Below are 72,089 nucleotides of genomic sequence, written 5' to 3'. Positions count from 1 at the left end.
GACTAGATTGTGTCCATGAAGGTTAACAATGAACTAATCTCATTTGGTCCCCATCTCCTAAAACAGAGGTAGTGTCCAATTCTGCCAAGATCTAGCAAACAGATTAAAGAAATACGCCTCACCAAAAGTTGGCTTTAAATCCAATGCAGACTGCACACAATCATTAAGACTATTTGTTCAGAAAAGTAAAGAGGACTTTAAAAAAAAAACAAAAACAGACTCTGACTAATGTCACCCTCTTGAATTCTTCTGCCTGTTACAAGGAATCAATGCATAAATTAAGGGAAGGCAGTCTCCTCTAATTTTCAGTTTAGAATTCCCTAACACACACACAAGAAATAGAAAAGGTGAACTCCTTTAATATATAAAGCACTAGGGGTGCTTGGGTGGCTCAGTTGGTTGAGCTTCTGGCTTTGGCTCAGGTCATGATCTCACAGTTCGGTTCATAGGTTCAAGCTCGTCATCGGGCTCGCTGCTGTCAGAGACAAGCCTGTTTCGGATCCTCTGTCCCCCGCTCCCTCTGCCCCTCCCCTGCATTGGTCTCTCTTTCTCTCTCTCCCTCTCTCTCTCTCTCTCTCCCTCCCTCTCTCACCCAAAAGTAAACATTAAAAACATTTAATATATAAAGAACTCTTAAAAACCAATAAGATAAGTATTTTTAAGAATAGAAACATAAGGAAAAGTCACAATCATGAAATTCACAAAATAAGAAATATAAGTGCAAACAGACAAATGGAAACAAGTTTAATCTTACTACTAATCAATGAAAAGCAAATCGCAGCAACCAGAGAAAGTCATTTTTTATCTATTAAAAAGGCATACACTCTTTAAAGGATGGTAATATGCAACAATAGACATTTCTTATATACTACTTATATATGAGCTATGGACAGAAATTTGGAGAAAGTGATTTGGAAAAATATCTTTTGCCAAAGTCTTAAATGTATGTATATATTTGTATGTATGTGAAATAATAGGCGATTAATGAAATAAATTACGGCACATTCTTAAGATACAGTCAATAAAAAGTTTAATTAAAATATTTACAATTTAAAAAAAAAATGTATATGTACCGATATATATGTACATATGATTATATGAACATATAATATGTAGGCAAAGAAAAAAATTCAAAGTATTCACACCAAACCTGAAGTGTTTATCCTTCTCTAGTGGAACTCTGAGAGTTCTGAGTGTGTATTCATTTTCCATGAACATGAATAACTTCTGTAATTAAAAGTTTATTATTTTTTTTAATGTTTATTTATTTTTGAGAGAGAGACAGATTGTGAGTGGGGAGGGGCAGAGAGAGGGTGACACAGAATCCAAAGCAAGATCCAGGCTCTGAGCTGTCAGCACAGAGCCCAACTCGGGGCTCGAACTGGTGAACCGGAAGATTATGACCTGAGCCAAAGTCAGACGCTTAACTGACTGAGCCACCCAGGCTCCCCAAAAGTGTGTTATTTCAAAAAGAAAAAAACAAATTGTGTGAAAACATTGATTCACAGAGGTTTCCTAACTTAACAAAAATCAAATTGTAAGCGAACTGTGAGTTTGCGCCTTAGTGAGTCACAGATTGAAACCACACAAGATGGAGTTGTCACACACAGTAAAAATAAAATACAAGTAAAAGTAAATAAAAGTAAAAATAAAGTGAACTTTATTTGCAGTAAATAAGGAGATCATGGGGAATAACTTCCAAAGCTGTGACTCCCTGAGCAGAGGTGGCTGGGTTCCTCTTATTTAGGGTTAGGATGGATATTTAGAGGGGAGCCTTGTCATCGTAAGTAGAGGCTGGCATAAGGTCCCACATGTGCCTTAAGGAAACGTGCCTACACATACACTGTATATTATGTAAATGAGGCCTGTGCTCTTCCTTGGGCAGGAATTTAGTATTACAATGAGGTAACTGTTGGTCACTCTGTGGGTCATCTGTACAGGTGAGAGTCAGGAGTTAAGGTCAAGCTGGTCTGGGTGGTCTGGGCTCCCAGAGCTCTTCATCCAGGCTACTGTTACTGCTTGAGGAGTACTTTCAGTTCCCACCATGGATGCTACACCCCTCATATCTTTTGCCTGAGTTAAGAGAGAAACTGGAAAGGAGTTTAAGCAAAAATGCTGGACCAAGGCTGTTGGGTACAAGCAGGTGAGCAGTAAAGTCTGGAGTCCAGCTGGGGACAAAAGTGGTGGTAAATGATAAAACCAAAATTCAAACATGCATGTTTTTCCTTCTAAACTCCGTGTGTGTGTGTGTGTGTGTGTGTGTGTGTTTTAAGTTTGCTTGTCTGTTTGTTTGTTTGTTTATTTATTTATTTATTTATTTATTCATTTATTTATTCATAAAGTTTATGTATTTATACAGTTTTTTAAGTTTATTTCTTTATTTTTATTTATTTTGAGAGAGATGGAGACAGTACTGGGGCGGGGGGGGGGTGGGGGGGTGGGGTGGGGGAGGAGGGCAGGGAGAAAGAGAGAGAATCCCAAGCAGGCTCCATGCTGCCAGGGCAGAGCCTGATGCAGGGTTTGAACTCACAAAACCAGGAGATCATGACCTGAGGTGAAACCAAGAAGTTGTATGCTTAACCAACTGAGACACCCAGGCCCCCCTAAACTCCATGTTTTTATTATCATGTCATATAAGTTACTGGTTGGAAAAAAAAAACCCTAACTTAAAACAGTGAAGCCAGATTATGCCACTCTTAAAAGCACACAGGGTGGCCTTTCTGGGTTGATGGATTAGAAAAGTGTCCCCTACTTCCTGGCTGATAATGGCTTGGTGCCAAGGCCCCAAGGCACTGTCTGCTGAGCTCCAATCAGTGGGCACCTCAAACGGGCTGTTTCTGTGGTCTGCACAAGCTGTAACACCATCAGTGGGATCAGGGACTACGAAAGACCTTCAAGGTCATTCAAAGGGCACTGGATATAAGATTTACAGTCTTCAAATTACCCATTCCTTCAGAAAACAGTAGCAAAAAATAAGTCAGAATTTCACTGGCACCAAGTGAAACTCCCCTGAATTCTAGAAAGGAAAGTCATTATATAAAATACTAATTATGTACTGCCAGCCTCACTGAGAGAGAGAAGTAAATCACATGAACAGGCAGGAGAACAGATATTTATCAACCAAGGCAAAGATGATGGAGCATTACCTAATAAACAATAATAGACAGTTAATAAGACCCCAAAATCAATATTTTTCCACAACAATGCCAGAGCAATTCAGTTAAGATGAAAAAAATATATAAATATGAGCTATTTTGTCTAAAGACGTACAGCTGCATTCAAAGTGAGAAAAATTTATAAGAGAGATTCTGTGAAATAACCATAAATATAGTTTTAATAACACAATGTGATCAATACAAAATATAATTAATCTAAGGTACTATGACTTACATAAGGGATACACTTGATATTTATTCTAGAAAATTTTCCCAATCTTAAATTGGTTTTGCAGTGTCTGTGCCCCAAATCATGACCCAATCATTTCATTTGTATGCTTCCAGGCTACTGTTTTAATAATATGGCCAGAATTATACTATGTGGTTTCATCCTCTAACCAAATACAGATATTCTAATACATTTAAGAAGCTTGGGTCGTATCAGGAAAAGGTATATCTTCTTACAGCTCCCTGGCCAGATTTCCAGGGATTTCCAGATTTTCCAACTCTCTCAGTGACTTGCCTCCATTAATTCCTTGACAGTGTTGTTTGTGGTCTGATGTTTGGGTGTGCATGTCCCACACTCAACCTACTCTGCTCTGGGCTACAGAGTATCCAGATATTTGGTTAAACTTATTTCCGATTGTGCCTGTGAGTTACTGGATGAGATTAACATTTGAATTGACAGACTTAAGTAAAGCCAGATGTGCCCTCCCAGCCTCCTACCCTAGCTGGGCCTCATCCAATCCACTGAATAGAAAACTGAATAGAAAGGCCTGAATAGAAAACTGAGGAAGAATAAATTCTCTTTCTACCTACCTGTCTTTGAGCTCAGACATCTGTCCTTTTCTCCCTTTTCTCCCTGAGACTCATACTCAGATTGAAATTTATACCATAGTCTCTCCTGGCTCTCAGACCTTTGGACTAGGACTGGTACTATACCATCAGCTCTCCAGGGCTCAGCTTGGGATTCTCAGCCTCCATAATCATCAGGTAAGCCAATTATTTATAGTAAATCTCTCTTTCTCCTTCTCTGGATGGATGGATGGATGGATAGATGGATACACACATACATACATACATACATACATACATACATACATACATACATACATAAGTGGAGGTGAAAGTGGAGATACACATATTACAATACATATCTATTATTGCTTCTGTTTCTCTGGAGAACCCAGATTAACACAGATGATTACAAAGAAAATACACAGATACACACATACACACAGTGCAGATCATATGAGAAATTGTGCAACACCAAAAAGCAGGCATGATCTATATACTCAGCATGTAAAGGAAAAGCTGTTTCTGAAAAAAGGAGGTGCTATGCAGGAAAAGTTCTACATGTTGATCTAGGTGGTGTTTACATGGATGAATGCGTTTGTACAAATTCACCAAACTGTACTCTTAAGGTGCAGGCACTTTACTGTATTATACTTTTGTGTAACAAGCAAAAGTACACTAGAGGAAAACATTCAGTAACAGGATGGGAAACCGTAACCAACAAAGTCTCTACATGTCAAAACTGAATTTAATGAAGAAAGACTGCCCCAACAACCACCATTATCACTAATTAAGAAGATGGAAGAAAGATAAGCAATTTGAGGGCCTATCATCTAGACCCAAACTGAAAATGCTAGGTGAGAATCAGAAGCAACTACCAAAGGAAAAAAGAACCTACTTATCGATGTGTTCATATTCTTTGCGAAGAAGACTGATCCTTTGCTTGTCATGTGCACCACAACTCTGTTGTGTCAGTTATCTGTAAGTAAATCACCCCCAACATTTAGGGACTGAAGCAACATTATTTATTTCCTCCCAGCCCTATAGATTAGTAATTTGGGCATGGGTGTACCCAGGTAGGGCTGGGCTTACTCGTCCTTTGTAGTCAGTTGAGGGTCAGCTGGGAGCTGACTGGTCCCAGAAAACCTCACTCACAAAAGGGCCTCAGCAAAAATGGCAGAATGTCTGAGACAGTTGGACTTCTCTTTCTATGAAGTCTCTCAAGTTGCTGGACGGGGCTTGTGTATAAGGGAGAATGTTCCAGGTATTCCACTGCTGGAGTGGAAGTCGCACAGCCACTTGAGGGCCTGGTTCAAAAGTGACAAAACGTAGTTCGCCACATTTCCTTGTTCAGATAGTCATAGAGCTGCCCAGATTCAAGGGGAGGAGAAATAGATTCCCCCTTTTGATGGGAGGTACAGCAAAGTCATGGAGGCATGAGTATAGCATGAGAGAAATTACTGTAACCATCTTTGCAAACATGTTTCTCAGTTTTTCCTTTGACTGAGACCATTGTTTATTTGTCGGATAAATTAATATTTCCAATATACACCACACTGCATTTTGTGGTGTCTTACTTAGCTGTTACACTAAGAAACTCCTATTCCAAATCAAATAAACGTTCCCCTACATTTTCTTTCAATTATTTTCATTGTTTCAGTTCAGGATTCAGCAAACCATTTTCCATAAGGAACTAGATAGTAACTATTTTAGTCTTTGCAAGCCACAGGGTGTCTGTGACAATTCTGACTGGAAAAGCAGCCATTGGCATTATATAAACAAATGGGCATGACCATGAACCAACAAAAGCTTACTTACAAAATCAGGAGATGGGCTAGATCTGGACTTTGGGTTTTCAGTTGTTTACATCTGCTTTAAGATACCTGGTTTTGTGTTTATGTATGTGGTCAGAAAAAAACATACTTTTTCAAACAATTATCATAAAATAATTACTCAATAAATAGTCCTTTTCTTAATATTTGTTATGCTATATTTGTCATCTAGTATTAGGATCAGTTTCCATGTCATACATATAGTTCTACTAATCCTATTCATGCATTGTAAGTGTCTAGGAAAACACATCATGTTTAATTATGTTTACCCTTTATGTTTTTTGCCCCAAAGGTGAAATATGCTCTTATTCTTTCTTTTTAAAAATATCTCTGCTTATCTTTTTTTATAAGTGAACTTTATTTTTATACTTTATATTTTATATTTTTTATTATTTATATTGTTTTTATACTTTATATTTATTTTTATATTTTATTTTTATAAGTGAACTTTAGGATAATTTATTTTTTTAATTTTCAGACAATTTTTCATTGATATTTTCAATGAAATTGAAAGTTTTATTAAAACTTTGTGTTAGTAAGGAAATGCAAAGTCTTTACAATATTAGGTCTTCTCCTTCAAAATAATGGCACTTCCCATTATTTAACCCTTCTTTAGTCTACGTATGTTCAGATTCTTAGTTTTCTTCTGAACTGGCCCACACATTTCTTAGATTCTTATTAGATATTTGTGGCAAAGAATACTGGTGCTCACTAATATCTATATTTTTCTTCTTCTTCCTGGTTACAGAGGAAGACTACATTTCCCAGCTTCCCTTGATGTAAGGTGGGATGATGAGACTGGATTCTGATCAGCAGAATATGGATGAAAGTAATCTATAATCTTCCATTCTCTTTCTGTTGTCTCCTAGATGGATACTGAAGATCCTACAAAAAGCTCTAAGGCTCTAGAAGATGTCAAAACTATTAAAGGAAGGAATTTAGACCAATTTAAAGCTATTGAGGAAAACTGTCAGAATTCATTTGCATTATAATTGTGAGAGGTAAACTTTCAGTGGTCCAGCCAGAGGTACCATTTTTGTATAAGTTATTGTTCTCTGACTTATATAGTATTCTATGTTTTTATTCCCATTGTAAATGAGTTCTTGCTTTCTTTGGTATTTTCTAATTGATTATCTCCTACATAGGAAAACTATTGATGTTGCTAATTTTTAGATAGTTTACCCTTGTAAATTTACTAATTTCCCTGATTTGTATTGTTTTTCACTTGATTCTCAAAATTTTGATTGCCAACTGGGTATGAACCAAATAATATTATTTATCTCTTCTTTTTTTGGAATAATTGTAACTCATATTTCTATTTTTTAATTTATTTAATTCTAGAAATTCTGCAATAATTATAAAAGAATTAGGGAAATGAAGACTATTTTGACTTGACCTTGTTGAAAATGTCATAACGTTTTCCAGTATTAAAAAAATTCTTGGTGCACCTGGGTGGCTCTGTCAGGTAAGCGTCTGACTCTTGATCTCAGCTCAGGTCATGATCTCATGGGTTTGTGAGACTAAGCCCTGTGCTGACAGCATGGAGGCTGCTTGGGATTCTCTGTCTCCCTCTCTCTGCTTCTCCCCCACCCATGCTCTCTCTCTCTCTCTCAAAACAAATAAACTTTTAAAAAATATATTATTTCATGAGATATATAGTCTTTACTGTGATAATTTTGTACTTATTTTTTTTAAGAATGAGTACTGAATATGAAAAATTTATATACATTGTTCTCTTTTGACCTATTTAACAAACTATATTCATTGATTTTCTAACATTAAAACATTCTCCTATTCCCTAGTTGGTCATAGAAATTCAACTTTTGGAAAGCAATGTTGTCTTCAGTTTTACTGGTAAAGGAATTTATGTATCCACATTTAAGGAATTTAAGCATCTATATTTCAGTTAAAAGTTGTAGCTTCAGTTTTGGGTTGCGTATATTAAGTTTTACTGTTAATATTATTTTGGATTTCATTTAATTCTGGAGTTTTTAATCAATAATCTAGTTTTGAGTCAACCTTACTCCCTTCTTGTAGCGCAGGGATAGTGAATAGTTGAGTATTATGAGGTAACATAAAGTTTAATACGTACTTCCCCTTTCTGCATAAAAATTTGACCTTCAGTAAAATTTCTAGATCTGATTTCCTGGAGACATGATAAAAGTAGAATATCAACTCATTCCTAGGCAACACTGTTTATGGTAAAACTTAGTTGTAAAAATGCATCTGAACTAGGAGAATTATAAATACCTATGAAGCCATATATTTGGGCTTCCCTGAGTGTAATGACTCTTATAATTGGGTATCTCTCTCGCAGGCACCATACAAGCATATCTTTGCAAACATTATGAGAGATTTTGATTCCTGTGCATCATGATGCTTTCAAGCTAGGGACTCACCCATCTCAACCATGAGTGTCTCATCCCTTTGCACCTGAAAACAAATCTATATTTGCCAGGTGATTTTTGGACTACTGCAAGGAATACCACAGAAGAAATATACCTGTTCCCACATTGCTGGCATGCTGTGTTTCTTGCTCTATATCTTCCCATGTGATTATCTTGCCAAGACTGGCCTATGGTATTCTTGTGAGTCTTGATGTTTAATTCCGTTTCAGAAGAAGACTCTTTGGTGGGTGTTGAAATGCCATCATGAGCGCTCTTCTTCACCACGATCTTCATGTAGCTCATTATTGGAATCATTATAGGCCATGTTGATGATTCCAGTTTGGTAAGTACAACACTTACGTGACTTAGTGCACACCACTTCACGTTGCCTCCTTCCACACTGTTGGTATGCAGTGGAGGCTGATCTTGGTGTTGGCTGATGGTCATTCCAACTCACATTTCTGCTTCTTGTACACGGGGTTTTCACTAACTCCTGTCTGGAGTACTTTTAGCTGTCCTGAAAAATGCCCATCACGCCACACTGACAGGAAGTTAACCATAGTTATTACAAAGTCTTTATTTGATAAGGTCAATGTCTGAATCACGTGTGGTTTTATTTTTACTGTCTCTCACTACTCTTGGTCATTGGTCATTTGATCCTGTTTGTAGACATGCCTGGTGATTTTGTTTGAATCTGAGTTTTCAATTTAAATAACTATATTTTTGCATTTTTAGAAATTCTATTTACCATTTTTCAAAATTTTTTGGTCTTTTTATTGATTATAATGTCTATTGCTTCTTTTGCATGTATGATTATTTAAAAATAATTTGTATTTATAATAAAATAATATCACAGTTAGTTGACTCAGTCAGATTCTTTTATTTGACCTTAAGTAACGTGTTTTGGATTGCTTATTAACACTCCTATACAATGGATAATTTTCTGTGTGGTTTATTATGATGTGCTAAGTTATGTCATGGAAACTAATAACTTCCAAATTTAAGTGTTTTAAAAACTCATATCTATTGTGCTGTTGGTTCAAATTACCCTCTAAAGCAGTGTCCCCTTTATGAGGGCTCATAATTGTATCTTCATTATCATGATATGCTACCACAATTAATCATCATGGCAGAAAAAGAAAATTATAAAGAATAGCACTCAAACACTTAAATGCTTCCAGTAAGAAATGACCATGTAATTTACACTCATATTCCATTGGCCAAAGCATGCCACATGACATTCTAAGGGAAAGGAAATGCATTAATACTGAATATCTAAATGTGGAAAACCCAGAAATGTTGGTGAGTAGCCTTAGGAACTACCATCTATGGCATCTAATTTTTTTTATTGTGATTTCAATTTGTTTGGAAACTGTTTCTTCTATAAGCACTCTTTGCCCTATATATTTAAGACGTTCTTACAGAGAAGATTTTGTATTAATTTCTGCCTGGTGCTCCAAGGATTTTACATATACAATCAGTTTTGTGTTAATCTTCCAGCTTTGGTTTTCTCTACTCAATAAATTATTGGCTCCATGCTCACAGGATGCTCAGGTTCAGTTTCCATATTTCACTGGACTGTTCACCTAGAAATTTTGGACCTGTTACATGAAAGACCCATTTCTGGACCCATTACACAGTAATAAGGGTTCCCATTTTCTACATTTTCTATGTCTGTACATATCCAAACCCCAGTTGCTAGCATTTAAAATGCATATCCTCTCTTGATGTCTTCATAAACACTGTACCATCATGTTTTACACTTAACATGCTTTAAATGAATGTCCTCTGTATGTCACTCGATATTTCCTAGTAATGCATTAAAAGTTATTAAAATTTATTCTGCATTTATATTTTGTCTGTGTTATTCAATCTGTCAAACTGCCAGAAACACAAGTGCTGTCCTGCGTGTTTGTTTAATTGCCAATCTTCTCTACGATACTGTAATTATCTCAAAGATAGGAATCATGTCAACTTATGGAATGTATCTCCATCTTGTTTCCCAGGACGCAATAAATGTTGGACAACTGAGAGATAATTAACTATTACTGCTAGAAGGTAAAGGATAGTGTTAATGAAAGCAGCCATCCATTCTTTCTGTTCCTGTACATGTATGCCTCTTATCCTATCAACGGATGGAAACTATTTTCCTTCCCTTGAATTTGGGCTGGTCCTTTGACTTGCCTTGTCCAATAGAAATCATTGGAAATGATGCTCCAGGACTTCCAATCCTATGCCTTCAAAGGATCACAACTTCTATTCTCTTATCTTGGAGCTCAGTCCTCTGGATGCTAGGAAGTCCGGACTAAAGTACTGAATGAGAATACATGAAGAGAAGCCCTGTAGAATGAGCTGTCACCTCAGATATTCCACCCCCGACCAAGCTTTCAGCTGAATAAATATGCATAAGAGACCTTAAATAATTCCATAGGAGAACTGTCCAAGTGAGCCCCAGCCACCCCATGAAACTGTGAAAAATAAGTTGCTGCTGTTTAGGCCACCAAATTTTGGAATGCTTTATCATATAACTGTCAAGGGCACTTATTGGGATGAGCGCTGGGTGTTGTATGTAAGTGATGAATCATGGGAATCTATTCCCCAAGCCAAGAGCACATCGTATACTCTGTATGTTATAGCTAACTTGACAATAAATTATATATATTAAAAAAAAAGTCAATAATTGAGATAGTTTGCTAATAACCAGTAATTAAACATTCTATTGAGATAATGAAAGAGAATTTGACACTTATTTTTAAATTACAGTTTTTAAGGGAAAGATTCTAGAAAGTAATACACTGTCTTTAAGGTGACATGACTAAGACAAACCAATTTTAATTTAATTAAGCAATTTTGAAAATTTAAAAAACTGCTTCTAAAACTAAAAACATTGATATTTGGAGACAGGTCTTTTCTTGGGTTAAAAGGTAAGCAGTTAGCTATTTTGATTTTGCCAACTGGTTTCTGAAAGATTTGCAGAATTGGAGGTTAGCTTTACTATTTGTGTACCACCTCTGTTTTATACAGTGGAATTTTTAAGAAATAGAAAAATTATACTTATAGATTTCTGGCCCAGGAAACTACCCAGAGTTTTTCTCACATTCAAATGATTTCAGTTCTTCAGTGAAATCTAGCATTTAAAAATAAAACAAATGATTCCACTCCAGAACTGATGCCAAACAAAGGCTTCAGCAATAATCACCATGAAGCCTGTAACTTTCATGCTTTTGACAATCCATAAATTCTGACTGTAAGTTTTAGAGAAATGAATTCTAAATTGTTAACCCATTTTATTACAAATGTGAAATAACACATTTAATATTATAGCATAATAATTTTGATATTATGGATGTCCATATCAGGGCAATAAAGTCATTCCCATGCATTTCAGCAGAACTGTCCAAAAGATGTCAGGATTTTGGACGAGAACAACTTGGCAGAGGCTCATGCCCAATATAAAGCGTGTCTCAGCTTTATTCTTGGTGACTGATGTATTTTTGCAAAGTTTCTGAAAGAAAGAAAGAAAGAAAGAAAGAAAGAAAGAAAGAAAGAAAGAAAGAAAGAAAGAAAGCAAGCTTTCTCTAACCTGAACATTTTTTATTTGATCTTGCAGAAATAAAGTATATTTATCATCCATATCATTTATATTGATGATTGCTTAAGCATGAAATAAAAGAAAGGAGAAAATAGGGTAGCTACTCATTGTTAAGCACATTAATGACATCCCTACCTTCTGTATGAACTCTGAGTAAAACTTTTAGTCTTAATATAGCTCTTCAAACACAGTTCTTCTGACATTATTTTTACTAAATCATCACCTAGGATACAATAGGATAATTGTATCCTATTGGTGAAAGAAAACTATTGACACTCGATTTCCTTTTTATCTAGGAAAAGCCACATTAAGTGAACCTGGTTGTTAAGTAAATAGCAAATAAATTGAATGCTGCAATAAATGTCTGCATCTGCAGAGTACCTTGATGGCTCAGTCAGTTAAGCTGCCAACTCTTGATTTCAGCTCGGGCCATGATCTCACCATCACTTGTGAGATCGGGTCCCATGTTGGGCTCCAGGCTGGGTGTGGAGCCTGCTTAAGATTCTGTCTCCCCCTCTCTCTCTGCCTCTGCCCCTCTCCACGCTCTCTCTCTCTTTCAGAAATAAAAAAAAAAAAAAAAATGTCCTCATCTACAAACATTATGGAGAGGAAGAAACGAAACTGCAAATACAGATTTAAAATGAATTTAAGATAAATATAAAAATATTGTATTGTGAGACATTAGATAGGTGAAATTCAGACGGCTCTTAAGTGATGGGTTTCAAAGGATATACAATTTTCATTACTACAGAAAAATTTAACCATTAGTCCAATAGAACATCGACATTCTGCTGGTTTGAATAGTAGCTATATGAGCTATATCCATATTATACTAAATAACTAGAAAAAAATGAAATATTACCTAAATTTTCTTGCCTTTATCTATGTATTGTAATAGCACTGACGGATTTGACTTCGTAACACTGCAGCTCCCCAGGGCTCCATCATTGGACTTCTTTCTTCTCTGGCTACACACAACAAACTCCTTATCTTAATTATTAATCAAGAGTCTGGCAGCTATACAATGTGCTTGCACGCGCACACACACACACACACACGAATTCTTGAAGCTCAAACTCAATTAAATAAAATAATTCCACCTTCAACTAAATCATGAAAAGATGAAATATATTTCCTTTAATAGAAAACTATATTTACTAAATGAAAGCATACAACCCACAGGAGGAGGCAAAGAGCTATGTAGCTTTTCTTCTAGAACAGTTTGTGCTGTTCCCTCCAAAGGCAATGATCTGCGGATATTGGCTAAGCTCTCCCTAGGTGGTCCCCGGATGTGAGCCAAGAAGTGGTGGCCTGTCTGATAGGGAGTCTTAGAATAAGACTTCCTCCTACCAGGTCCGATCTCCTCCTTCTCTGCTTCCAACACAACTCCTTGAGGACTCATCTCTTGCTTTTCAAACTCAAGCCCAGGTGCAGATGTATAGTAATTTCCTTCTTCCTCCACATTCTTACATTCTTTCTGGTTCTGTTTTTATGTCACAATTCTGTGCCTGCCTTTCCTCAAGATTTACCTTTGATTTTCAAAAAACCTATTCTTTGTTTATACGTATGTATATGTGTGTGTGTGTATATATATATATATATATATATATATATATATATATATATACATATATATATATGTATTTAAAATACGTATGTATCTCAAAAAGCCTGTTTTTAAAAATATAGAATATATATTATATATACTTTTTTTTTAAATTTTTAAATCTTGAACTTTGAGCTTGTATATCTCTGTGTATTCCCTTCCTGCTAATTGCTTCTAAGAGCAACGTATGGCCTCTGACTGACTAGGGGAAAAGTAACTGAAGTGACTAGATATAAAAAACATAGTAGTGAATGTTTCTATATATTATCCTGTTATAATACTTCCTTGAAGCAATGTGTTAAATCCAGGAAACTTGGAGGATCAAGACATTTGTAAATCCTTTAAGAAGACACCTAGCATACCTGTAGTCTCAGCATTCCAAAATCCAATGCATCTTAAAAGGTTCACCTTCACACAACTTCAGTGAAATATTTCTCATCCCCCCCAAGATATACACAAATAACCATACATGTTTTATTATAAATACTCTGATGAATGCCTCCACTGCAGGAGTCAATGGGCTCCTGATAAGTCTTCTTCTTCTCCATCCTCTACCCTTGTTCCTCAAAGTAGCACCAGTGTCTGTGAAGGAACCTCTGAGAAATGCAAAACCCCAGTCCTCATCCCTCATTTCCTGAATCAGAATCTGCATTTTAGCAAGATCCTCAGGTGGTTCATTACCACACTGAAGTTTGAGCAAATCTCTGCTCAGGCACCACTAGAAATGTAGGAAGAGGGTCTCCGAATTCCTCCCCCTTCCTATCTCCCGACTCTAGAATTGCTTTGCTGTCGCTCTAAGAAATAAGGGCAAACAATCACTCTTCCCTTTATCCTTAGTTACTTCAGGGTAACTCCCCAATCATTCCTTGAAAACTGCTGCCTAATTCCTGTAAGGTTCTGGATTTCCCTTTTTCTGATCCCATCCATCACTCAACCCTTCCTTAACTCTGAAATTCTTCCATTCTGCCATCTGGAATGCATGGCTAGTTACCAGTCAATTCCCAGTGATTTCCTGTATTAGAATCTTTCTTTTACTCCTTACGCTGTTCCAGAACTGCTTAGCCTGTAGCTCTGTCAAGGAGAATCTTTCCTTTCCCAGTCCCACTCCTAACACCAAGACTGGAGATGGGAGAGGTATCCTCCTTGCTCCTCAGTGCAGCTTTGAGATCGATCTGTCATCTTCTCTAAACTCCACTCTCCAGCTTTCAACCTCACAGCATCAATCAGTACCACCCACTGTCCTTCTTAACAGTGTCATCTACAAACTCTTGAGTCAGTCCTCCCTCCCACCCCATTCTGGGAAGACTCTCATTCCTAGCTTGCTGTCACCCTCTCCATCCCTACTTCTGTTATAATTCTTGGTGATCTTAAAATCCACAAAGGTAATCTTCTCAATACTTTTACTTTCCAGTTTCTTGACGTCTTTACCTCCAAGGATCTGGATTTTCATTCTATCATAGTTGCTGATGATTCCCATGGTCCTTCCAAGTGTTATAAGTAGTCATTACCAGCAACTACAACTTCTCCGTCATTTGAATCTTAGAACTGTCCTTCAACCACAAAGTCCTGTCTTTCTAGCTCACTCCCTGTAGTACCTTCAGCCCATTGGAACACACAAGCCATTATCACTCACGCAGCTCGTCTTCTAATTCTTACCCAGTTTAAATACCATGACACATCATTATATCACTCTCTGACATGTACCCTCAACCCACTTAACTATTTTTTTCCTTCATTTCTTCACTCGGAAAAATTTCTGTTCTATACCCATATACTTTTTCCTTTTATTAGTAAGAACAAGCCATTCCCACTGCTGGGGGAGTAGATCTGTCTCCTCTCACTCCTGCATTATAAATTTTTCCTTTCTCCCCTGGGCCATTCCTATCTCTATAAAAATACATTACTATTTCTCTCATCTTAAAAAGAAACCGTCTTTTGACCCCACCACCCCTTTCAACTAGCACCCTTTACAGAAACCTCAGAAGAGTTGTCTGTAGTTCTTTGCTCATATCCCTAGCCCCTCATAGTCTTTGGAACCCACTCTACTCGGACCTTTGCCCCAACATTCTACTACTCTCATCAAGGTCACAAATACTTTTTACGTTGCTCAGTAGTCTCTCTCTAGGTAAGCTCTCTCTATCAGTACAAATACTCTCTACATTAACTCTCAATCTTCAGCTTACATAAACTCTCAGCAGCATCTGACTCAGTGAGTCACTTACTCCTGGAAGCATTTCCTTACATAGCTTCCACAACACCACAATCCCCAGGTTTCTTCCTATCTCACTGGCTTCTCTTTTTCTGTCTTCTTAACATTGCACTTCCCAGGACTTCTATCACTGGATTTATTTTCTTTTCTTGCTACGCACACCCCTTAGATAGTCTAATCTCACCTCAAGGCTTAAAACATATCTCTACCCTGATGCTTCCCAAGTTTATATATCTAGCCTGAGCATCTCCTGAAAACACCAGCTTGCCTTCTCAACATCTCCATTTGACTATTTAATAGGTTGCTCAAATTAACATGCCCCAAATCAAATTCCTGATTATCTAAAAATCCACTCCTATCCAAATCACCCCCATTTTATTAATTGCAACCTTATCAGGACTGTATTTGTCTGTGATTCTTCAGTTTGTAAGTAATTGTTCACAAGGGAGAAACATTTTTATGTGTATTCGCTCATCAGGTTTTTGGGGATTGAAATATAAAGTAAAATAGATTTCTTTTTTAAGTTAACAGGGCATGACTTTCACTTGGAATTAATTCCTGATACATAGAGGAAAGGTTTTGGGTAGATATTGCATTGGGGATTGCCATAAAAAAGGAGCTGGGTTTCAAAGATTTTTATTGACATCCACTGCCCTGTGCATGGTTGCCTGGGCCGAGCATTTCATTGTCAGCATGATGACCAGAGCTATAATTGCAGGAGACATATTTATATTTAGGTGTGGCTGCCCATGTTACTGAATAGTTACATGAGAGTCATACCTACCGAATCACACATTTCATCCACTCCAGAGGTCATGATACAACAATCTGGTGATCTCCAGGTGGGAGCTCAGGCCTTCAGCTAGAAAGATGAGCTGTGTAGACTGAGCAGTGCTTCTCAATCTTTACCAAACTTAATACCATTTATGAGCATTGTTAAAAAGTGTAGAATCCCAGGCACACCATCTATAGATTCTGATTTGGTAGGTAAAGTGGAGCCCCAGGACCCACATGGTTTACAAATACCTGGATGAGTCTTAGGTTCTACCAAGTTTGGAAAGCAATGGTATTTTTTTAATTTTTTTGTTTTAATCTTTTATTTTTCTGAGGGGGGCGGGGGAGGAACAGAGAGAGAGGGAGACACAGAATCAGAAGCAGGCTCCAGGCTCCAAACTGTCAGCACAGAGCCCAACGCGGGGCTCAAACTCATGGACTGCAAGATCATGACCTGAGCTGAGGCCGGACGCCTGACTGAGCCACCCAGGTGCCCCATGGAAAGCATAAGTATTTAAAGATGAGCCTGGGTAATCCTGTAAGAACCCAGCAGTATTAATAACAACAATAAACAAACACAAAAGGTACAAATGTTAAATGAATTGTTGAAGTACACGTTTTCCACCCCCCATCCAAAAGTTCACTTTATGACACTTTGCTTTTATGAAAGATGTACTTTAGTACTTTTTTTCACTAAAAAAAGAAAAAAAAAGAAAAAGAAATCTGAATAGGATTTTAACTTTTATGAAATGATCACTGCTATTTTGCTTTACTCTATTTCAACTTATGGAAGTAGACTATGCGTAAGAATCCAGGTAGTGGGGGAAACCTGTCCTCAGAGATGTTACTGTTACGAATGTCTTCACCCAAAGATACCATAAAATAAATGAAAATCCCCGCCACAGACAGAAGATATGCATGACAGAGCACCGGCGAACGCAGAGCAGGAAGTCTCCTACCAGCACTGATGGGAGTAGGAGCGCGGACCATCACTCCACAGGTATTTGTGGAGCACGGACAGTACTTTTTACTCTAAGTATTCAACCAAAAGGAATGCTTGCACAAATACACCAGAAGACACGCATAAGCATGTTCTTAGCAGTGTGATTCATCACAGAAAAGAAAAACAAATGAGAAAACTAGAAACACTTCAAATGTCCGTCAACAGTAAAATGAGTACATACATTGTGGAATAATTTTACAATGGAATGGCACACACCAGTGAGAATAAACGGACTCTGGCTATTAGAGCTTTGTATCAATATGCATGAATCTCAAAAACAGCATTCTGAGTGAAGAAGACAAGTCATAGAAGAATAAAGGCAGTATGGTTCCATTAATATGAAGCTCCCACACTGTCAAACTGAAAATATATTGTTTATGTGCTCATACCTATAGTATACAACCCAAAATATGAGAGAAAATTCAGGATAGTTCTCTCTTCTATGTGGAAGAAAAAGACAGAAATACAATTGTGGAGGGCACAGGACACTTCTGGTTCAATTTAATTTTTTCAATTGGGTAGTGAATACACAAGTATTTGTTTTATTATTCTTTTATACTGTCTGTAAAAACTTTTACACTGACTGTTTAGTCACATGGTGTATAATATTTGAATATAAAACTAACATCAATTTAAAATAGAATGGCTATTTATTGAACACTTTCTTCCAAACATGTAAAGTAGACTCAAAATAATAAACAATATTTATAACAACCTCATATGGCATTTCTTCCTTATTTTACGGATAAGGAAACAACCACAAATTTGCCTGAGTCCCTACGGTTACTAAAAACCAGAGCCTGGATTTGAACCAGTCTAACTCTGAAGTCTTCTGCTTTCCTACATCTCATATTAATAATGTTAGTTACTGGGGCACCTGGGCGGCTCAGTTAAGCATCCAACTCTTGATTTTGGCTCAGGTCATGATCTCATGGTTCATTGGGCTCTGTGCTTACAGCATGGAGCCTGCTTGGGATTCTCTCTCTTCTTCTCTCTCAGTCCCTCCCCCACTCATGCCCTCACTCTCTCAAAGTAAATAAACTTTAAAAAGAAAAAGAAAAGTAAAGGTTAGTCACTATTGTGCCTGGAACTCTTCCAAGCACTTTACATGCAATATTCACAACTTTAGAGATGAGGGAATTGAGGCATGGTGAGAGGATTGATTTATCCAAAATAACACAACTGGTAAGTGGTGAGGCTGCCTCCCCTGTGCCCTACTGCCTGCCAATGCTAACCTCCTCAGCCCCTCCGTAATCCACTTCCTAGTCCTCTCCTTTCCTTCCACTAGTGTTCTTATTTCAGGATAATCTCATCACTTTTTAGAACACTAGACTGCAAACTCTTTTCCTTGCTTTCAGTTTTTCTCACGATTATTACTGCAATCAATACATCCTCTGGAGTGCTCTTACTATGGTCTTCCTAAAATCAAATTTGAACTAGTCCCAGCACCAGGTGCACTGACCTCATATGGATATTTCGTACTATAAATACAAAGAAATACTGAATAATATATAAGAAAACCAAATTTAATAAGCACACAAAATGAAGAATGGTGTTGGGAATTAAGAGTCTTCATCCCCTTTCTCACTATACGTAGAGAACATGGCAGACAAGCGTTTATTTCCCAGACAAAAGAACAATAAAATAATGTTACTCCAAATATTAATTAGCCCCAGAAAAACGTTTCCCACCTTGGTGCATAGACGTCCCCAACCATAATAGTCAGCTACTTGCAAATCACTCTAAAGTAAATTTTGTTAGTTTACAAGCCCCAAAGATATGTGAGTAAGGGTCTAGTCAAGAAAAGAGAATATACTCCATGCAGCACAGAGAAAAAATTTAATATTGGGAGCTAGATTCACAGTCATTAAAAAAGTTAAAAAGCAAAGGTGGTGGTGGGAAAACCCCCAAATTAGCAAAATCATGAAACCATGACCATCCTTAGATCCAGAGGAATGATGGGAAAAGGTGGTGTTCCCTGAAGCTTGGTACCAAGCCCTTGGCATGAGAAGAGTTCAGGAGCCTAAAACAGAAGAGATATGCAACCACCAGAGGAAGTGTTACCCAGAAATTAGAGAAAAGGAGAAATATCTGGGTTCTTCCTCCTCTAGCCAGTGCCTCCCCAGAGCTGAAGCCAGTTTCTAAGAGTTTGGAAATCTAGTTTGAAGGGGTCAGCCACTAGAACAGAGAGGGGGAAAGATAAGGAATGAACCTAAGAGTAAACAGGTAACTGATTAGTCCATAGGACTTTCAATCCTATTTTTGTGCCTCATTCTTAACTATGAACAAAAAAATTATCCAGAAGGAAAGATAATGTAAGAATGGGAAAAAAAAATGTTTTAAGCATGAGAGACAAAAAAGCCATTATCTTCTCAAAGAGATTTGAGATGTTACTGCATTCATGAATCAATAATATGAAACTATTAAAAAATCCAAACCAAAACAGAGCTCATAGAAATTAAAAATCATTGTTAAAATAAAAAATTAAAGTTGGAAGATGAAACTCTCCCAGAAAATAGAACCCCAAGGTAAGAAATTGAAAAATACGTGGAGAATTGAGAAAGTACATTAGAGTAACTAGAGTTCTAGAAAAAGAAAGGAGAGAAAGGAAATAGAGGAAAGAATATTTGTAAAGATAATTTTCTAGAACTGAAGAATATAAGCCTCCAGATTTAAAAAGCCCAGTAAATGCTCAGCACAAGAAATAAATCACATCTAGGCAATTCTTCATGAAGTTTATCAAGGTAAAGAAAAGACCCTAAAAGCTTTAATAATAATAATAGTCATAGTAATTATAACAAAAGTCATTAACAAAGAATGAGAATCACACTGGAAATATATTTATCAGCAGCACTATGTTATCAAAGGCAATTAATTATAAAGATCTTCAAAGTTCTGAGGAAAAATGTTTAAGCTGTTTAGAACCAAGTTTTTCATATGCAATAAAACTATCAATGAAGTGTGAGATTAGACAAAAGATATCTGGATCTCGTACACATTTTACTTAGGAAGTTATTGATGATAAATTACAGCAAAACAAAAGAACAAATCAAGAAAGTGAAAGATTTAGAATCTGGGAAACATTATGCCAGGATGTTGCTGTGTACCAGGTCAAGAAAATAATTCCTCTGGACAGGAGAGGACAGAGGGCTCTAGAGGGAGGTGAAAGGCATGAGGAAAAGAGAAAATTCCATACGTTTGATACTCCTTGAGACACAGGGATTAAGGCAGGCAATGTTAAGGAAACTAGAAATAAAAACATAAACACACAAAATACATAAAGCTGATCGAAAAAGAAACGTAACCATAATACGTTACTTGGCTGGGAAGTTAGCAATATTTATTTTGTCATAACAATGTAAACATCATTTATTAATTTTTTAACTTTTAAAGTTTATTTATTGGGGGGGTGGGGAGTGATAGCAGGGGAGGGGCAGGGAGAGAGGGAGAGAGAGAGAATCCCAAGCTGGCTCCACGTTGTCAGCACAGAGCCCGACATGGGGCTCAAACTCATGAATGCTTAACTGAAGGCACCACCCAGGTGCCTGTATTAATTTTTTAACTTTTAGAACCGACCTATTTGCCAAGCAAACAATGACAAGAGTAAAGGGTATCACGTCTGAAAACGTACAAACTCAAATGGCAAGAGCCAAGAGGTGATGGAAAGAAGCAGCCAAATAAAGAGAAAAAACAAGCCCACAAATAACCTCATTGTCAAGGTAGGGAGTTAAAAAGAGACTGCCCACAGTTGTCAGAACAAGATATAGAGGTGGAAATATACTATTTAAAGACACAAAGGTAGTCAGGGCAATTAAAGATAGTAGTTTATACTCGGAAGATGGAGAAGAGAAAGCAGCAGGCATGTAATAAGCTAACACATCATCTGTCCTAACAGAAAATCAACAGTATATCTAAGTAGGTGAAGCTGGAAAGAATTCGTATGATTTTGAGATTAAGGTAATTCCCAGAAGAAACAGCTAAAATAAAAGTTAGGCTTCTAGACAGTGGGACTGGCAAGTCAAAGGGTTGAAGCCAAAGGCTGATGTTTTTACAAGCCTCTGTACCATTTGACTAAAAACCTTGCTCCCTATTAGTTTGATAAAATGTATGTGTGTGAGAGGTGCAAAGGTTTATAGCCACAGAATATAGCCGGTATGAGTTTTAGACCACAAGGCTGGGATAAGAGAAATTCACATTTTCTTCTTTGACTAATAAAAATTCAACTGTTCCAGGGTGCCTGGGTGGTTCAGTCGGTTAAGTGTCTGACTCTTGATTTCGGCTCAGATCATGATCTCATGGTTCATGGGACTGAGCCCCAAGCTGGGCTCCATGCTGACAGCATGGAGCCTGCTTGGGATTCTCTCTCTCTCTCTCCCTCTCTGTCCCTCCCCAACTCATGCAGACATGCTCGTGCCCATGCTCTCACTCAAAATAAACCTTAAAAAATAAAAAGTTAAACTGTTCCAAAGCCCCGTCCTGTAAGTTGTCAGAAATTTAACCTCAGCTGTTTTCAAAGATTCCCCCACCAGGCCCTGGGTCATGCAAAGGCCCTGAGGGTGTACACAGTCTTGAACATTCAAAGAACCTCAGGTCTCCAGTCCATGCTAGTTGTCAATGATGTGTTCTTTAACCCCTCAGCCCTCTAGAGACAGGAAGCAGTAACCCTCTGTCCCCTCTACCTCATAAGTACAAGTCTTTTTTAAAAAAATAAACAATTAATAGAAAATAAAAAATGCACAGGGTGAGTAAGGCTAAGTATTGTTAACTGAAACTTTTGTTTTACGCATACTGTACATGGACTCCAGTGTATTTTTTTTAACCCTAAACATTACCTCTGACTGACATTTTTTCTAAATCTCTTCGCTATAGAACATTCAGATATTCAGTCTAGTTTGCAAGTATAGTTTTACAACTGCTGACTCTCACAATGGCTTAGTCTATGTCAGGTCATGTCAACATTAAGACCCATAATGCTGGCAGACAGCATTTAGAATGGGTAGCAGAGCTTCATAGTCTTAACAGCCCTATTTGTGCAGCAACTAATTTGGACAATCCAGGTCAGGTAAAGGAAACAACTGAATAGAACGCTAAAAAAGAAATACTTAGCAAGTGATGAGTTTTTGGTATTAATTACTTTTGTCTTTAATATAATTTTAAAAGGACAAGTCTGACAGAAATGAATGATACACCAGTGGAAAACTGAATCAGTGGATGCATAGTGATAATAGATTGGTAAGTTAAATAAGTGAAAACTTACATATGTACACATATACGTAGAGAAAGAAAGCCTACAGTAGAATTCTGAAAGCTGATCACAAATATGATGAGAGAACTGGAGGGTCCTCATTTGTAAAAGGAGGATACATTTGAGAATCCTGCATGCTTCTTCAAATTCTAACATTGTTTTCCCAAGTTTAGGTGCTCAGGTTTGCCTCCAAACACTCTTATATTAAACACATTATTACATTACTACTGAACAATAATATAGTAGGCAAAGACTAATGTGTAATAAATACTAGGAAGAGTCAACATATATTTCTCTAAATATACAGTTTATAAATACACTTGTACATATACACACACACTCACATACTACACATTCATATACATACTCTTGAGTCTCCCCCACTTTTTTTTTTCATTAAGGTCCCTGTGGTATAAAAAAAAAAAAAAAAAAAAAAAAAAAAAATGTATGTTTAGTCTTTGTCCCTGGTTCCTGGCACAAAGCTCCTAACACTCTTGGAATTTCCTGTGATAGGGGTGTCGTTCTTATTCATAAGGAGGCTCTTTTGATCACACTTGAGTTTATGCGAATGCGGTGACTCTTGGCAAGCCCCCAGGTGGCTTCAAGATGGAGGCTGGTGACTAAAACCCAAGCAGAATTAGAGGGTTACTCTGGGACAGAAGAGAGGCTGGAAATTGAATCCAATCGCCACAGCTAATGATTTAATCAACAATACCTACATAATGAAGTCTCAGTAAAAGTCCCTGCATGATGGGGTTCAGGGAGCATTCCTGTGGGTGACCACATCAATGTGTTAGAAGAGTGGCACACCCAGAGAGGACACGGAGGGTCTGCATCCGCCTCCCCACTCACACCTTGCCTTATACATCCCTTCCATACGGCTGTTTCTGCATTATATCTTTCATAATAAAGATGTTGGTAAACCACTCTCCAGAGTTGTGAGTCATTCTGGTGAATTATCACATCTGAGGGGGGCAGATCATGAGAACCCCCACATTTGTAGTCAGCTGGGCAGTAGTGTGGGTTTTCTGGGGACCTCACTCGCAACTTGCATCTGAAGTGAGGGCAGTCTTGTGGGACTGAGTCCTTTACTTGTGGGATCTGAGCCTAACCCCAGGTAGACAGTGTCAGAATTGAAATGCATAGTTGGGACACTCAGTGTCATAGAATTGGAGAATTGGTGTCGAAAAATGACACGTACTTGGTGATCAGAAAAAAAACCCTGCAAGACCCAATGAGTGCCCTTGAACTGAAGGCCAGCTTTGGTGGGGTATGGACATTTTTAGATACCTCAGAGTCCTCTCTGAGGAAACCAGATCACAGAAAAGCACTTTAGAAATTATCTTCCCCAGTTTCTTCAGAGACTAAACAGGTAAAGTGCACAATTTTTATTTTATTATTATTTTTAAGTAATGTCTACACCCAACAGGGAGCTCTAACTCACGACCCTGAGATCAAGGGTCTCATGCTCTGCTGAATGAGCCAGCCAGGCGCCCCAAAGTGCACCATTTTTAAATGTCTGGAGATAGCTCCTTCACAACTGACTACAGTGGCTGACCACGCCATTGTCTACTATCAGCGCTGCTTGTACTTTTTCTACTCTAGGGTGCCTAGAGAAGGGGTCAGAACAAATCATTACCAATAGGACTTTCTGCACCCTATTTTTTTCTGCACACTTTCTCACCAGTACCCAGCCAAGTTCTTAGCATATAGTAGGGAATCAGTTCACTGAATTCAACTAAAGTTCCCACCAAGCGTTTGTACTTTGGGTGAGGGAACAGAGGATGTGAGACATTCTTTTAACATGACTCTGAGCAAGCTGTTGGGACAAGAGACATGGCCATATGAAGAGGATCAGAACTCCAGCCTGTACCAACTGGAGGAAGGCCAGCTAAGTACAGCCCAGGGAACCCTGCCTCTGGGGAGATGGAAGGATCAGAGAAAAAACAAGATTTAACGTTAAAATACCTATGTTCTGGGCACCGTTCCCACTTCACTCACATGTAGTACTTTCTTACTTAAAGTAACTCAACACTGAAAGCTGGGCATTAGCATCCCCATTTTTAAGATCAGGAGACTACAGTTCAAAAGGGTTAAGGAAACTTTACCTAAGGTGACATGTTACATACAACTCTCCCTACATACTGCTGGTACAATGAACTACTCTTCTTCCCTGAGGGGACAATGATCTTGCTTTGTTACTGGTTCAGTTTATTGTGACAAGTGTCTTGGTTCTACCCTCCTGACCTTCCCCAAACACACAGAAATGACACAATCTCTTTCACATCTATACAGTTTAACTTTCAAAGCCCTTTCACATCTATAAGGGGTAACAGTCTTCTTACTATGGGGAGGGGCAGGGCCTTTTCTGGCCATTACACTTAGAATACCAGAAGAGCTGAAAGAACTGGCTGGTTTTTCTGGTCCTCCCATCTAGATTTTTGTTTGGTTTGGTTCACAAGGCCTCGAAAATATTCTAGAAAAGAGAGTGCTACCCTGGTCAGTTTTACACCCATTTGCTTTCTTTCAAGGCTGGCTAGTCCTCTGTCAAGACTGCAGGTGGCCTCCAGTGTGTTATTGTGGCCTTTAAAGCAGCAGAAAGTACCTTATAAATTGTACTGATGCTGACAAAATGTAATCACATCTGAAAAAAACCTAAATTGCATTGCCATATGGAGATACAAGAGAGATTCCTAAATCATTGATGGAGAAGGAAATGATTTTTTGTATAGGCCATTGGCAGAGAGGGGAAAGAAGGCATGACAGGTTAAAAGCCCAGAATGACTACTCTTCCAAGTTGAAAAGCTAAGAAGTACACAGATCAAGACCACGATGCAGGCATATAAAGAACACTAATGTGTGTGTGTATTCCAAAATCAAAAACCAATACACGCACATCCACATATGTGTATTAATTTTGATACTGGGTTACTCTGACCAGAGAAGTTGAGGATTTGCTTTGTGTCCCCTACTAGGCCAGTGATGGAAATGATCCTGTTCTATGTTGCCCTTACAAACAAGAAATTATTAAACCGGCAATGTATACAACTTCCGTTTCCTTCATGTAACGAGGAGAGTGGCTACTGTAGGCAGGTACTTGGGATTTGGTAATAAACTAGTCAGACAAAATGTCTCCTTCCTGGAACTTCTATTTTAGTGGGGCAGACAGTAAAGAAAAATAGCCAGGTGTGATGGTGTGGTGGCAGTGGAAGGGTGAGGAGTAAGCTGTGGATATGTTTTTGGAGAATACAATATCTACGTTACTTGCCACAGGGCTATTATGAAGATCAACTAAGAAGGAGTAGTTTGAAAACTGTAAAGCCTTATATAAGTATCATCAATCCTACAAAGCTATGTTCCAACCTCCACTAGTGAGTCAACATTTGTAATACTATTCCTTTAGAAATTCAACAAGGGTTTGGTAGGAGGAGAATGCAAATACATTTTTATTAATTTGTAATTAGCGAAGCGACCAATGTCCTGTTGCGATGAACTTTACTAAGTCACGGTATCAAGACATTCTCAGAACCTTCTCAAAAGCCCACAAACAATGCTATAATCAATGTTGACTGAGACAAACAAAAACAGCAAGGTCGATTAGGGGCTAGAAGATCATGTGGAAGACAAGCGAACACATGACTGTAAGCATGGCTATGGAATGCGAAAGGGTTGAGGTAGAATGAGCCTCAGAAAATGGGACAACTGCATCGGAAGCATCAGGAAATCTACCTAGAAGAGACTGTCTCTAGCACACAAAATTATGACCAGAGTGTACCATCAGAGGTAGAATTCAGCTCTAATGCTTTCTGGCATAAGGCGCTCCTTCAAACACAAAGTACAGTGATGCCTCCAGCACTCGGGCTAATTCAAATACCACTCTTTCCAAGTAGAACCTTCCTAACAAAATGAGACAAATGGCCCAAGAAGGACAGATTCTGGAGTAAAACACTCCTTTCCAGCAGTAACAAAGCAACTGGAAAAGGAACCATGCTTTATTTGCTACCCTTCCATCAAGGCTCTGCCATGCTGTCTGGACTATTTATTTCTGTCTCCTCCTTGATGTTTATTTTTCTGTTGACTTTTTGTGGTTAGTCTAGTGGACCAGGTGGCTGAGCACTTGCTTTAAGGCATAGGGGTTCATGAGAATTGCAGAACAACTACAAAAGGGACATTCTTATATTTTGCTGTAAGTATTTAAACAACACAAAACCATTAAAAATTTTGGGGGATGGCTGGCTGGCTGGCTGGCTGAGCCAGTAGAGCATGTGACTCGATCTCAGAGTCGTAAGCTCAAGCCCCACGTTGGTGTAAAGATTACTTAAAAATAAAATCTCTAGGGGCACCTGGGTGGCTCAGTCAGTTGAGCGCCCGACCTCGGCTCAGGTCATGATCTCATGGTTCGTGAGGCTGAGCCCTGCATCGGGCTGTGTGCTGACAGCTCAGAGCCTGTAACCTTCTTTGGATTCTGTGTCTCCCTCTCTCTCTGCCCCTCCCTCACACTTGCACTTGATCTCTATCTCTCTTAAAAATAAATAAATAAAAATAAAATCTTTAAAAAAAAGAAAAAATATATTAAGAATCTTATTTTTTTAAATGTTTATTTTTGAGAGAGAGAGTGCAAGTGAGGGAGGTGCAAAGGGGGGTAGACAGAGGATCTGAAGGGGGGCTTTGCACTGACAGCAGACAGCCCAATGAGGGGCTCAAACTCACAAACCATGAGATAACGACCTGAGCCAAAGTTGAATCCTCAAGTGACTGAGCCACCCAGGTGCCCCAAAACCACTAAGAACTGTAGAAAACTTGACACTCAAAGTGTGGTCCATGTACCAGCAGCCATCAGCAGGGAGACAGAAATGCAAATTCTCAGGCTGAGCCACACGTACTGAATCAATCTCTAAGGGGAGGCCCCAAGGGAACATAATTTTTGTATTTTTTTTTTTAAATGTTTATTTAGTTTTGAAAGAGAGACAGAGTGTGAGCAGGGGAGGGGCAGAAAGAGAGGGAGCCACAGAACCCGATACAGGCTCCAGGCTCTGAGCTGTCAGCACAGAGCCAAATGCAGGGCTAGAACTCATGAACCATGAGATCATGACCTGAGCAGAAGTTGGATGCTTAACCAACTGAGCCACCCTTCAAAACACAAATGCACCAGCTCTTAGATATACTTACATGGTGAATAAGAAAAATCTATTTATTTTTCCTATATAAGATTCATTGTTGAGTGTGGTTATTCTGTTCTTTCACATTATTGGTCAGCTTTCACTTTACATGTATAAACATATGTATGTAGTACATTACCTATCCATGTGTCAAGAACCAGCAAGTCAGCAAAAGAAAAAATGAACAGCCAAAATACACACTATAAATAGGGATTCATAATTATATCAAGAATGAAAATACTAAGGTCCAGAATTATCTTATCCTAGAAGAAAATATACACATTCGCCAGAAGCAAAGAAAGTCTACATTTTAGAATTTGTCCATACTTTATATGTATTATGTGCACATGTACATGTATGTGTACAAATATATGCAGGTTTATGTATACATGTATACACACATGCATGTGCACATATACATGTACACATGTGCATGTACACACACACACAGACTTTTGGTCTTTAAGGAGTGAAGTATCTATAAAATGTGGCTATATGGACTCCCTAAGATTATAGATGGCCAAGGCTGTATTTTTATTTCCTTGAGGACAATTCATTCAAAACTGAAATACTTATTGGCATTTCAAATACAGGCAGAAAATATGTTACCGTCACTATGAAAAACCTTACTCTCTGCACCATGGACTCCAAAAATGAGGAATATTGCCCAACCTTACCAGTTAGACCCCTGCCTACCTTATTCAAGAAGAATCAGAGGACATGGGATGCTTGGGCGGCTCAGTCGGTTAGGCGCCTGACTCTTGGTTTGGGCTCGGGTCATGATCTCATGGTTTCATGAGTTCAAGCCTTGCTTCAGGCTCTGTGCTGACAGCACTGAGCCTGCTTGGGATTCTCTCTCTCTCTCTCTCTCTCTCTCTCTCTCTGTCCTTCCCCCATTCGTGCTATCTCTTGAAATAAACAAACTTAAAAAAAAAGAAACAAAAGAAGAATCAGAGGACATTTATCAAATATGTGCTGCTAATCAATTAAAAATTTTTAGTTCAAGTATAATTAACACAGTTATGTTCCAGATATACGATATAATGATTCAACAATTCTATACATTTCTCAGTGCTACTAACCAATTTATTAAGAAAATATAGAACTTGGGAAATAAAAATTCAGTAACTAAACACTGAATGAACAGATTAATAAAACTGTTTTTAAAGCGGGCCCCACTTCAGGCTCCATGCTGACAGCACCGAACCAACTTGGAATTCTTCTCTCCTCTCTCTCTCAAAATAATCTTAAAAAGCAAATAAACATACAAACAAACCTTTTTGAAAAGGGCAATAAACTATCTCACTAGCTTATTACTATTGTGTTTTAAAGGGGAAAGAAAATAGGGCCACTTTTTATCTTACATTCAATTATCAGTGAATTCTTCACAAAACTCAGAACTCCAATGATTATGACAGTGTGACCAGTTTGTCTGAAGAGGGCCTCTCACACTGAAGTTTCCACCATTATTTTCAGGAAAACATTCCAAGTAGCACCTACACTTCTATTGCTCTACCTGCTTATATTCTGAGTGCTTAAGGACAAAACTCCTACCCTATCCTCGAATTTTCACTACCTTTACCATCCTTTATTTTGTTTCTTCTTCCATGGTAGGAAAATGTTTATCTGAGAGAGGTGCACTCAGAAATTATGGTACATCACTTTAATTTCTCCTATAAGTCAAAACATGAAGGATGGAAGGAAGGAAAGTAAGAAGGGAGGGAGGGAAAAGAATCCATTATTTCCGGGGCGCCTGGGTGGCTCAGTCGGTTGAGCGTCCGGCTCTTGATATCAGCTCAGGTCATGATCCCAGAGTTGTGGGATCAACCCCCGCCTCAGGCTCTGGGAGGACAATATGGAGCCTGACTGGGATTCTTTCTCTCCCTACCTCTCTGCCCCTCCACTGTTTGTGCTTTCTCCTAAAAATAAATAAACTTTAGGGAAAAAAAAAAAAAAGAACCCATTATCTCCTATCAAATTTGATAAATATCTATGATGGAAAAAAGATAAGCCTGTTTTTATTTTGAAATTATTTTAATTTACAAATACAAAACATCTTGGAAGGCAAAAAAGGAAAGAAAAACACAAAACATATAGACAGATTTTTACTCCATGAGCTTCTCAAATCCTCACTTATTCACCAATCCCCAAGATGAAAAACTCTTCTAAAAAGGTATTCAGCCACCACTGTAAAAGAAAGAAAAATGGTCCATTTAAGTGTATAGAACATTTTAATAACAATAATTATTTGAAATGCAATGTGCTACAATTTTATGGAACTAAAACCAGTTATCTGAGAACCCAAAGATAGCACAAAGGAGAAGAAACTGTACTTTAAAATCTTGTAACTAAAAAAGGTCCTTAGAGATGATGTGGCGTTTGAACAGGTTTGTATTAAAAACTCAGAATCCTCTTTTGGGGACACGTGTTTAACAGTCTGGCATAAAGTCTTGCTGAACAAGATGAAAAATACGAATTACATAACAGGATGGTTAGCTGGTAAGTTTTTCAAGTTGATACACAATCAGTGGAAAATAAAGAATGCGAACTAGTTCAACAGTTTCCAACTACTGTATCTTCACACAATCACTAAAAAACAGGGGTTTAATCATAATGAAAACAAAAATCACCTTTTCTACAGAACTTCTAAGTTTCAAAAGCATAAACATTAAAACCGCATGCTAAGATGCACACTTTAGTATTGTTTACTAACTTTTTTTTTGTTTTTTTAAGTAGGCTCCACACTCTATGTGGGGCATGAACTCATGACCCTGAGATCATGAGTGGCATGCTCTACTGATAAGCCAGTCAGGCGTCCCTAGTATTGTTCAGTAATGTTAAAAAAGGAAAAATAATTGCACTACTCGATGAAAGTAATATGCCTGAAAGAAATACTCTTCAATATTACTTTAATGCCAAGTATTTTTAGTGTTTGTTATTAAACTGTATTGCTGTAACTAAACTATCCATGACTACATAACTCCTTTAAATTATAATACTATGGCTATTACTTGTGACTGCTATAATTTTATAGAAGAGGACATACATTTATCATAAGGGAAAACAAGTGATAATTTAGCCTAATGAAAGAGGAGCTTGTGGTTGTATTTCACTTGCCATCACCCCAAAATAATTAAAACAGTGACTTATGTTCTTTTCAAGCAGGAAAAAAAGATCTTTGGGTTTTACAGATGTCGAAGAATGTCATGAGAAGAATAAGTTTTGATAGCATTTCTCACAGAATGCTTTATTTGGCCTTCATTTTAATGTAAAAACTCTCTAAAGGTAGATTTCTAACTCCTTTAACTTTGAAACAATTTTGTCACCAGATGACAAGTTTTCTAAGTAACCAGCTGCTGAACCATCTCTGATTGGTAAGATTGATAAAAGATACTGTGTGTTTGCCACGGAAAGAATTAAGTGAAAGCAAATTTTTAATACTTGTTTCAAAACCCTGTTAGAACAACCCGACTAAACTCAATCCAAAAAGGGTGCACTAAGGCTGCCCTGTCCTAAACAGAGTGCCCTGTCCTTAGGCTACAACTTAGACAAGGAAATAAAAGCTGTCGTAATACAAAACTAGGATAAATAAGGGCGCCTGGGTGGCTCAGTCGGTTGAGCGCCGACTTGGGCTCAGGTCACGGTCTCGCGGTCCGTGAGTTCGAGCCCCGCATCGGGCCCCTGTGCTGACAGCTCAGAGCCCGGAGCCTGTTTCAGATTCTGTGTCTCCCTCTCTCTGACCCTCCCCCCGTTCATGCTCTGTCTCTCTCTGTCTCAAAAATAAATAAACGTTAAAAAAAATTAAAAAAAAAACAAAAAACTAGGATAAATAACAATGTTGGACAGATTAAAGATTCAAAAGTCTTCCCTAAGGGCATCCAGGAAAAAGGAATTTAACAAGGAAAATGTTCCATTTTTAGGCTAAAAATAAACCACCCCAACTGTTTAAACCCAGGATAAAGGAAATTTATTGTAGCAGTTAATTGTGAGAAGCCTGTCTGAGGATTTTAGCCATCAGCAAGAAGACATATGTAGAGGCATTTGATTCTAAACGCTGGATTTTAAGAGAATGGATGAAATGCAAACTGGAGCATAAAGTGAGGAACAGGACTCAAAATAGGGAACATTCAACAGAGCCAGCATGAGAGAGGGCTCTCAACAATTAGAAATAGAGGCTCCTGAGCCAGTCGGCCTGCGTATGGTACACTGCTCTACCGGTTACCGGCCAAGCAGCCTGAGGAAGTACCTACTCTCCGTGCCACAGTCTCTTCATCCATAAAACGAAAATAACAGTACTAACCTCACAGAAGTGTCATGAGGATTAAAGGAGGTAACTAAAGCAGGAAGAGTCCCTGGCACACAGGAAGTGCCCAGTAAGTGTTAGAGATTGTTCATACCATCATGACCCTTAGAAAAAGATAAACCTTAAGTTGTTGACTTAATTCAACAGACACTTATTCAGTGCTTTTCATGGCAACAAGAGTACAGTGAACTAGGTTCTGCAGTGCGCGCGCACACCCCATAATATACGTATACGTACTTACATAGATTAACATTACGTGTGTGCATAGATAGATGTAAGTATCTATACCAGGAATGCCTCAGAACTCATAATTGAATGTGAAAGGCCCTATCAATCACTTAAGGCAGACAGTAATGCCTGGCAAGAGAGTTAAAAATATATTAAGTGAAGACTGGAGAAAAAATGTGAGAGGCACTCATATAACAATATACTGAAAGAGAGAAAGTTATATGTTGTCCCAAAGGGTAAAACTAAGAACAATGAGGGGTGTTTACAGGAAACAAATTCCCTATCAACTGAAAAAATTAACTGTATCAATTAAACCTATCTGGAATGGGAAGCAAGAGGCCCTGAGCTGTATGTATGGAAATGAAGTGACTTCCCAGAAACTCCATCCTACCCCTTCTGTTTACTGATGAGCTCAAGTGCAGCCCAGAGACACAGAGTCTCAGGTTTCCTAATTCTACTTGACCATTCTCTCCAGGATTCCACAATTCCAGAGCTGGTATTGCTTACTAGTAGTAGAATAGAGATTTCTCAAGTGATGGAGGAGATTCGAGAGACTTGATCCTTTTCAGGCCTAACTTTCTCTGATCTCACGGTATCTCTTCGTGGCACTTCTGCTTAATAACTATAATAACCTACTTAAGAACTCCATCTCACAATATATTCAGTCACTTATCATTTAGAAGACAACTTCCACCAGCATCTACATCAACAGTATCTAGTACTTAAAAGATGTATAGTTTACAAAACATGTCTAAATAATTGCTTCAAACCTCCCCATCCCATAAAATAAGCCCAATAGGTATTACTACTTCTAAATGGCGCTGAAGTTCAGACATTAAATAAATACAAAAGCATCAAAGAGCAAATGAGTACTGCAACTCATACTAAGTCTTTACACCAAACTAAAACGCCTAAAACTGACTACTCTCATTGCTCACTGCCATTAGGTTTCTCCACAACTTATAATCAATCTGAAAAGAAAAGCATTTAGGAAAGAATAAAGTAATCCCAGTTTGTCAGTGCTTTCTTCTCCTCTCTAAGACACTAAAGGGTTAAGAAACCCTCCATTAGTACCAGTGGCTCATGGCAGTCACAACTTCCATTTCATTGTCTTACCCCAACTGTTTTTTAGGGTTTTACATGACTTAAGCCATTAATCTTTACCATAACCCAAATAAAAGTTATTAGCCTTATGGAATAAAATGGGCACAGAGAAGCTGAGTAAACTGCCCAAGGTCATGACAGCTATTAAGTAACAAAAGAGAGGACTTGAACCTAAGAGATCGAGTCTAGAGTCTGAATTCTATCACTGTAGTGACTTGCACAGGGGGAGCATTTCCTCTGCACTTTAAAAACCAACAACTTAATATACAGCATAAAGAAGACTTAAATTTGAATACTGGTTCTGTCACTTGCTTGGTCACAAACTGTTTTTAACTCACTTTCGTGACCCTTTAAAATTGTATTTATAAAAGAAAATTGTACCTATCTCAGAGTTGCTAATAAAGACTGTATAACATATAAAATCACTCTGAATTATCAGGTACTCAATAAATAGCAGCAGACTCTAGCAGCATTAAAAAGTCAAAGCACATATCTGTGTATTAATAACATCGCAGGCTGTCAACTCAAATGATTTCAGTTTTTATTCTATACTAGATACTGTCTATTTCAAAAAGTTTACTTACACAATGATGTTATTAATAGGGATATGGATCAATTTCACAAAAAAGCCAATGAATCCCATTATAGCAAATCCTATTGCTGTTGCCATGGCAATCTTCTGGAATTCTGGATTTAAAAACACAAAATTTAGATAATTTTTTACATTGACATTGCAAATATAGGAGAAAAAAATTAGCAGCAATATAAATAAACTTACTGGTGTACATTTCTCCTGAGAGTGAACATATCATTTTAAGTTAAACAAAACATGACATTATTAATAAATATTTGCTTGACAAATTTTTTTAATTTTCTTCTTTGATATTTAAGGACACATAGAAATAAAGTGTATGCCCATGCTAGTGATTCCATCAACAAGCAGCAAAATAGTCTAACTTCTTATCAAATGACCAGAATATCAAAAAAAAAAAAAAGAAAAGAAAGAAAGAAAGAAAAAGAAAAAAGAAACACGGATAACAGAAATATACAGCATCCATCTCAAAATTTGTTACACTGTTAAAAGGATTAATTATAGGGGTGCCTGGGTGGCTCGGTCGATTAAGCCTCCAACTTCAGCTCAGGTCACGATCTCACAGTTCATGGTTTCGAGCCCTGCATCAGGCTCTGTGCTTGACAGCTCAGAGCCTGGAGTCTGCTTCAGATGCTGTGTCTCCCCCTCTCTCTCTGCCCCTCCCCTGCGCACGCGCTCTCTCTCTAATTTAAAAAAAGTATTAATTATAAAAACATAAAACATGATTTTTAATGAACAATAGAGCTGTTGTTTTTGATTCCATAATGAAGCCAGGAATAAGGCTTGAGAAATCAAGCTGGGCTGGGCACAACCTGAAAACAGGTTTTCAGACCATGGTAATGTTCCGTTTAATGTTATTTCCTCAGGGAAGCCCCCGTGCCCTCCTGACTTGGTTAGTCCTACTATTATGTGCTGTCCATACTTCTATTTGTCTTTCACGGTAATTACCGCAGAAGTAATTAGAGTTATAATTGCCATTACTGGTTCATGACTATATTCCCTGAAAGATTCTACACTACACAAAAACATGGACAGGTCTCTATTACATATGTGTATATATTTACTACACTACATATATATTATATTCTGTTATATTCCCAGGTGCTAACTCGGGAAACACTCAAATGAATAAAGGTACACCATTTCTGGTGCACCTTTTTACAGATGAATCATGAAAAACGAAGTTTAGCTTAGTAGATCAATAACAACTATACTGTTGATTTCATGTTAAGGTTTTGTTTTGGGGGGAGGAAATGGGGGCAGCAACAGAGAAGGGAGGACTCCAAAAGATCTTTCGGAGTGGAAATGTGGAAGACACTGACACCTAAAACTCTAAAGTCATTGAATACCACTAAGGCAAACCTAACATGAAACTCAAGGCTGTGATAAATTATCTTTCACCATTTGAAAATACATAAAACGGAAAAATCTGTAAAGTGTAAAAAAGTGTACAAAATTTAGAAAATGGCAGTATTAAAATACAATAAAGCAAAATGAATCCCTAAAAATGTTGACAAAATAATGCAATAGCTATTAAGCAGAAAGATACCAATCAAAGAAAAGATTTAGCAAATGTAAAGATTTAATCTTTTCTCCCATTTTAAAGCTATTACCTTTTCTATCAGGTTTAGTGCACCTTTTGACCAGCCGAATTGAGTCCTTCACAAACTGCCGACTCGGCTCAACGAACTGCATTACCTGATCCATGATGCCTATTTAAAAAAAACAAAAAAGTAAGAAGATGCTCACTGGTATTGGTTATCATCAAATCAGCACTTCATCAGTTATATCAAAATATAAAGGAAACTAGTCATGAATTCATGTCTGATACGAGTCAATTCTATCTCATAAAACAAAACAATACAGACTCCAAGACAAAACGGACATTATATTTTCGTCAACTCCGGCATCAGATCAAAGGCTATATAAAACAAGCACAGGCCTCACCTCCAGGATTATCACTGACACAGGACACATGCTCCTAACATGACAAGTTAAGCACTTAACACATCCATTCCTTTCCCACTCTGCAGTCTTCTCATTGCTCCTGCTACGGAACCAACAATTTGGGGATCCAACAAGTATTTTCCATATTTTATTTTAAACTCTCAGAAACCAGTGTCAAGTGTAGTGAAGGCCAACTGTGAGGCTGCAAGAATCTAGCCTAGGGGCAACGTGGACTTCAATCTGATTGTTCTAAACCACAGCCACATAACACTTTCAGAAAAGAGTATTTTTGTGTGGAACAGATCTATCAAATCTTCAAAACCACAAAGATTGACTAAACCAAGATCCAGACTCTCAGAAGCTATTACCTGAACTCCAGACCTTTAGGTAGGACACACCTTTTAAGAAAACAGCGCTATATACTTCATCAGCTAGATTCTTCTGAGGAATCTACTGCCCAATAGAAATGTCACCCAATCTTAGCTTTGAGAGCTTTGAGAGCTTACTACTTGCATTTTACCCTACCTCCAGCCCTTTGAACAGTGGTCAGGCACATGATACTCAGTAAATTTTTGTTACATCAAGGAATGAGTACCATTGGAAGAGCAAGTGGTGGTTCAAAGCCCTGTCTAGGAAATATAACCTTCCTAAGCTCCAATTTCCTCACCCGGCGCGGGCAGCTGGAATAAAATTCTATAAACATTCTAGGCCAAGTACATTGGGTCCCTCCAAAAACACAGCAATGCCTGTGTCCTTAGTACTTCACTTAACTTTGTTCTTCAAATCCAGCGGGCTTAAACTTTATAGATGTCGTGATGAAAGCTAAAAACTTTTCTCCATGAAAAAAAAAAAAAAGGCACAATGCGTAAAACACTGCGTTCACTTTCAGGGGAAGGGATCCAGCAACTTGGTATGATCTCTCGATCTAGAATCTAGACCAACCCTCTCACTTTACCCTATAGACGTGGTGGCAGGGCCAGGGCTAAATAGAACTCTTCCAAGGCAGGACACTACACACAAACTCCCAAAGCCTAAGGGAACTCCAGCGGCAGGCCATCATCTCTGACCAGAGCACAGAAGACACCGGCAGCCCCCTAACAGAGTAAAACCTGCACACCGAGGTGGCCCAGGACGAGCAGCCAGAAAGCCGAAGCCTGGGCCAGGACTTTAGGCGCTGAAGGAGCAAGAGCTGTCCAAAGCCACACTCCTTCGGGACCTCGGGAGGCCACGGCCCCGGGCCTTTACTTCCACAGAGGGCGTGCGAGGAGGTTTGTGGGCAGCCGGGGGCGCCAGACCGCCCAGAACGGAGAGCCTCCCGGAGAGGGCCGCCGGCTGGCCCACGCCCGTCGCCTCCGCTAGTCACAAAGGATTCATCCCCAAGCCCACCAAGAGACAGATGCTCACCTGCCCGGCAAACTCTCAGACGCCAGCGACACGTAGCACAAAAGCGGACTGACCAAGGACGGCCGGAACCGGAAACCGAGTCTCTGGCCTATGCCCCGCCCACTCCCCCGTTCATTGGTCCTTTACGCAGAAACATCAGTGCGCAGGCGCAGCTCGCCGGGCAGTTTGGACACGCATCGCGGAAGAGGTGCGCTGCGGGGGTAGCTGACGTGAGCGGTTTGGGGGTTTGGCTTTCTTTTCTGCAGTTTGAGTGTGGCGTCTGCCGGGTTCTGCCCTGGCTAACTCCCCTGTTCCCCCAGCAGGCCGATCTCACCCTATTCGCGTTCACAGCAAGAGGCCCCTTCGGCCTTGCGCGGTACCTGTTCTATTACACACGAACTGGGTAAATCTCTGCTAAATGGATTCCATTTGAGGGGATGATTTCTGATAGAAGTTTCTGTTTTATGCAGTTCATCTTGGTCGTGTATCTCCTGACTGCCCATACTTTCTGGATGCATTTAATTTTATTGGTCAAAATGAAGCTTATAAACAAAACAATCATATGACCGACCTAGCTCGAAATGGTCTCCAACCCCCAAAGCTGGCTTTCCTCTGGTTATCAGTCTTGGGACTATATCTAGAATTGAATCCATCATTAGGTGTACTCTAGGTTTGATTTGGTTTGGAGAAGTGGTTATAATGTATGTATGGTATCTGACTAGGCTTTTCTGAAAATATTATGAACTCAGATATTTGGTGGTAACAGGTGAGCTTGTCAACTTGTGATTTTGTATTTAGAATGAATCATTATTTGGACAGTTATTTGAGCACCTATAAACAATTATTGAGTACTGTGTAATTACTGTGGTCTAGTTAAGGGAATTTACAGTGCAAGGAGAAAGGCAAGGTATAAGTTAGTATAAATGCTATAGAACAAATGAAGACGGGGCGATGTTGTGAAGAGAAAAACAGAGAGAAAAGATGGTAGGATAAAGACAGAATTCCCTTAGATGGCCACTGTAAGGATACTAAGGAGATGATACATGGGCTGAAATCTTAAGGATGAAGAATTATACAGACACACCCAGGTCTGTTCAGAATTTAAAAATGACTGTTAGGCTAAGGCAAAGTATCCATATGAACTTTGTCACATGTATGAACCACCTGTAATGCAGTGTATGGAGAAGGTTTTAAATACTTAGGCTTATGAGCTGTAACCCTTGAATCAGTATCTGGAGGTTTAGGGATTAAAACTCTGTATTTAAGGGGCATTGGGTGACTAGGTTGGTTAAGTGTCCGACTTCCACTCAGGTCATGATCTCAAGGTTCGTGAGTTCGGGCCACCCCTCAGGCTCTGTGCTGACAGCTCAGAGCCTGGAGCCGTCTTCGGATTCTGTGTCTCCCTCTTTCTCTGCCCTGCCCCCACTCATGCTCTTTCTCAAAAATAAATAAACATTAAAAAAATTTTTTAATCTATATTTAAAAGAAAAATTATTAGGAGATTTTAGGTACTGAAGTTTCTAGCACTGATAATTTTAGCACCCCTCTGAATTCAATATTCTGTCAGCTGCTCCTGAGTTATATTTATTTCTCAGGCACCAAGGTACCCTTACCCTGCTCCACTGTTAGGATAAGAGAGCTAAGAGGTGGCACAGACCTCGGGGCTCTGAAAACTGTCTTACTCTGCTTCACTTCCAACACATCCTGTAGTCAAATGTACTATGAAACAAGTATCAATAGACTCCAGTATTTTGCTTTGACATGGGACAAAAATCATAATCATGTATCATCATATTTGGAAAACCTAGGATCTTAGCTAGAAGGAAAGTGCCGCCCATCACCCGAACAAATGTATATAACAGACCACTGAGCATTATGGACCACCACATTGAACCATTCGGTTTTTGATATCTACGTGAGTATTATATTTGTATAGCCACACATAAGCAATTAGAGTTTCTCCTTGAATCCAGAACTTATGGACATAGATTTTGGAAGTGCCAAATGTCATACAGTGACAATAGAGCCATGGAAAGTGGTAAACAGAACTCTACTATTGGCAATATTCTTAAATTTCTCATGAAGTGGTATAGTACTGTGTTAAGAATGAAACCACTAGGGGCGCCTGGGTGGCTCAGTCCATTAAAATGCTAGCTCTTGATTTTGGCTCAAGTCTTAATCTCACAGTTGTCAAATCCATCCCAGAGTCACACCCTGCCTCCACTGCGCTGGGCAGAGCCTGCCTAAGAATCTCTCCCTCTCTCTCTTCTTCCCTGCCCTCTCTCTCTCAAAAAAAAAAAAAAAAAAAAAAACACAAACAAAACAAAAAACAAACAAAAAACTGCAACCACTTTAAATAACTGTAAAGTGAGAAAATTAGAGAAAGACAAATATCATGTGACTTGACTCGTGGAATTTAAGATACAAAACAGATGAACATAAGGGAAGGAAGCAAAAATAATATAAAAACAGGAAGGGGACAAAACGTAAGAGACTTAAGTATAGAGAATAAACAGGATTGCTGGAGGGGTTATGGGTGGGAGCATGGGCTAAATGGGTCAAGGGCATTAAGGAAGATGCTTGCTGGCATAAGCATTGGAGGTTATACATAGGGGATGAATCACTGGAATCTACTCTTGAAATCATTATTGCACTATCTGCTAACTAACTTGGATGTAAATTTAAAAAATTAAAAGAACACAATTTGCCCAAAAGGAGGCAGGAAAAGGTGAACAGGGAACAACAAAAAAGCAAAACAGTCAAAAAAAACAACAAAACAGAAGAACTAAATATAAGCACATTTATAATTGTATTACATCTGAATGTAATTTCTAGGTTTAAAAATTCCCCTTAAAAAAAAAGTCAAAGTGGGTTTAAAACCCAAAGATTTGGCTATTATGCTGATTGCATGGATGCACTTTAAATATAAAGGCATAAGTTGCAAGTAAATAGATAGAAGTTGAAAACAATAAAACAATATCGGAATTTGTTACTGGGGCTTATTGAGAGCAGATAATATTAGATAATGTAGATTTTAACAACAGGAATTACTGGAGATGAAAAGTAACATTTTGTAATGATTAAAGGTCATTTCATCAGGAAATTATATTCGTCATAAATTTGTGTGCCCTTAATAACTGAGCTTCAAATGTCATGAAACAAAAAGTAACAAAAAGACAAATCTACAAACAAGAGATTTTCACAATCTTCTTTCAGCACTTCATGGAATTAGGCAAAAAAGAACAATCAGTGAAGAAATTGAAGATCTGACATTATGAACCACCATGACCTAACTATGAATGGAGCAGTACCCCCCCCCCCCAAAGCTGCAGGTACATTCTCTCCAAGTGCATGCGGTACTTCCAGATAGAACATATGGAACCGTAAAAGAAGTCTTAAATATAAAAAATATTCGAATCATACATGGGTTTTCTCTGACCACTGTGGAATTAAGTCTGTAACAACCAGATAGCCAGATAAGTCCAAGTACTGAGAAATAGCATTCTTCTAAATAAATCATGGGTCAAAGAAGAAATCACAAGGGAAATTTGAACATAGCTTGAACTGAATGTTAATGAGAATGTGATATATGAAATCTCAAGATGCTACTACACACCCACAAGAATGGTTAAAAAGGTTGATAACAACAAATTTGGACATAAACAAATCAATCAGAAATCTTTGTTGGTAGGAGCGTAAAATGATACAATCTTTTTGGAAAACTTTTGGCAGTTTGTTATATAACTAAGCATATGCCACCCTCTTATTTCATAATTCCAATTTTAGGTATTTACTGAAGATATATGAAAATATATTCACCTAAAGACTTGTATAAGAATATAGCAGGTTTATTTGTAATCAGAAGAACTAAAGTGATTCATGGGTCCATCAAAAGGAGAGTAGATAGGATATATGGAAGTGTTGAATTACTATATTGTACACCTGAAACTAATATAACACTGTGTTAACTAACTGGAATTAAAATAAAAACTTAAAAAGGGGGAGGAGTGGATAAACAAAATGGTGTAATTCCACAATTAAATACTACTACACAAGTGAGAGAGAAAAAAAAATATATGCAATAATATTGATGAATATTATGAACATTATGGTGAGTGAAAGAAATCTGTGAGAAAGAGTGCATATTTTGCAATTCTATTGTTAAGTTCTAGGGGGTAGAATTAGTGTATGGTGAAAACTGGGAGAAGGATGAGGAAACTCAGGTGAGAGTATGAAACTTGACCAAGGGTTAGAGTTACACGGGTGTGTTAGTTCAGACTGCATAACAAAATACCACAGACTGGATGGCTTAAACAATACACATCATTTTTCACAGTTCTAGAGGATAGAAACCCCAGATCAGGGCACCAGCACAGTCAGGCTCTTGGTAGAGGGCCTCTTCCTTGTTTGCAGAGGGCTGTCTTTTTCTATCCTCATTTGGCCGGAAGAGTGCTAGTCCTTCCCCCTATATGAATACTAATTCCATCATTAGGCTCCACCCTCATTACCTTATTACCTCCCAAAGGCCCCACCTCCATCATAGTAGTATGTTTGGGGGTAACACAAATGTTCAGGCCAAGGTAACAGGTGTATGCACTTCTCACAGTTCATCAAATAGCACTCTTAAGGTCTGTGCATTCTACTTTATAAAATTTGCCTCAAACAAATAAGGCCCTATAAACAAATATTAAACCCTAGTTAAATGATATAACCACTGACAAGAGTGAAGTATACAATTATCTGCAACTTAGGTAAATGGTGCATTTACAGTTTGATGGAATAATGGATAGGTAGGGTATAAAGCAAATGCAGTAACGTGTTAATTGTAGACTCTTAGTTGTAGTTGTGTGGGTATTCACTGAACAATTTTTACACAGGAAATTTTTTGTAACATGGGGGAAAGTATACACAGATCACTAAAGTTTTTAAATTTTTGTTCTGACAAATAATGATAAATATAAATTGAATGTATATGTGGTAGAAATTTTAAATTGTCCTTTAATTTAAAGATACCAGTGAAATATTAATGGTGTTATTTGAGATAAGCTGAATTAATGCTCCATTTAGATTCCTGCCTCTCTGCCTAAAGCAAGAAAAAGTTAAAAACCCTATAGAAAGGATTTTTTAAAACACCAAACTTAAGTAATAAAGCCTCTGGTTAGGTTAACGAATATTTTTTACCCAGAGTTTTAGTCTTTTGTTCCTTAAAGTAGGAAAATATAACCTTTAATTGAAAATGGGATGTATGATATTTTTTTTACACGTATTTTACTCCCAAGCAAGATCTCTTTGTTTGAAGGAGAGTTTAAAAAAAAAAATTTTTTTTTAACGTTTATTTATCATTGAGAGACAGAGAGAGACAGAGCATGAGCATGGGAGGGGCAGAGAGAGGGGGAGACACAGAATCTGAAAGAGGCTCCAGGCTCTGAGCTGTCAGCACAGAGCCTGACTTGGTGGCTCGAACTAACAAACCCAGGAGGATCATGACCTGAACCAAAGTCAGACGCTTAACCACCTGAGCCACCCAAGCGCCCCTGTAGGAGAGTTTAAAATTACATCTCTACATCTTCCTTTTATAGACTTTCAAAATGGGTGTTGAAAACATATCACTAGAGTTCTCCTTGCAGTAATTTAAGAAGTTTTATTTTTTGTTACAAAATAATATTGTGTTATGTGATGTGATATATAAATTATCTCTATGTCTATGTTTAGGAAAAAGCTAATATAGATTTGCTAATGTTCAAATTGTATTACCGTTGACGGTTCTTACTAGTTTAAATCATCAAACTTTTAAGTTTTGTTTTTTTAAGGTACTAAGATATTTCATAAAGGGATAGTAAAATTCTACTGTATCCTGGGTTTTAGGGACCTTGCCACCTACCAGCAATTCTCTGGGAGGCTATGCTTCACTTTACAAGTAGCGGGAAGAAACCCCTGCTGGTTTGGCCCCGCCCACAGAAACAAGTGTAGTCAGAGCTCACCATCTAGTGCTGGTGTCACAGCAGCCATCCTTGACTTGTGGCGGCTCTGGCGTTCTCTTCCTTGTCCCCTTGCTTCAACTAGGGTTATGTATTTTTGTTCCCTTACCTGTAATTCCTCTGTAACATCCTGCCCCACCTTATTCTCCCAACTCTCCATTTCCTTTTACTAGACTTCCTTCAAATCCCACTTTGTGGGAATTTATGTTTTATTTCTTCTCTAAGACAAATAGTTTTATACAGTCAGCACCACACAACTAAAATGGCTGGAAGATCGGGAGCAGGATCTGTGAAGAACTAAGGACCCCATAGCACCCATCTTTTTGTTGTGTTTTAGCTTGTCTAAGTATCAGAAACTGGGAAGAACTGCATTTTTTTAAAAGAAGCTGATGGTCAGAAAGTATAATAGATGTACCCTTGGGAGTGATACAGAATCATGAAAGTGTGAGTAGAGCTCCAGAAAAAAATTAAAGATTGGACGTAGAAACAAAGAGTCGTTGGGGCAAAAATATTTTGGAGATAAATATGATCAGGTCAAATATGGTTGGTTTTATTTTTGTTTTTTTCTTGAGAGAGAGAGAGAGAGAGCACAAGTAGGATAGAGGAAGAGAGAGAGGGAGAGAGAATCTTAAGCTCCATGCTTAGCCCAATGCAGGTTTCAGTCCCACAACCCTGGGATCATAACCTGAGCTGAAATCATGAGTCGGACACTCAACCAACCGAGTCACCCAGCACTCCTAGGCCAAATACACTTTTTTAAGTACTTTAAAGAAATTATTCTGTTTTATTTCTCCATAAACACAAGAACTAGAATAGGGCAATGAAAATGACTTGAGAGATTTAGATGGCACATAATTTTACCAGCAACCCTACACTGTCACTTCCAATAAACAATTCTTGTTAGTTCTCTGCAGCATTTGATGCCATCAACTACTTGCTCTTGAAACTCTGCTACCTTTACTTTTAAAAACAAAAACAAAAAAATAAAAAATAAAAAAAACAACAAAAAAGCACTTTTCTGACCATTTCTGAGTCTCCTTATGAGACTTTGTTTCCTGCACGGGTCCTGTATGTTCAGGGTAGGCTAACTGTTCTAACACACAACCCAACATCTGCTCTAACACCGTGTTTATTTCTTGCCCAGAACCAGTCTAAAGTGGACTTGAGGTAGCGGTGGGGTCTGTTTTACATAGTCATTTAGCATCTCAGGCTCCTTCCATTGTACAGTTCTGCCAATTTCTAGGGCCTTGGAGTCTTCTGGTGCCTCCTCTGCATCCAGCCAGAAGATGAAGGAAAGAAAGAATGTAGAGGATTGTGTGAGACTTTAGAGTCCTGAAAACAGCATTCATCACTTTCCCCTAACTCCCTTTGACCACAACTCACCTGTAAGGTGTCACTGAACTGTAGAAGTCATAGGAAGCGTAGTTTCATTGTGTGCCAGAGGGTGAAGGAGACATCAATACAACCGAACAATTAGCCGATCTTTACCATTTTCTTAGATATTTGTGTTCCTAAGTGTTCCATTCTCAAACTATTCTTACATTTTAGACTCTTCAGGTGATTCTTGAGGTTTTGACTACTATGAGTAGATTATTGACAAGTTTATATTTCTGACAAGGTCTTGTTAAATGAAAAAATGTCTACAGTATGTTACAACTTATCTAAGAAATTTTAATAATACCGCACACACACACACATATATATTAATGAAAGGATGAACTTTTAAGATTATATGACTACCTATAATGTGGAGAGAATACGGATAGAAGTGAAAACTATTTGTATATACCTTATTGAGTAGATTTAATTTTGGAGCTGTGAATATTTTATTTGATTACTTTTAAACTCTTAATCTTTTAAGAGCAAACTTTTGCAATACAGAGTAACTGTTCTAAATGAGTTTAGAACAGCCATCTGTGTGGTATAAGGATAAAATGAAAAGCATAAGGATTTAAGGAATTTTTAGTAATATTTTTGGTAGGACTGTTGGTATTGTTTTTGAGACTGTTATGTGTGATTATGGGATAAAGTAACTATGTTGGCATCATTGAAAACTTTCAGAGTTGCTGAAAGGATAAACTGGTATTGTTAAATTACAAACCTGTCATCTTTAGTTTGAATTGGGAATGCCATGAATTTATGGAGTATTTTATCTGAAAGCAAATAAATAAAATTTCCTGGTTCTCATCTCTAGAAAGGCCTAGAAACAATGTTCAACAGAATGGCAATGAGTTCCTAGCCCCCAGATTATGGTCTCTCTATCCTATTTTCTTTTTTTTTTTTTTCCTTTTTAAAGTTTGTTTATTTACTTTGAGAGAGTAGAAGAGTGCCTGGGTGGCTCAGTTGGTTAAGCACCAGACTCTTGATCTCAGCTCAGGTCATGATCTCACAGTTCGTGAGTTCGAGCCCCACATTGGGCTCTGCACTGACACTTGGAGCCTGCTTGGGATTCTCTCTCTCACTCTCCCTCTCCCCTATCCCACTTGCATTCTCTCTCTCTCAAATAAATAAATAAACTTAAAAAAAAGAAAACATTGTGAAAAACATCAAGGTTGGAGTTATCGTAAGATATATATTCTTAAAATGTTTTAATTTTAGGCTGTAAAATTGGTGCCTTGCTGTGATGAGAAAATTAACACCCTTCTTCCTTACTCCCCTCCCAATTTCTGTTAGTGTTTTGGAATATTCCCTAAATGAGGGATGATTCTTTTGGTGAGGCAAAGTGTAATTCTTTTAAAACAATAAAGTGAAAAATTCTAAGACTCCCCACACTCCTTACACCATCATATCCTAGCTAATGGCATAAAACAAGAAAAGAGTGGGAGGAAGGCATATAGATTTAGGAAAGAGAGAATTGTCTTTCTTCAGAGGTGACATGATTGACTCTGGAAAACCCCAAAGAATTAAAAAAAAAAAAAGAGTCTGGAACTAAGAAGCAGTTATAGCAAGATTACAGGATACAAAGTTAACTTATGAAACTCTATTACTTTGCTAGATACCAGCAATGAAAAATTGGAAATAAAAAAATACATCATTTTTATTAGCACCAAAAAGAGAGGGAGGAAAGAAGGGAGGCAAGTTGACTGAGGTATAAATTTAAAATATGTAGAAGATCTATATTAGGCAAGCTATAAAACTAATGAAAGAAATCGGAGAAGATTTAAATAAATGGAGAGAGATTCTGTGTTCATGGATAGGAAGAGTCAATATTTCAAGATGTCAGTTCTTCCCAACTTGGGATTCAACACAATTCCCATTAAAATCCCAGCAAATTATTTTGGATGTCAACAAACTGATTCCGAAGCTTATGGAAAAACAAAAGACTAGACAACACAATATTGAAGAAAGATGGAGAATTGGCAGTACTAGGCTTTAAGACTTACTGTAAATCTAAAGTAATTAAGATAGTGTGGTATTGGTGAAAGAATAAACAAATACAGCAAAACCTTGGGTTGTAACTTGTTTTGTGAGTGTTCAGCAAGACAAGCAATCATTTCTAATAAATTTTAATGTGATAAATGGGTGATGTCTTGCAACATGAGTAGTACATGGCACCGAATGTCACATGATCGCAACTGAGTCAATGATTTTCTCTGTCTCTTCCTCTCTCTCTGTGGGATTGTGAGTGATCATCTCCCATGCTTGGATGCTCAGTCTCAGGCCGTGGTGTTTGGCAGAAATCAGTGATATTTTTCAGAATGTTGGAAAGTGCCCACAACTGTCACTAGTGTATTTTTTGTCCTTTCAAAGCACCTATGGATACTCCTTTGCCTTTCCTTACAAGAGTGAGCTTAGGAATGCTTTACTTCATTCTAGGTCAGGCTGCCTGCAGATATAGACCCTTTCCTCTGCTGCCGTATTTCCAGTTACATTAAATACAGTATATGACAAGAGTTTATTAATACTGTAATCTAAAAAAGATTCCATTGAGCCTATAGATAGCAGTGATTCTGTTAGTGATAGTGAAAAATTATCCTACACAATAACCCTCCCTTCTTTTGTCTCCCTCACACCAGCCATGAAGGTTTTCAAAGGTAAGTGCAGGTTAATTTATTTTTCTTTATATTTTATATTTTCTTTATTATTTTGTATTATATTACAGTATTATAATAATTTTTATGAATATATTTGGGTTGTAGAACGAACCATCTGAGTTTCCATTATTTCTTATGGGGAAATTCACTTTTATATACAAGTGCTTTGGATTGTAAACATGTTTCCGGAACAAATTATGCTTGAAAACAAAGGTTTTACTAGATCAATTGAACAGAACAGAGAACACAGAGATAGACCCACACAAATAGTCAACTGAAATTTGCCAAAGGAGCAAAGGCAATTCAGTGGAGCACAGCTAGTCTTTTCAACAGATGTACCAGAAAAACTGGAAATCCGCATGCAAAAAATGAATCTAGACACAGACCTTACATCATTAACAAAAATTAACTCAAAATGGATCATAGACCGAAGTGTAAAATGCAAAACTATAAAAATCTAGAAGAAAAAATAAGAGAAAACCCAGGTGACTTTGGGTTTGGTATTGAGTTTTTAGATACAACACCAAAAGCATGACCCATGAAAGAAAAATTTAATAAGTTTGATTTCATTAAGGTCAAAACTTCTGCTCTACAAACGACACTGTTAAGAGAATGAAAAGACAAGCCACAGACTGGGAGAACATATTTGCAAAATATATCTGATAAAGGACTGTTACTTAAAATATACAAAGAACTTTGAAAACTCAGCAATTAAAAAAAAATGGGCGAATTTGCAACAACATAGATGAAGCTGGAATGTATTATACTAAGTGAAATAAGTAAGTCAGAGAAAGACAAATACCAAATGATTTCACTCATGTGGAATTTAAGAAACAAAACAGATGAACATATGAAAGGAAACCACAAGAGACTCTGTAATGATAGAGAACACACTGAGGGTTGATGGAGGCAGGTGGGTAGGGGATGGGCTTGATGGGTGATAGGCATTAAATCGGGCACTTGTGGGGCACCTGGGTGGCTTAGTCAGTTAAAAGTCCAACTTCAGCTCAGGTCATGATCTTACAGTTCATGAGTTCAAGCCCTGCATTGGACTCTCTGCTGTCAGTGCAGAGCCTGCCTTGGATCCTCTGTCTCCCTCTCTCTGTGCCCCTCCCTGACTCATGCTCTCTCTTTTTCTCTCTCAAAAATAAATAAACATTATAAGAAGAGAGCACTTGTGATAAGCACTGGGTGTTGTATGTAAATGATGAATCATTGAATTCTCCTAAAACCAGTATTGCACTGTATGTTAACTAAATTTTTTAAGTTTATTTATTTTGAGAGAGAGAGTGCATGTGCATGCACGTGCAGGCACAAGTTGGGGAGGGGCATAGAGAGAGGGAGAGGGAGAATCCCAAGCAGGTTCCATGCCGTTAGCATGGATCCCAACTCAGGGTTCCATCTCATGAACCTTGAGATCATGACCTGAGCCAAAATCAAGACGGGTGCTTAACCGAGTGAGCCACCCAACTAACTAAAATTGAGGTGCCCCAACTAACTAAAATTTAAATAAAAATTGTGTTTTTTTTATTTTTATTCAAGTTGACATAACTAAAAAATAGGCAAGCGATCTGAACAGATGCCTCAGTAAAGAAGATATATAGATGGCAAAGAAGCATATGGAAAGGTGCTCAATATCACGGCATCGGGGAGTTGCAAATTAAAACAATGAGATACTACTACTACCTGTATTGATAACAGGTAGTGCAGCAACAGACTTTCATTCATTTCTAGCAGGAATGCAAAATGGTACAATCACTTTGGAAGACAGCAGGGAAGTTACTTATGAAGCTAAACATAATCTTGCAATACCATTCAGCAACCACGCTGTAGTTTTCTGTACTTTCTATTCAGTTTTTCCATAAACTTAAAACTACTCAAAATTTGTCGATTAGTAAAAATTAAAAATGAATTATAGGATTCCAGGAGATGGATGGAGAACCTGGGTGGCTCAGTTGTTTAAGCGTCTGACTCTTGGTTTCAGCTCAGGTCATGATCTCATGGCCGTGTGGGTTCAAGCCCCACATCGGGCTCTGTGCTGGTAGTGCAGAGCCTGCTTGGGATTCTCTCTCTCCCACACTAGCTGCCCTTTCCCCAATTGTGCTGTCTCTGTCTTTCTCAAAGTAAATAAATAAACTTAAAAAAAAAATTTAAGACTCCAAGAGATGAAAAGAAACTAGAGTCATTCCATTGTTTTCTTCATGCTGTATCTAAAACCAAGTGAAGCAGCATTGAGACTCTTCCACTCTTTCCGTCTATCAGTCAGTCTTTGTTTTTTTTGTTGTTGTTGTTGTTTTGTTTTGTTTTCAAGGTTCTGAGAAGTTCAGCAGCTCTGTAAGACAAAGCAGATAGAGATGAGTTTACCACATACCTAGTTATAGCCAACTGAGTCTTTTAAAGAAGGCAAGGAATTGGGGTGCCTGGGTGGCTCAGTCTATTGAGCATCTGACTTCAGCTCAGGTCATAATCTCGTGGTCTCTGAGTTCGAGCCCCGCATTGGGCTCTGTGCTGACAGCTCAGAGCCTGGAGCCTGCTTCGGATTCTGTGTCTCCCTCTCTCTCTGCCCCTCCCCCGCTCATGCTCTGTCTCTCTCTCTCTCTCTCTCTCTCTCTCTCTCTCTCTCTATCAAAAATAAATAAATATTTAAAAACAAATTTTTTTAAGAAATAAAGAAGGCAAAGAGTTCTGACTCCTTTATTAAATAATGGAACATAATAATGGAACAGAATGACATTCAGTCACACTTCCTTTATAGTGAGACATGGAAAATGTTACTGGCTGTATTGCGTGCCCCCCAAATTCACATGTTGAAGTCCTCAACCCCAATTCCTCAGAATGTGATTGTATTTGGAGATAAGATCTTTATTTTTTAATGTTTATTTATTATCTTGTGTGTGAGAGAGAGGTAAAGAGAGAGAGAGAGAAAGAGAATCCCAAGCAGGCCCTGCACTGTCAGCACAGAGCCCAATGCAGGGCTTGAACTCACAAATGGTGAGATCATGACCCAAGCCAAAACAAGAGTCCGAGTCTGAGCCACCCAGATGCCCCTGGAGATAAGGTCTCTAAAGAATTAATTACATTAAAAGGAGGTCATTAGGATGGGCCCTATTCCAATAAGACTGGTGTTCTTATAAGAAAAGGAAATTTAGGTGTGCCTGAGTGGCTCAGTCAGTTAAAACATCTGACTGTTGATCTCAGCTGAGGTCTTGATCTCAGGGTTGTGAGTTCAGGCACCGTATTGAAGTCTGGCTGGGCATGAAGCTTACTTAAAAAAAAAAAAAAAAAAAAAAAAAAAAAAAAAGTAATTAAGGAAAGGAAATTTGGACACAGACGAGTGCAGAAGGAAGATGATGTGAAAGATACAGGAAGAAGACTGACATCTACAAGTTACGGAAAGAAGTCAGAAAAAACCAACTTTGCTGATATCTTGATCTCTGACTTCTAGCCTCCAGAATTGAGAAAATAAATCTCTGTTTAAGTCACCCAGTCTGTGGTACTTGTTTATGGCAGCCCTAGCAAACTAGTACAGAAGGCAAGGTTTTATTGCCTATTTTTCCTTCCTGTTTCCAAAAAGAAATAAAAGTTCAAGTGAGCAAATTTTTGGATACACAGTAATCTCATAGGAATATAAAAATCATGAACTGTTGTTTTCCAGTGTTGCAATGAAGACATGTAGGGCTTTGTGAAATGTACACCTGAAAAAAGAATCAGATATATATTTTTTTAATTGAAGTATAGTTGACATACAGTATGTTAGTTTCAGATGCACAACATAGTGATTCAACAGTTATACATTATGAAATGCTAATCCACGATTAGTGAAGTTAAGGGGGGGGGGTGTCAGTTTTTAAACATTGTTTTTAAAATTGTGTCAGTTAATTTTATTTTCAAGTAGCTTTTTAAAAAATTTCTTATGAACACTATATTTCCTGTGTTCATGCATGTTTAAATATACCTGTCTTTATGTGTAGTGGCTTGGGGGGGTGGGTATAAAATTGGGTGTCATTTAACTTTTCTTGGAAATTGGACTGAAATTAATTATTCTATTATCTGCTAGCACTAAGCGATAGAAAGGAGAAATTTGACATTAGCTTGAAATGTGTCCTTCTTACTTTGCATCTTCTATGTGATTAAAGAATTCTTTGGGAAACAATGGGAATCCTGAAATCAATGGAAACAAGAGCTGCCTTAATAAAAACCGTATTTTATGTAGCTTTAAAATTTTTTTTTAGCATTTATTTATTTTTGAGAGACAGAGAACGAGCGAGCCCAAGTTGGGGAGGGGCAGAGAGAGAGGGAGACACAGAATCTGAAGCAGGCTCCAGGCTCTGAGCTGTCAGCACAGAGCCTGATGCAGGACTGGAAACCACGAATCTCGAGATCATGACCTGAGCCGAAGTCGGAAGCTTAACCGACTGAGCCACCCAGATGCCCCTTTATATAGTTTTTTACGTAGACTAATTCTCAGGGAAGTTTGTGTTCTTACATCTTGTAAAAAGTGTTCTGTTTCATATGTTGGTTTATCTGTTTAAGGAGACTGCCCTTTTATTATTTTTTCTTTGTTCTTTAAATATTATATTTTCTTAATTGTTTTATCTTATTTCTCTATTCACTGTGATTGGCTCAAGCCTTTTTATACTTTATTAATTCCATTTTTAACTCTTCTATTTCTTGCTGTTTCTAATTCATTTTCTGATATTATTTTCATTCTCAAATTTTTTTAGCAGTACAGTTTTTTTTTTTTTAATTTCATTGAATTTTTAGGTTATTGGCTGGTGAGCAATCATCTTCTGGAGTTCATGTCCTTATTAATTTTTTTTTTTTTTTTTGTCACAGAAAGTACTTGTAGAGAGTTTTCTTCTATTTCTTTTAGATTTCTACTCTTAGGTTCTTTATCTGCCTTCTGTCTGCTGTTGTCATCTCTCTGCAACTTAATTTTTTAGTAGTATGTTTGTATAATTTTATTTTATGTTTTTATTTAAATCCAGGTTAGTTAATGTATAGTGTAAATAATGGTTTCAGTGCACGTACATGTAACATTCAGTGCTCATCCCAACAAGTGCCCCCCTTAATGCCCATCACCCATTTAACCCATCCTCCCGCTCACCTCCCCTCCAGCAACCCTCAGTTTGTTCTCTGTATTTCAGAGTCTCTTATGCTTTGTTCCCTCTCTGTTTATCTTATTTTTGCTTCCCTTCCCCTATGTTCCTCTGTTGAGTTTCTCAAATTCCACATACAAGTGACCATATGATATTTGTCCTTCTCTGACTGACTTATTTCATATAGCACAATACATTCTAGTTCTACAACGTTGTTGCAAATGGTAAGATTTCATTCTTTTTGATCACTGAGTAATATTCCATTGTATATATACCACATTTTCTTTATGCATTCATCAGTCAATGGACATTTGGGCCCTTTCCATAATTTGGCTATTGTTGATAGTGCTGCTATAAACATTGAGATGAGTGTGCTCCTTGGAATCAGCATTTTTGTACCTTTGGATAAATAACTAGCAGTCTAGTAGCGCAATCGCTGGGTCATAGGTTAGCTCTGTTTTTTTTGTTTGTTTTTTTGAGGAACCTCCACACTGTTCAGAGTGGCTGCACCAGCTTGAATTCCCACCAACAGGGTAAGTGGGTTCCCCTTTCTCTGTATCCTTGCCAACATCTGTTGTTTCCTGAGTTGTTAATTTTAGCCATTCTGACAGGTGTGAGGTGGTATCTGATCACGGTTTTGATATGTATGTCCCGGATAATAGTGATGTTGAGCGTCTTTTCATGTGTCTGTTAGCCATCTGGATGTCTTCTTTGAAAAAGTGTCTATTCATGTCTTCTGCCCATTACTTTCACTGGATTATTTGTTGGTTGTTGAGTTTGATAGGTTCTTTATAGATTTTAGATACTCACCTTTTAACTGATAATGTCATTTGCAAATATCTTCTTCTGTCAGTTGCCTTTTAGTTTGGTTGATTGTTTCCTTCACTGTACAGAAAGTGTTTTTCTTGATAAGGTCCCAATAGTTCATGTTTGCTTTTGCTTCCCTTGCCTCTGGAGACATGTCAAGGAAGAAGTTGCTCCAGCAGAGGTCAAAGAGGTTTCTGCCTGTTTTCTCTGTAGGATTTTTATAGTTTCCTATCTTGCAGTTAGGTCTTTCATCCATTTTGAATTTATTTTTGTGTATGGCGTAAGGAAGTGTTCCAAGCTCATTCATCTCAATGTCACTGTTCAGTTTTCCCAACACCATTTGCTGAAGAGACCAGTCTTTTTCCCATTGGGTATTCTTTCCATTTTGTCAAAGATTAGTTAGCCATACTTTGTGGGTCCATTTCTGGGTTCTCTGTAATTTCATTGATCTATGTGTCTGTTTTTATGTCAGTACCATACCTTCTTGATGGTTGCATCTTTGTAGTACAGCTTGAAGTCTGGACTTGTGGTACCTCTGCCTTTGGTTTTCTTTTCAACATGACTTTGGCTATTCAGGGTCCTTTCTGGTCCCATACAGGAGACTCATTTTAGACCTAAAGACACCTGCAGACTGAAAGTGAGGGGATGGAGAACTGTCTATCATGCTAATATACATCAAAACAAAGCCATAGTAGCCATAGTCATATCAGAAAAACTAGATCTCAAAGCAAAGACAAGAGATGAAGAAGGGCATTATATCATAATTAAGGGATCTATCCACCAAGAAGATCTAATAATTGTAAATATCTCCCAACTTGGAAGCATCCAAATATATAAATCAATTAATCACAAGCACAAGGAAACTCATTGATAATAATATAATAATAGTAGGGGACTTTATTACACTTACAACAACAGACAGATCATCTAAGCAGAAAATCAACAAGGAAATGGCTTTGAATGACACACTGGACCAGATGGACTTAATGGATATACTCAGAACTTTTCATCCTAAAGCAGCAGAATACACATTCTTCTCCAGTGCACATGGAACATTCTGCAGAATAGATCACATACTGGGTCACAAATTAGCTCTCAACAAGTACAAAAAGATTGAGACCATACCATGCATATTTTCATGCTATAATACCTTGAAACTTGGAATCAATCACAGGGAAAAAATTGGAAAGACCACAAATACTTGTAGGTTAAAGAGCATCCTACTAAAGAATGAATGGGTTAACCAAGAAATTAAAGAGGAAATAAAAAGTTACATGGAAGCCAATGAAAGTGAAAACACAGCAGTCAAAAACCTTTGGGATGCAGCAAATGTGGTCCTAAGAGGGAAGTATATAGCAATCCAGGCCTTCCTAAGAAGGAAGAAATGTCTCAAATACATAACCTAACCTTACACCTTAAAGGAGCTGGATAAAGAACATTAAATAAAACTCACAACCAGCAGAAGAATGGAAATAATAAAGATTAGAACAGAAATCAATGATACTGAAATCAAAAAACACTAGAACCGATCAACAAAACCAGCAGCTGTTTCTTTTAAAGAATTAACAAAATTGATAAACCCTAGCCAGAGTTACCAACAAGAAAAAGGAAAGGACCCAAATAAATAAAACCACAAATGAAGGAAGAGAGATCACAACCAACACCGCAGAAATGTATAATTTTAAACAGTCCTTTTTAAAAACATCTTTTATAAAAATTTAAAACACACAATGCACAAAGATAGAGAACAAGACCAAGGTGTCACTCCTTTTTCATCTTGTGTAGAAAGAACGTGGGCTACTCCTAAGTTTCACTTTGCTCTCAGTAGTGCAGTGTCCTCATACTTTGCAGAATCCTGTTTATCTCCTGAGAACCATGGCTTGAAAGCTGTGTTTTGCTTCTGTTTCCTTCTCTGTAGCCTGAGGATGTAGGAAAATGGTATAGGCCTAATTCCATCTGTGTTTCCTTCATTTAAGGATGTAGGTTCTGTTTTCTCCTCTGAAATGTGACCCAGTATCCTATCCTAAGATTCACTTGATTTAGAGTGTACCCTGTTATTATGGGGGGGGAAATCTGTGGTCCCAGACAGGTCTGATACCTCTCCTGCTTCTGCTCACTGTCTTTCTGCAGAGGCTTCTACTCTTAAAAGATTTCTTTTTGAATTTTGCCTGACTATCCTATTAAACCCCTCTGATGGCTTTTCTCCAAAGTAAGAAATATTTACGGAAATTCTCAACATTTCATTCACTCTCTTTCTGGAGCTTAGGGTAAAGGTTGGGGAGGTATGACAAGCCACATCAGAATTGTTTTTTTCTTTTTTCACAGCTCATTGAAGTTATGGCATGAAGTTGTGTGCTTTTCCTTATTTGGTTCTTGTTCTTGAAATTTTTGCTGATGCTAATAATTACTATTAGATGTTGGAGGAGGTGAATTCTGGGCTCCTGTTTTGCTTGACATTGCTATTTTAATAAGAAGATGGGAGATTAAAATAGGCCCTGTTAGCTTGTGATCCTTTTAACCCAGAACTCTTTAATTGGAAATTGAGATCTCTACATTATACAAGAAGCTCTTTGATAGTCCTGTTTTTATCTTCCACTCACTTTCTTTGAACTGCTTTTAGCACCTACCCTCTGCTAATTGATGCCACAGGAGTAACTTAACCCTTAAGAAGATAATTGTTCTAGTTTACTGATATTATACCAATTAACATGGGATAATGCTAAAAATAGTAGAAAACAGAACAGTAGTACTAATGGCCAAACCAGAATTGTTGTCACAGAGCAATTAGTTCAGTTGCCTATTTTTACAGACAGAAATGGAAGCAAGTGAGGAAAATAAGTGTAAAGTCCTGGCATTTGAACCAAGCATCCCAATTCCCAAAGCAGAATTGTTTTTTTCCATTTTATCTCTATGTTTCCCTACCATCCCATAGTAACTCCCCAGATGGCTACTTTCCAGCTCTTTTAATAAGTGGTAAATTTAATACCTAGCCCTCAGTTTAGTTCATTGTAGCCTAAGGATCAAGTACTTAGGAAAGATATAATGTATTCACTATGCAAGAGGACCATCTATCTGCAACATCCAGTGCCTGCAGTGATAGTTGAATACGTGGATTTTAATATGCCCTCCCTTTCTATTGTTCATATTGCATCCCACCTAAGACTGATAGTGCTGTAAGCACACTTGACAACAGGGTTGGGATATCCTAGATGAGGGAAGATCAGTGGTCTGGTCAAGAGTGTTTGAGGACTTCCGCTTCCACATGATGGAAAAACTGGGAAAAGACTTGCCCTCCCAATGTGAGAAAATGACAAAACTGGACACAATAGTTGAAATAACTGTTTTCAGAGACTGGGAAACAGGAGATACAAGGCTGATCTGTAAGGAGAGGTTAAAATAAAGTGAGTCTTAAAGTCACACCAACACTCTGCCTGAAGGGCACTTTCCAAAGCCAAACCACAAGACAGCAAAAATGTTCCCATGTAGAGAATAGTAGTCTTGAGTTTAGGAGGTAATTATTAGAGATCAAGGAATCAGAGATGGCTGGAATTCTTAGGGCAGACTAGCATGGAGTGGGGACTAGGTGGAGAAAGAGGTCTAGAAATCTGCAGAGTTCCCCTGGAGTCTGTTAATGAAAGTTAGGCTGTGCTAATGAATGTAAGGTCAGCTGCCACAAGACTGGGCTAGCGATTAGATGCTCTAAGATGAAGAATTCCTGGGGGACACAAGATCTAGAACGCATACAAGTTCACTCTCAATCCCATGACATTCAAAGGATAGAACTAGTACAAATTTACGCCATTCAGTTTGATGACTTGGAAGGAATGGACAAATTCTTTGCAAGACAAAAATTATTGATGGGAAATCTGAATAGCCCTATAAATATAGTAAAGAAGTTGAGCTCATACTTAAAAACCTTCCTACAAGGAAAATTCCAAGGTCAATGTCTTCACTGATGAATTTCACCAAACATTTTAAGGAATAATAATAGTAGTAGTAATAAGCACAAACTCAAAAAATAGAGAAAAGACAACCCTTAGCAGCTCGATTTTTGAAGCTAATATCACTGACAACCAAAACCCCATACCAATGTCTCGTGATATCGATGCAAAAATTAACAAGCTATTACAAAAGTGAATCTAGCTATGTATAATAAGCATAATATGTGTAAGTGTAATTTTTCTTAAAAATGCCAGGTTGGCTTAACGTTTGAAAAATAAATATAATTTAACATTAACAGAATAAAGGAGGAAGAAAACATATTTTCTTGCTCCGGGAAAAGAAGAAAAGATACATTTGACAAAATTTAGTTTATATTTATTACAAAAAAGAACTTATTGAAATAGGAGTAAAAGGGAACTGTTAAAGGACATTTTAAAAATTCACAACTAACATCATACTTTATGGCAAAAGACTGAATTCACTTTCCCTAAAGTCAGGAACAAGGCTCCATTCCCATCACCTTTATTCAACATTGAATAAAGTCATTGCCATTTGGGCTAGTAGAAAACAGCAAGACAGAAGTGAAAGGCACTTTATGTGTTGGGAGCAAAGATGTTAAGATAAAAAGGAGGGAGGCAAACCATAAGAGACTTAAATACAGAAACAAGCTGAGGGTTGCTGGAGGGGAGATGGGTGGGGGGATTGGCTAAATGGGTGATGGCATTAAGGAGGGCACTTGTTGGGATGAGCACTGGGTGTTACATATTAAGTGATAAATTACTGCGTTCTACTTCTGAAACTAATACTACACTATATGTTACTAACTTAAACTTAAATTTTTTTAAATGTTAATTTTATTTGCAGATGGCATTACTACATTGTTTTTTTTTTTTTTTTTTTTAATTTTTTAACGTTTATTTTTGAGAGGGAGAGAGACAGAGTGAGCAGGGGAGGGGCTGAGAGAGGGAGACACAGAACTGGAAGTGGGCTCCAGGCTCCATGCTGTCAGCACAGAACCTGATGCCAGGCTCAAACCCATGAACTGTGAGATCATGACCTGAGCCAAAGTCGGAGGCTTAATTGACTGAGACACCCAGGTGCCCCTGGCATTCTATGTTTATAGAAATTCCTAAGGAATCTTCAAAAATTATGTTAGAATAAATGAATGAATTTAAAAGGCCACATGATGCAAAATTAATATGCAAAATCACTTGTATTTCTATATATTAGCAATCAAAAATTAGAAAATGAAAATTTTAAAATATATTAGCATCAAAATCATGAAATATTTAAGATAAATTTGACAAAATATATTCAAAACCTATATACTGAAAACTACAAAAAAAACCCCACAAAACAAAGACAAATGTGTTCATGGATTGGGAAACTCAATATTGTTAAGATGGTAATTCTTCCCAATTTAGTAGATGCCCTGTCTTCCCAAAGTCCCAGCTTTGGACTGTTTGGACAGTCCCTGTGTTTTGTACAACTTAAGCTGGTCTTAAAATTTATAAGGAAATGCAGGAGGGCCTAGAGTAGCCAAAATAATTTAAAAGCAAGGACAAATATCAAGGACTTCAAGACTTAATATAGAACAACAACAAGCAAGAAAATGTCATGTTGTTCTCATGTTTGATAAATACAGAAATGGAACAAAATAGGGACTCCAGAAATAGACCCACACAAATATGGCCAGTTGATTTTCAGAAAAGATACCAAAGTAATTCAATGGTAACAAATGGTGCTGGTACAGCGAAATATCTATATGGGGGGGAAAAAAAAACCTCACTAAAAATCAAAACTATAAAACTTCTAGAAAACAGGAAAAAATTTTTGTGATCTCGGTATAGGCAAAAATTTTAAACAGGTAACAGAAAGCTGTAACCGTAAAATATTGATGAATTAAGCTTTGTCAAAATTAAAAATGTTTGCTCTTCAAAGAACACTTCAGAATATAAAATGGCAAGTCAAAGACTAGGAAAATATACTAACAATACATGTATCTTGCATAAGACTGGTATAGAGCATATATAAAGAACCTTACAATTCAATAAGTAAAAGATAACCCAGGGCACCTGGGTGACTCAGTCAGTTAAGCGTTCAACTTTGGCTCAGGTCATGATCTCACAGTTCTTGGGTTTGAGCTCCGCATTGGGCTCTGTGCTGACAAGCTCAGAGCCTGCAGCCTACTTCAGATTCTGTGTCTCCCTCTTTCTCTGCCCTTCCTCCGCTCACACTCTGTCTCTCTCTCTTTCAAAAGTAATAAGTTTTTTTAATTTAGAAAAAAAAATTTTTTTAAAGAAGATAACCCAATTTTATATAGCAAGGGAAACTAAATGTTTAACAAAATAACACATATGAATGACCAATAAGCACATGAAAATATACTCATCATTTTTTTTTAATGTTTATTTTCGAGAGAGAGAGAGAGAGAGAGAGAGAGCAGGGATGGGGCAGAGAAAGAGGGAGACACAGAATCTGAAACAGCCTCCAGGCTCTGAGATGTCAGAGCCTGACCTGGGGCTCAAACTCACAAGCCGTGAGATCATGACTGGAGCCAAAGTTGGGTGCTTAACCAACTGAGCCACCCAGGCGCTCCTATATTCATCATTATTAACTGCACACCCACCAGAATAGATTTTTTTTTAAGTGGCAGCACCAAATATTAAAGATATGGCCCAGCTGGAACTCTCATTGATTGCTCTAGGATTCTAAAATTTTAGAAAATATTTAGCTGTTTTTATAAAACTAAACTCAGTTGTCTACCTCAAAGTATTTACTATGAGAGATGAGAACACCTATAAACGCTTATATACATGTATATTCATAGCAGTCTTATTCATAAGTTTAAAAACTGGGAACAACCCAAATGTCCATCAATAAGAAAATGTGTACATAAATTTGGGTGTATTTATACAAAGGAATAGTACTCAGGAGCAAAAATAAATGAGCTTCTGATAACATGAAATAACGTGAATAGATGTCAAAAAGGGTATATTTGAACAAAAAAAATACTTAAATACAGGCATGAAAGAGTACATACTGTATAATTCTGTTTATATGAAATTCTAAAAAGTCAAAACTGGCCTATACTGATAGAGAATAGAACAATGGTTGCCTGAGGTAAAGGATTATCTGTAAATAGACACAAGTGTACTTTTCAGCAGTAATGAAAATTTCTTGATGGTGCTGGTGGCTGCCTGGGTGTATACATTGTCAAAGCTCATTGAGCTGATACACTTTATTTTATTTTTTTTTTAATTTTTTTTTTAACATTTATTTATTTTTGAGACAGAGAGAGACAGAGCATGAACGGGGCAGGGGCAGAGAGAGAGAGGGAGACAGAATCGGAAGCAGGCTCCAGGCTCAGAGCCTGACGCGGGGCTCTAACTCACGGACCGCAAGATCGTGACCTGAACTGAAGTCGGACGCTCAACCGACTGAGCCACCCAGGCGCCCCTGATACACTTTAAAAGGGTGCATTTTATTAAGTAAGTGTAAGCCTCCCTCAGTATGGTTGTTTTTTAAAAACTTCCTGTTCTCCTATATTTAAAAATGGCATGTCCAATAAAGGCTTAATATCCAAAATATCACCAACAGACACATGAAAAGATGTTCAACATCACTCACCATCAGGGGAAATGCAAATCAAAACCATAATGACCTGTCACCTCACAACTTTTAGAATGGCTAAAATCAAAAACGCAAGAAACAAGTGTTGGCAAGGATGTAGAGAAAAAGGAACCCTCTTGCACTGTTGATGGGAATGCAAACTGGTGCAGCCAGTGTGAAAAACACTACAGAGATTCCTCAAAAAATTAAAAATAGATCATATGACCCAATAATTGCACTACTGGGTGTTTACCGAAAAAATATGAAAACACTAATTTGAAGGGTATATACACCTCTGTGTTTATTATAGCATTCTACAATAGCCAAGACATGGAGGCAGCCCAAATGTCCATCAATAGATGAGTGGATAAAGGAGATGTAGTGTGTGTGTGTACACACACACACACACACACACACCAGAATATTATTCATCCACAAAAAATGAAATCTCACCATTTGCAACAACATGGGTGGATCTAGAGCTTATAATGCAAAGCAAATAAGCCAATCAGAGAGACAAATACTATATGACTTCATTCATGTTATAATTTAAGAAACAAAACAATCAAAGGGGAAAAAAAAGAGACAAACAAACAAAAAACCACTCTTACCTATATAGAACAGATGGTTGCCAGAAGGGAGGTTGCTGGGAGGATAGGTGAAATAGGGGATGGGGATTAAGAGTATACTTACCTTTTTTGTTTGTTTGTTTTTGATTCAAGTTAGTTAACATACAATGTAGTCTTGGCTTCAGTAGTAGAACCCGGTGATTCATCCCAAAAAGTGCCCTTCTTAATGCCCGTTGCCCATTTAGTCCATCCCCACAGGCACCCTGCCTCCAGCAACCCTCAGTTTGTTCTCTGTACTTGAGTCTGTTATGGTTTGCTTCCCTCTCTGTTTTTATCTAATTTTTCCTTCCCTTCCCCTATGTTCATCTGTTGAGTTTCTCAAATTCCACATGAGTGAAATCGTATGTCTTTCTCTGACTGACTTATTTCTCTTAGCATAATATGTTCTAGTTCCATCCACATTTCTGCAAATGGCAAGATTTAATTATTTTTGATCGCCAAGTAATATTCCAGTGTGTGTGTGTGTGTGTGTGTGTGTGTGTGTGTTTATATGTACACACCACATCTTCTGTATCCATTCATCAGTCAATGGACATTTGCGCTCTTTCCATAATTTGGCTATTATTGACAGTGCTACTATAAACATTGGGGTGCATGTGCCCCTTCGAATCAGCATTTTTGTATCCTTTGGATAAATAGCTAGTAGTGCAATTGCTGGGTCATACGGTAGCTCTATTTTTATTTTTTTGAGGAACCTCCCTACTGTTCTCCAGAGTGGCTGCACAAATTTGCATTCCCACCAAACAGTGCAAAAGGGTTCCCCTTTCTCTGCATCCTCACCACCATCTGTTGTTTCCTGAGTTGTTAATTTTAGCCATTCTGACAGGTGTGAGGTGATATCTCATTATGGTTTTGATTTGTATTTCCCTGATGCTGAGTGATGTTGAGCATCTGTCATACACCTGTTAGCCATCTGCATGTTTTCTTTGGAAAAGTGTCTATCCATGTCTTCTGCCCATTTTTCCACTTGATTATTTGTTTTTTGGGTGTTGAGTTTGATACGTTCTTTATAGGTTTTGGATACCAACCCTTTAGCAGATATGTCATTTGCAAATATCTTCTCCCATTCCATCAGTTTCCTTTTAGTTTTGTTGATTGTTTCCTTGGCTGTGCAGGTTTTTATCTTGATGAGGTCCTAACAGTTCAAGTTTGCTTTTGTTTCCCTTGCCTCCAGAGACGTGTCAAGTAAGAAGTTGCTGCGGCCAAGGTCAAAGAGGTTGCTACCTGTGTTCTCCTGTAAGGATTTTGATGGTTTCCTGTCTCACATTTAGGTCTTTCAGCCACTTTGAATTTATTTTTGTTAAGAGTACACTTATCTTGATAAGCAATGACTAATACATGGAATTCTTAAATCACTATACTGTACACCTGAAAGGAATATAAAATTGTATGTTAGCTATACTGGAATTGAGATAAAATGAAATAAATTCCTGTTCTCCTATTTGCACCTTGAAGCAGATTTTCAAGTTTCTTTTATTAGAGGACATTTTTGAAACAAAGGTTTGCATATTTTTATCACAAGTATCTCAGAAAGACACAAGGTGGCGGTGTTACTTCAAGAAAGTCTATGTGTGCAGTCTCCAAATCAAGCCCGGTTCACCTGACAGGTCTTTCTTTAGTCCTCAGAACAAGTTATTGTCCTCAGTACTTTCTTATCCAGTACTTATCTAATATACTTATTATTAATTAATTATATACTTAATTATTGTCTTCATTCAATAACCATGCCACAGATCTTTTTTAAACATCTGAAGAGCTTTTTAAGAATCTTCTTTTGTTGTTGTTTTTCTACTGCAGTTAATAAAAGTCAAGGTGGTACATAGTTCACAGCGAGTAAGGTATTTTGTTACTGGGGAGACCTATGTCCACTACAATTTGTTACTCACCTAGTGAACTGAGAAATTTATTTGCCTTAACCTCTACAGAGTACATTTCCTAACAGTACTTCCCATTTGTAGTTCAGACATTCAGCCATTAGAGGGCAATCCAGAAGCATAATTAAGATCATTCATGAATGACGCGGGGAAAAGCTGAGGGAAGTCTTTGGTGGTTGGTCTGGGAGAATTGTTTTTAGTGTAGCAACCAAGTAGATCTACAAAAGGAGACTATAACCAGATAATTAATAAGCACCAGTAAACATTCATTCTATCAAAAGTAAAGAGTGTAAAGAAAGTGAATACATTTCTAGAAACCATCTATTTGATTCAGAATTCTTTTGTTTAAAACATTATTTCTCGGTAGTAAAGTCGTTCCTATTAATGAACCCTCCTGAGGAGAACTATAATCTCTGGACTCAGAACTACAGGAAGCCACACGAAGGAAAAGAAATCAGGCAGGTTCTGGAGGGGAAAAGACACTCAGGAGAAAAGAAGGCACCTAGCAAATTTCAACTTTTTTGACTTTTATACCAACGACAGACCCTAGTTCATGCCGTGTTTTTGGTGGATGCTCAGATAGTAGATCTCATTTTACTGGCTTAGAGGAAGCACATGACAGAAGTACCAGAGTAACTGGAATATAAAAAGGAGGTGGCAAGAAAAAGAGACCCAGAGAAAGTCCACCTGCTAGCCCACCCCTCAACCATGCTCACATGAGGCAACTTCGGGTGGCTAAGGCTGAACACTAGTGCATCCCCGTGTTTCCCTACTACTTGACGGTGGCTCTCTGTGCCGTGGGGAGACGAGTGGCCTGGGCCACCGTGATCCGAATCCTGACCACTGTCTGTAATGCCTTGAGCTTATGCATAAACCTCTCGCAGCTTCAGTTCCTCCAGGTAATGAAGGAAACTCTGCCTTTCTCACAAGGTTATTTTTGAGGACGAACAGAGGAAACCTGTGTGAAGTTCCTAGCACGTAGGAGTTGAAGAAGTGATTAATTTTCTTCCCACCTCTTTTTCTGGTTTACGTGAGTTCTTGTGACCGATTCTCAATTTCTGAGGCAATTTTGGAGGCAGACCTCCAAATCAGCTTGAGACTCTGGTCCTGAACTTTCATAAAAGACCGTGAGCTCACTTCTCACAAGCCTTTGGCATCTGTCCCCCTTTTGAAATCCAGGTTTGAAGAATAAGCTGTCACATTTTTGCAGTGAGCACTGGCTTGCTAGGCTCCCCAAGAGAAGCCCCAGGTGGCCGCTGCCCCCTGACAAGCTGAGCGGTCAACTTCCCGAGCATATTTCAGCACCACTGGCCCAATCTCAAATATTGGCCTTTCTGACCTGCTATTTACACTAGATCTCTAGTCTTTATTAATCCTCATTTTCCACACCACCTCCTATTTTTTTTCTCAGTGGTTACATGTACATGATTTTGAGTGACCATGTGCACCAGTTATGGAAAGGCCTACCGTCTCTCACTGTCATGGCCTCAGTCCTCTATGGTTCTTCTTTCCTACGTCCACCATCCAGTCAGTGCTCATGTGCGGGTCCTGCAGACTAACTGGAATGTGCTCATTTGCCCTTACCTCTCACCTGGATCATGCGCTAGCCTTCTACCTGGTTTCCTGGCTTCCATTCATGTGCCCTCTACGCCATTCTCCTTCAAACCCAGGAGTTAAACCTTTAAATACGTTTATCAATTTATATTATAATCTTTCTCTTTAAATTCTCCCATGGCTTCTTATTGTAGTTAGAGGGAAAAAAATCTAAACTCCTTACAGGTCCTCTGATTACTTGTCTGATGTCACTTTAAAACTTTTTTTAGGGGCACCTGGGTGGCTCAGTCGGTTAAGCGTCCGACTTCGGCTCAGGTCATGATCTCGCGGTTCGTGAGTTCAAGCCCCATGTCGGGCTCTGTGCTGACAGCTCAGAACCCTGGAGCCTGTTTCAGATTCTGTGTCTCCCTCTCTCTCTCTGACCCTCCCCCATTCATGCTGTCTCTCTCTGTCTCAAAAATACATAAACGTTAACAATTTTTTTAAATGTTTTACTTATTTTTGAGAGACAGACAGAGTACGAATGGGGAAGGGGCAGAGAGAGAGACACACAGAATCCGAAGCAGGCTCCAGGCTCCGAGCTGTCAGCACAGGGCCCGACACGGGGCTCAAACTTGTGAACCATGAGATCATGACCAGAGCCAAACTCGGACACTTAACCGACTGAACCACCCAGGCACCCCTTTCTGATATCACTTTTAATACTCATCACTTCAGTCACTGTGGTCCTGGCTTTCTGTCCCACAAACGTTTCAAACTGATGCTCATCCAATCTGCTGTGATTGTTGTTTCCTGTGCTTGAACGTTCTTTCTTTGCTTGGCTACCTGCCTTTTATTATTACTGCTTTGCTTCTATTACTGTCTCCTTAAAAAGGCCTTCCTGGCCATCCTAACTATAGTAGGCCTTACCTAGAATCAGACCCCCCTGTCCCATTGCACGGTTTTGTTTCCTTCATAGCACTTATCATTGTCAAAACTCGTCTTAAAAATGGGCACCTGGGTGGCTCAGTCTGTTAAGCCTCCGACTTCGACTCAGGTCATGATCTCACAGTTCTTGAGTGTGAGCCCCATATCTGGCTTAACACTGACAGTGCAGAGCCTGCTTGGGATCCTCTCTCTCTGTCTCTCTCCCTGCCCCTTCCCCACTTATGCTCTAAATAAATAAATAAATAAATAAATAAATAAATAAATAAACTTTAAAAAATTGGTCTTAAAAAGAAATGGATTTTATCTGTTTATCTATTGCAACACCATCCAATTCAGATACAGAGTTTATTGGGGGAAAACATTCAGAGAAGTAATAGAACATATGCATTGTCTCTAACTCTTGTTACTTGTTAGGTCTTATACCGGGTGCAGGTGGTCTGCATGTCCCATGGCCAAGGTTCCAATAAAGGAGGACATTCCCTGGGGATGTTCTGTGTATTTGTGGTGTGCCTTTTGAGAAGAGGGGCAAGGTCGGAAAGCATCCATGAGACGACACAAGTTCCCTGGTCAGGGAGGTGTCCTTGGAAGGGATACTCCAGAACATGGCGACTTGTCATTAGCCTGATAAACTAGTAATTAGCCTGTTCAACTAACTCAGATCTCCTTTCCAAGCTCTCTGCTGTGCTGCCAAAAGTGGGGAGGACATGAGCATCCAGGGCCGTCGGCTCCCATCTCCTCATTAAAATACAACCATCATAGAGGTGGTTGTCTGTCTTGTTTGCCACTAAAATAGTACCAGAAACATAGAAAGGTGGTCCCAATATTTGTGGAGCAAATGAAAGAAAAATGGCATGAATAGCAATGGAGTAAATGATGAAAGGGAACTGAAATATAGCAGGAAAGGCCATACTTGAAGTTGTGTCTTGGTGGTGGACGGGGTACTGCTGGGTAGACAGGTGTCTAAATTTATTGCAGCATAAGGGACAGTAGAAGCCGCTGGTCAAATGAGTCCAGATAGGGGTTTTTCCATTGTTTTACATACATACCCGTGACAACTTCATTTAAGGAGTTCTATCAACGTGACAGGTGTTGTCTCTTAAATCGGTGGTGTACCCTGGCATCGGAACCAAAATTTCATGATTTTTTTTTTAAGAGTATCAGATTAGGATTCTGTGGGAGACTGGTTCCAAGTGTCTTTCTTTTTTTCATTCTCATATTGTTTTGTTCATCTCAGACCAAGATCACAATCTGTCCTGGATTCTGTTTGGCATCAAGAGTGATAATGAGGTCATTTCCACTATAATAAGGTCAACATTAGTAATGCTAACTGCATCCCAATCGATTTTTGGAATGCTTACCGAAGTAAGAAAAAAAAAATTTAATAAAGGAAAAGTATATGATGAGCTAAATCCTGAGAAGTCTGACTAATACTACAATGTAAAATTCTCAGCAGGCACTCAATCAAATTCATCTCTTGAGGATTTCTCATTATAAGAACCACCCCCCCCCACCCTGAGATTTAAGTCAGTATTTGAGTTTTACTTATTTCATAAATATAAATCCTTGGGGTGGATATTATTGACTTGTAAAATTAATAAGATTTATTTCTGTAATCTCAATCAAAACTATAAAGTAGGCAAAACAAATTTTTTTTTAGCACTCTCTTCCATGACCCATCCTGGAATCATTTTTCTCTACCAGTGTAATATCTGTTTTTCAAGGCTCTTAGGGACTGAAGAATGACACATAATGGAGAAATTACACAAATTAGTTCACTCTGAATTTCTACAAGTCAAGTCATCTGTTGCAATAATTTTAAGGCAATTTCTTTCATGATTAGTTTAAGACAATCTTAAGCTCTCTGAAATTTTATACCTTTGGTTACTTTTTCCTAAAAATGTCCTTCAACATTTTCCCCCATTTTCGTTCTACTTTCTCCGTTTCTTCTTGGGCCATTTAGTGACGTTTTTTCCTCCCTTTGATCACCTCCTAACCATCAGTGCAACTCCTGTCAATCCCTCCACCTTCTCATGCTTCACAGTTTGTTTCCACCTTGTCTAGTCACATAGCTTCAGCTTTCACTTAACTGTAGGCTTCAAACTTTGAATAAATGTTGCGGCCACATGTAAAGTTGGACGTGTCCATTTAATTGCCCTACACATTCCTCACAATCCATTCTGTCCCCACCACCAAGCACTTTGTGTTTTCCTGATCCCAGTGTTAGGATGAACATCATCCACCTTCCAATCTGTGAGCAGAGGAGTCCATTTCCACTGCTTTCCATATTCAGTCACTGAGTCTAGTACTACGTCTTTCCCTAAAGTCTTCCCTATCTTTTCATTTCTCTGCATCTTCATTCAGAGCAGAATAACTATAACTTCATGGGTGGCCTCTCTGAAGCTTATCAGTCACCCCACATTCACAGCAGCCTGGGAAGAAGCAGTCCTGAACCATCAGGCCTCTTTAGGATTTACCTCAAGGCCACCCTGAGCGCCTTGTATGAAATGTGACCTCTTCACTATTAATAAGGCTCTAAATTGATTATACTGAAATTATAGGGAGTATGTGGGATGCACTCAAATGATGCTAGTAAATATTTCTTATATATAAAGAATGTGTGAGTCTTTGGAAATAAAAACTACAGAAGTGAAAGATATGCACCTGACCTTCAGAAGGACAGGGGAATGAGTAGAAAAGCAAAGTTGAAGTGCCCTGGGTTCAGATTTCAACTCCACCCTTGGTTTAACTGTGGGCAAGATACTTATATGATTTTAGCTTCGGTTTCCTTACCTGTAAAATGGAGATATCTCATTTCTCATTCAAAGGGGCTTTTTGACAGTTAAATAATGTTTTATGTGAAGTTTCCATTTGGAAGTTTACCCAACAGTACATTCTTACCAAATCAAATACTTTTAATACTTAGGAGTGTAGGACTTACATACTTTAACAGTTTAAGGAGATAACAATAGAAATATTATTGGGGCACCAGCTCAGTCGGTTAAGCATCCGGCTCTTGATTTCTGCTCAGGTCAGATTCTCCCCACATTAGGCTATGTGCTGACCATGTAGAGCCTGCTTGAGATTCTCTGTCTCCCTCTCTCTGTGCGCCTCCCCTGTTCATGATCTCTCTCTCTCTCCTCTTCTCTCTTTCTCTCTCTCTCTCAAAAATAAACCAACATTAAAAACACTGGCTTCATAAAGAAACACACAGTAGCTGCCAAAGAATAGTGCTGACAGCCATTCTTTTTTAAAAAAGTTTATTCACATTGAGAGAGGATATATGCGTGCATAAGTGGAGGAGGGGCAGAGAGACAGGGAGAGAGAGAATCCCAAGCAGGCTCCATGCTTTCAGTACAGCACCCAAACCAGGGCTCAAACCCACTAACCATGAGATCATGACCTGAGCCCAAATCAAAAGTCAGAGGTTCAACTGACCGAGTTTCAACTGACTGAGCCACCCAGGCGCCCCTCTGGCAGCCAGTCTTGAAGGCCCCAGGATATCTAGAATGGACAGAGATAATAGGCAGGTAACCCTTACCTTAGACAGAGCAGGATCGCACACAAAATGCTGTTTGACTCCTTAGCTTCTGAAAAAAGATTTTGCTGCACAGAACAAGAAAAGGTTTATAGATTTTTATGGTCTTTAAATAAAATCAGGCTAGACTCACTTCTCACCTCTGCCTAGCAACGTCCAAATTTGAAAGCATTTTCCAGCCGCTATCAATTATTTAACAGAGGCATTGGGGGAACTATAGAAGAATAAACCTTCTCTCCAGATGCCATTCTTGGACCAACAGACTTACCCAGCTGTGGGCTAGGTGACCAGAGGGTGAGGATGATTGGAAACGGCCATTAGTGTCTGCTACACACAACGACAAGAGAGGTTTTCACTTGGTTTGCGGTTGTTGGGATCATTTAGCGCAGTGTTCCATTTACTGGAGAAAAAAACCCAAGCTGAGACCGGCTGAATTGGATAGTCACGCAGCTATGGAGTGGCAGAGCCAGGCCTGGAGCCCAGATCCTAGTCCAAAACTCTTTTTCCACCACCCCACAGCTGCTGCTTTACAGTATTGAGGTTTTGGAATCTCACTCATTCAAATGCAAATGTTCTGTGTGCTTCTTTAAGGGGACATTTTTTTTGTCTTACTTTGCTAACTAAGGTTTGCTGTATTGAGCAAATGAGTGTAGATCTAGAGGTGTTAAAATCATCAACCTCTTTTAAAGCCTCATTATTTTTCCTTTGCTTCTCTTTATGATGTGGAACATTGGCTTCTTTTTTTTCTTTCCAGCCCGAATTGGAGGCAGCAGTACATATAACTTGACTTACTTGTTCTACTGGCTGAGTAGTGAGAACGAGATTAATGAAATCAATGTAGCCCACAGGAAAGTCCTGCCCATCTCCACCCCAACCCCTCCTGTGGGAATTCTTCCAGGGGACTTGTTTGGGGAATGAGTTGCTATGAAACAGTGCTGCAGCTGGGCTCTGTGGGGGGTCTGGATGGTCTCATAAAAGCTAACCGTATCTGGACTTTGAGAAGGTTAGAGATGTTCTGTGCCATCCAATATTACACACCGGCATAAGTCATGACCAACATAAACCTTTAAAAAAGTCTCCCATTCATCCATCCATTATTTATTGAAGCCATACTATATGCCAGATATTCTGTTTGGTTCTGGAGATGTGCTTTGATGGAATCACACCTTTTGAGAGAGGGCAAAGAAAGAACACAAAAGGCTGCAGCTACCTAGTGGAAGGGAAAAGACAGGAGAAAGGACGAAGGGTGATAATCAGTATCATTATGTCTATAGAGACAAGTGAACAAGTAATTATAATGCAATGTGATAGGGGTAAGATGAAGTTCAGCTGTTGACACACCAGAGTGGCCTACCCCCATCTTCCACGGTCATGAAGGGTTTTTGGACGATGTGATATTTAAGCACAAATCTAAAGAATAAAACAGGTTGTACAGGTGAAAAGTAGAACAGAGGATACTCTTGGAAGAGGAAATTGTATGTGGAAAGATTCTGAGGCATCACAGAACACAGGGAAGCACAGGTGAACACTGGGTCTGGGGCACAAATGAACAAGGGTAGGACCAGTGAAGGGGGAGGTGTGAGAATATAGAGGAGTCGTTTGAAGGACCTTGAAAGCCATGCGGTGGCTCTTCCCGTCTTTGCCCCAGGACTTTGCCTGTGACAGTTGCACCTCTGGAAGAGCAGTGTGACACCACTTATCCCCATAAGCCTGGCCTAATCTTTGGGATTTGTGGAAACAATATAAAAGGAATAGTGCAGGTGAGGTCAGAGGACGGGGTATGTATCTGGCCACTCAGAAGTCATTGAGTGGAGGGACATAGCTTGCGACTGAGTCATGTCCTGTATCTTAGAGCTAGAGCAAGTTGGAAACCCAGGTAGGACTAGCTTCAGCTAATGGAAATAGATTGCAAGTAACAATAGGTGAAGCACAATAGAAGTGTATTTTCCTCTCCTGTGGCAGTAGTCTGCTTAGGGGTGGTCTAGGGCTGGTGTGGCAGCTCTGCGATGTCATCTACCTCCTTTGCTTCTGAAGCGCCCCTTCCAACATGTGGTTTCCATACTGTGGCTACCGAAGCTAGAGCCGTCACGTCCGCTTTCTTGTGTAACTGTGAGCGGAGCAACTGACAGTCCCTTCCACAAGGGCCAATGCTTCTTCCTGTTTCTCCCCAGGTCAGTCAAGTTCTTGGATTTTGGAGCAGTTTCTGTGTGCTTCTTATTGGACTTCTCAGCCTTGCTCTATGGCACTATGGAAACTTCTATCACTACCACCTTCATTAAGTAACTATTGTGGGCTTAGCAGTTGCCTACTATTTTTCCAAATGCTATTATAGGTTTTGATCTTTTAAAAAATTATTTTTTAGCTTTTAATGTTTAAGTAATTTTAGACTTCAAAACAGTTGGTAAAAATATTACAAAGAGTTCGCATATTCTTTTCTCCTAGCTTCCTAAAATGTCGATGTCACGCATAACCATAGTATAATGATTCAAATCAAGAACTCAAATTGGCAGAATACTATTAATATCTCTATACACCATATTCAAATGTCAGATTCCTGCTGAGGTTCCTCTTGGTTCAGGATCCAGCCCAGACTGCACAATGCATTTGGTTGTCATGTTCCCTCAGTCTCCTCCAACGTCACTTTTGTGCTTTCTAAATGCACGGCATCAGAAGACATATGATAATCTATATTTCCCCATATCGGTGATTTCAACTTTGATCTTTTGGCTAAGGTAGTCTCCCAAATGTCTCTATATAAAGTCACTATTTTCCCTCTGCAATTAT

At 38.4% G+C, this 72,089-nt stretch overlaps 1 protein-coding gene and 2 long non-coding RNA genes across 4 annotated transcripts in view; 1 reads left to right on the top strand and 2 right to left on the bottom strand.

Moving 5' to 3' along the window:
• Nucleotides 1-29,772: 29,772 nt before the first annotated feature.
• On the bottom strand, nucleotides 29,773-37,444 carry SEC61G (SEC61 translocon subunit gamma). Its single transcript, XM_058725518.1, has 4 exons — nucleotides 37,336-37,444; nucleotides 35,598-35,696; nucleotides 33,977-34,079; nucleotides 29,773-29,944 (listed from the first exon to the last, which is right to left on the bottom strand). Exons 2-4 carry the CDS (start codon nucleotides 35,689-35,691, stop codon nucleotides 29,935-29,937), a joined length of 207 nt encoding a protein of 68 aa, XP_058581501.1. The 5' UTR covers nucleotides 35,692-35,696; nucleotides 37,336-37,444; the 3' UTR covers nucleotides 29,773-29,934.
• A 23,033-nt stretch (nucleotides 37,445-60,477) lies between these two features.
• On the top strand, nucleotides 60,478-62,869 carry LOC131508435 (uncharacterized). Its single transcript, XR_009260014.1, has 2 exons — nucleotides 60,478-60,665; nucleotides 62,590-62,869. It is a non-coding gene; the product is annotated as an uncharacterized LOC131508435 (long non-coding RNA).
• Nucleotides 62,870-69,579: 6,710 nt separating this feature from the next.
• Nucleotides 69,580-72,089, bottom strand: part of LOC131509625 (uncharacterized) — an 8,798-nt gene continuing 6,288 nt past the window's right edge. For both annotated transcript variants that reach the window (XR_009260618.1, XR_009260616.1), the window contains exon 5: nucleotides 69,580-69,705. This is a non-coding gene — a long non-coding RNA (uncharacterized LOC131509625). The remainder of the gene's footprint in view (nucleotides 69,706-72,089) is intronic.

Source organism: Neofelis nebulosa, chromosome 4 (assembly GCF_028018385.1).
Source record: "Neofelis nebulosa isolate mNeoNeb1 chromosome 4, mNeoNeb1.pri, whole genome shotgun sequence".
NCBI classification, from domain to species: domain Eukaryota; kingdom Metazoa; phylum Chordata; class Mammalia; order Carnivora; family Felidae; genus Neofelis; species Neofelis nebulosa.
This window is presented reverse-complemented; position numbering and strand designations above follow the sequence as displayed.

What these genes read in the sequence shown, in the direction of transcription:
- SEC61G (XM_058725518.1), bottom strand. Translation starts at nt 35,691, where the DNA reads ATGGATCAGGTAATGCAGTTCGTTGAGCCGAGTCGGCAGTTTGTGAAG. An exon ending in CACTAAACCTGATAGAAAAG is followed by an intron (nt 34,080 to 35,597) that starts GTAATAGCTTTA and finishes TTTTAAATCCAG; the next exon opens with AATTCCAGAAGATTGCCATG.